The sequence below is a fragment of the Candoia aspera genome, chromosome 17 (genome assembly GCF_035149785.1).
Source record: "Candoia aspera isolate rCanAsp1 chromosome 17, rCanAsp1.hap2, whole genome shotgun sequence".
Lineage (NCBI taxonomy): Eukaryota > Metazoa > Chordata > Lepidosauria > Squamata > Boidae > Candoia > Candoia aspera.
This window is the reverse complement of record NC_086169.1, coordinates 6,583,905-6,653,717: the sequence shown is the minus strand read 5'-3', so window position 1 is coordinate 6,653,717 and position 69,813 is coordinate 6,583,905. Positions and strand designations below refer to the sequence as shown.

At 48.4% G+C, this 69,813-nt stretch overlaps 3 protein-coding genes across 3 annotated transcripts; 1 reads left to right on the top strand and 2 right to left on the bottom strand.

Moving 5' to 3' along the window:
* Positions 1 to 13,035: 13,035 nt before the first annotated feature.
* On the bottom strand, positions 13,036 to 19,429 carry CFL1 (cofilin 1). Its single transcript, XM_063316796.1, has 4 exons — positions 19,282 to 19,429; positions 16,060 to 16,367; positions 14,732 to 14,808; positions 13,036 to 13,820 (listed from the first exon to the last, which is right to left on the bottom strand). The coding sequence occupies exons 1-4, from the start codon at positions 19,282 to 19,284 to the stop codon at positions 13,708 to 13,710; spliced, it is 501 nt and encodes a 166-aa protein (XP_063172866.1). The 5' UTR covers positions 19,285 to 19,429; the 3' UTR covers positions 13,036 to 13,707.
* A 10,556-nt stretch (positions 19,430 to 29,985) lies between these two features.
* MUS81 (MUS81 structure-specific endonuclease subunit) lies at positions 29,986 to 46,564 on the top strand. Its single transcript, XM_063316702.1, has 16 exons — positions 29,986 to 30,243; positions 32,317 to 32,464; positions 33,391 to 33,521; positions 35,270 to 35,365; positions 35,958 to 36,038; positions 36,592 to 36,680; positions 37,100 to 37,288; positions 37,685 to 37,789; positions 39,096 to 39,223; positions 40,735 to 40,847; positions 41,360 to 41,476; positions 41,660 to 41,755; positions 43,211 to 43,333; positions 44,372 to 44,475; positions 45,006 to 45,089; positions 46,196 to 46,564. Exons 1-16 carry the CDS (start codon positions 30,130 to 30,132, stop codon positions 46,260 to 46,262), a joined length of 1,785 nt encoding a protein of 594 aa, XP_063172772.1. The 5' UTR covers positions 29,986 to 30,129; the 3' UTR covers positions 46,263 to 46,564.
* Positions 46,565 to 50,869: 4,305 nt separating this feature from the next.
* EFEMP2 (EGF containing fibulin extracellular matrix protein 2) lies at positions 50,870 to 67,486 on the bottom strand. The gene is made up of 12 exons (XM_063316840.1): positions 67,368 to 67,486; positions 64,114 to 64,205; positions 63,014 to 63,062; positions 62,242 to 62,478; positions 61,097 to 61,219; positions 59,631 to 59,747; positions 58,851 to 58,970; positions 57,272 to 57,391; positions 55,242 to 55,368; positions 54,288 to 54,483; positions 52,854 to 53,059; positions 50,870 to 51,260 (listed from the first exon to the last, which is right to left on the bottom strand). The coding sequence occupies exons 2-11, from the start codon at positions 64,195 to 64,197 to the stop codon at positions 52,898 to 52,900; spliced, it is 1,335 nt and encodes a 444-aa protein (XP_063172910.1). The 5' UTR covers positions 64,198 to 64,205; positions 67,368 to 67,486; the 3' UTR covers positions 50,870 to 51,260; positions 52,854 to 52,897.
* Positions 67,487 to 69,813: the final 2,327 nt, after the last annotated feature.

The following is a 69,813-nucleotide window of genomic DNA, read 5'->3' as shown; positions in this document are numbered from 1 at the left end:
TCCAGGCAGTCTCTGAGAATCAGACATGAGTGAACTGATTAAAAAAAAAATTGGAAAAGCACTGCATGGAAGTTCAGTTTAAACTGAAGATAATTTCACTTTTTAGCCCCTTTATTAGGTCAAATGGATAACATTTGCCAATATATGTTGTTTGTCAATAGCTAAACTGGTCTCTCTTTTTCCCCCTAACTGAGGGGCCGGGAAGGTTTTCAGCCCAACTGGTCAAATGTGTGTTTTGTTACGACACACATTTCCAGATCCCCCTTTTTGCCCCCACTTTCTTTTTCTTGTTCAGTTGGATTTTTTACCACATATGAACTATCCCATCTCTCGGTTGTTAATGCAAGCCATAAAATGCATCAGGGTTTGACAAGTGGATTTCGATATTGTTGTGTGCGTGTGTGACCCTGTGTGTTTTAATCAACGCGTTATTAACGTGGTTGGTGCGAGAAAGGGTTTTCTACAAAGAGCAGCTGCAGCCATTCCAGTTTTATCAGCCAAGATCCAGGGGTGCTGGAAATGAACTGATGGGAGAATTTGGTTGGCTGGGGAATTCTGGGAGTTGACGTCCACCCATCTTAAAGTCGCCAAAGTTAACAAACACTGGTCTGGCCCCTTTTCAATCTGGTTTCAGTCTGGGGCATAGTGTTGACACAGCATTGACCCCTCTTGTTGATGGTCTCTGGGAGAGTTGGGACAGGGTAGTGGCTGGGGAATTCTGGGAGTTGAAGTCCACCCATCTTAAAGTCACCAAAGTTGACAAACACTGGTCTAGAAGCTGAAAAATGATCGTTGTACGAAGTTGCATCAAGAATTCACCCAGGAGGAGGAATTGGGGGGGAAAAAAGCAGCAGTTATTTTTTGGGAAATATAAAGAGGGTTAAAGATGTTTCCATTCATAAAAAGCTAGGCTGGAGCGGGACAGAAGGAGGTGAATCATTTGAAGCTAGCTCCATGTTAGCAAAACCAGAGAGAGTGCTGTTTCTTCCCTGATGGCTGGGAATGCTGGGCATTGTAGTCCCCACAAACAAATCTCAGGTGCAACTGAGCTGAAGGAGGGGTTACAGGATGCCACCAAGAGAACCTCAGTTGTAACCCTGAAGGGGAGGAAGAAACATGAGAAATGTGTGCCAGCTTGTTCCTGGCTTGTTTCTACCGTCTGCCCTCCACTGCACTGATAAGCATCTCCAGGTAGTCCTCACTTAATGACCATTCATTTAGTGACAGTTTGAACTTATGACAGAGCTAAAACCTGACTTGCAACTGGTCCTCACACTTACGACCATTGCAGTGTTCCCACAGTCACATGATCATGATTCAGGTGCTTGGCAACCAGTTCACATTTACGACCATTACAGCATCCCATGGTCACATGTCCACCATTTTTGACCTTCCATGCTGGCTTCTGGCAAGCAAAATCAATGGGGAACTGCATGATTCACTGAATGACCGTGTGGTTCACTTAATGACCATCACAAAATGGTCATAAAATTGGGTTGGATTCACTTAATGACCAATTTGCTTAGTGACTAAAATTCCATTCCCAACTGTGGTCATTAAGTGAGGAGTACTGGCTACCTTCACACAATGTGCTTCTTTAGGTTAAAAAAGGAAGAAGTCGTTTATGGTTCAGTCGGTTGTGGGAACTCAGCCTTGTGGAGTGAACTGGGCTGTCATGCTGAAAATCTGGTTTATTGGCAAGGGGCTTTGCAGGGGGTGGTGGTCAAAAAGTCAACATAACGGCCACAACCACGTGTTTGAAGCGAGGCTTCAATGCATGGCCACCATCTTGATTTTTTTGACCCCTTTATGGACATCCCTGTTTACCGCATCCTCTCCCATCCCAATCACTGAGTTTCACTAACCTGGGTTTAGCATGTCATGTGAACCTAGCTGCAGTATGACTATCTCCAGAAGAACTGGCATCGTTTCAGTTCTCTGGCTGCTAGGATAACAGCTATGGGGGGAAAACAACCAAGAATCTCATGGTACCTTTAGGGCAGCATTCACACGACACACTTCACGCGCTTCCTGAATTAACTATTTCAGGGCGTCACACACTGAGCCATAAACTCATCAAACCGTCCAGGTTCTCGCAACCCACCAAGATCCCAAATACTAATCAGGGTTGCAGTGTATTGTACAAAGACCTAGGTTAGAGGAGTTGTGTGAACGCAGTCCAAGACGAACACGTTTAGCATCGCACATCTGTCACAGGCCACTTCTGAGCAAGCGGACGGTGATCCCTAAAAACGTTTCTCGGCCTGCACCAAGTGGAATAAAAAGCTGGAAAAAAATCACAGATCTCCCAAATCATGCTTCCTACTCAGGCTGTGGATCTCACTCCCCATATGCCCCAGCTAGGGAGCGATGGGAGCTGTAGTCCAAGGCGGCTGGATCGCAACAGGTCAGGGAAAGGGTTCTTCAACAGCCAGGCTGTTTGGAAAGATTGAGCATAATTTTCTGACAGATTTTGGGGACGGTCCAAAATCGCAGCCCATCAATTATGCTGGGAAGGTTTTTTTTCCCTCGATGTCTGGTGTTTGACCTCAGACGCTGCTGCACAAGCCGAGCCTCCTTCCTCTTCTCCTTTTTGACGTGGCCCATCGGCTTCTTCTGCTCGCGCACTGTGTTGAACAGCTTCTTTTAAATAGTAATAGTAATAATAATAACAAGACAGTTCCTTGCACCTTTGGGACAGGGTGGGTCGGAGGAAGAAAGAAACAGTTTGTCCTTTCAGCTCTGTGGCTTCGCAGCGGGGCAAAGATCCGGCAAGATCATCACCCCAAACTGGCTTGTGCGGGAACATCCGTGAATAAGCGGAAAGGCATTGCAGGAGTCCCTTAGCGGCAGGCCGAACGGATGAGGCTATATCGAAAATGTCCTGGAATGGAGGAGGGCATGAAGCTCCTCTCCTTCTCTTGTTCGAGCCTCTGATTTTGCCCGATGCCCCTCGAGGTCCTGGGGATGGCTTTGGGGGAGGCCATGACCTTCCCATCCCATTTTAAGGGGCCCGCTTCGATCAGCCTGAAATCGGGTTTAAAGTCTCAAAAGCTCAGAGTGTTCCCATCTGCCCATGGTGAGGGGAGAGTGGACGTTTTGTCTAGAGATCGGCCAAAAAAGATTTGCCCCGTAAAAATGGAGAAAGAGATAAATCAGGATGGATTGAGACAAGGTTAGGCGACCGTTCCTCTCAAACTCCCAGAAAAAAGATCAGTCCCACGCACCTTCCCGACCTGAAGCCAACGTGAAAAATAGACAAGACCCTGTAGGTTAGACATTTTGTGAAAGACAGGCTCCCCAAATTCCAAGTCAGCCTGACAGCTCCAATTTTTTCCCCAAAAGCAGCCATGTCCTGCATCGTGGAACCTCCAGGTGCAGGAGAAGTCTATCCCTCACTACAAACAGCTCCAGTTCAGAAAAGAGGATGAGCTTGCTTAGCCTTGAGAAAAGGGGACGGAAAGGGGGTTGCCATCTTGCTTCTGGAAAGGAGGCTGCGCAGAAGAATATCAAGATGCGATTGGCGTCCTTCCAGAAGGGACAGCTGGTGATAATAACACTTAAGTTCCGTAAAAGTCCATTCAGGTACAATGTTAGGAGAAGTTTGCTGAGTGGAAAAGCTGTTTCAGAACTGTATCAAGGGAAATTTATTCATTTATTTGTCAAATTTGATCACCACCCATCTTCCCCCTAAGGAGAGACTCTGGGTGGTTTACAATAGACATAAAGTTTAAAATTCAGTACAAACTATAAGTAATACAATAAATATAAATATAAATGCTGGTCAGGCTCCAGCAGAGCCCGGACCACATCAAGAAGGTAAACTGAATGCCTGCCCTGAACAAAGAGCTCGACTGGATGACCTCAAGGAACCCCTCCCAACTCTGGTATCCCCAGCCAGCCGCGGAGAGCACGAAAAACCGCGAAATGGGACTTGAGATGCGCTGGCAGGATGCTTCGTAAAGGGGTGCCATGGTGCAGGGGGTTGTGTGCATTTCCACGTGGGCGCGCGCGCGTGGTGGTGAAAAGCGGCATTTAATCTTCCGCCTCTTGATTTTTGCAAGGCGGCGGAGTGCCCGGGGTGTGTGTGCGCGGCGAGCTTTATCTGTGCGGTCGACAGGCGGGTTTGCGAGTCACATCGGGCGGAAGTGAGGCTTTTCCACGCTGCCCGGAGGCGAAGTGGAAGCCGAGGCTTCGCCTTAGAAAAACAAACACGCCGAGCTCCTTTGGGATCGAGCGCTCCGCGCTCCACGCTCAGAAACGGGATGTTTCCCAGTTCCATGCTCAAAAATACTGCAGGAAGCCAGAAAGTTACAGGATGCACGGAACTCGTGCACAGACCCTCCCCCCGAGCGCAAGAAATTTGCGAAATGATTTTGGAGAGCGCCCCCATTTCTTCCCGAGACCCAATTTTTCCTGGGGCCAAAACGCGGCGCCCCATCCTTCCCCGGTCCTTTTCCAAGCAGCCCCGGACTTATGAAAGAGAAGGGGGAAGCTGGGAAGAGAATTCAAGGGTGGAAAAAATATTGGGGGCGGGGGGGAGGGGCGCGTTAGGCTGGGAACTTCCAGACTCTTATTCCTGGTTTTTTTACAGGATGAAATGCCGCCTCCTGGCGGCCCAGGAGGCGAATTGCAACCCACCCATTCTTGGCATGCTTTTATTTCGCTTTCTTTTGCCATAAAGAAGCGGAGATCCTGGTTAGGGGGCTTAAAACTCGGGTAGCAAATCAAGTCAAAGCCTGAAGGGGGTCCTAGTTATTGATCACTATGTATTTTCTGATGGGGAGCGGGGAATCGCAGGCAAAAGGCTGAACAAGGAAGGCTTAGAACTTCAAAAGCCACACTAATAGAACTTCCATCTGCAGGAGAAGTCTATCTCGAAATACAATTGGGTGGCACCCAAGGGCCCCGCCATTAAATTCACCTTGCGGGTGCCCCCAAAGGTAAGGTAATCAGATCCATATTCAAAACTCTAGAGGATGGCTAGATGGCGGCGACAAGGTCCAGAAAATGCAAATTCTTTGCTCATATTTTGTAGCTCTAACAGCTGCAAAATCTGCTACACAATCTGCTACAAAATACAGGTAGTCCTTGTTTAACGACCAAAATTGGGACTGGCATTTTGGTTGCTAAGCGAAGTAGGCATTAAGTGAGTCACCATGGGTGTTAAGTGAACCACATGGGCATTAAGCAAATAATGCAGTTCCCCATTGATTTTGCTTGCCAGAAGCCAGCCAGGAAGGTCGAAAATGGCAATCACGTGACCACAAGACAATCATATGCAAACTGGTTGCCAAGGGCCCAAATTGCGATTAAGTGGTTGCGGGGACGCTTCGACGGTCATAAGCGTGAGACGGTCAGTTTTTCCAGCACCGTCATAAGTCCGAACCATCACTAAACGAGTGGTCGTTAAGCGAGGACTACCTGTATAATAATTTAATAATGGCAGCTAAAGAGACTAGCTCAACGCTGGGAAGCAGAAGGCGGCCTCATTATGAACTCACCCAGAAGACAAGGCCGCATCTATTGCCTGTCAGATGAGCTCATGTTGCTGTAGGTCACATAGCTTAGATAATGATGGGTCCCTACAAAAATTATCGTGATTTATCCCCATTTGGAATGATAGATTTTAGGCTAGAATTCCCCCAGGCACCCACCCACGCGGATCCTGCTTTTATTATTCTTGTATTTGCTGCAGTTTTATATACGGAAGTATGCACACACATACAAAGGCAGGGTGTGTGTGTGTGTGTGTGTGTGTGTGTGTGTGGTCACCATTCACAAAACACATTTAACATTTACCTGGTGATTAAGTCAATCCATTTTCTGGGTTCGCACCATCCGTTGCCCTCTCCACTAACCGGATTTGCCCCCCACAATTAGCCTCACCAAGCATCGGATGTTGCTTGAGGAGAGCCACTAGACTTTGCCTTAACCTGGTTAAGAGCCTCTTTCTTTGAAAATAACATAAGGGGGCGGACGGCGGGAGGAGCCACGGGGAATTGTGCGACTCCATCTCTTTCCTGCTGATATGAGAACTGCTCCGTCAGCTTTGCTTGGGTGGGGAGAAAGAAAAGAATCGTTCTGTTTGGCTTTGCCAGACCAGATGGTTGTCCTTGAAAAACGGTGTCGCCTTTGTTCCATTTGCAATCGGACAACCTTCCTTTTAGGCGTGGCCTCCTCGTTTGCAGCAGAAGCCAACTGGGGTGATCTAATTGCAAAGCAAATCGAGGCTTTGCACAAACCTACGTCTACAGAAGGTTTTTTAGAAACAAACAAACAAACAAACAAAAAAGCTGTCCACTTGGTCTTCTCTGAATTTTTTTTTTTAAATTAATTCTTTCAAATGTCTTTGAGCTGTTTGGCGACCGTTCTGCAAACATCAACCAAAATCAGAGGGAGCAAGAAATCAAGCTAGCCAACCTGAATCAAACACGCTGGCTGAGTTCACACAATACTTTAAACCTGGGTTAAGAAAAGATGGCTATTTGCAGAATATATCATATCCAAACAAATCAACTACAGATAGTCCTCGCTTAACTACCACAACTGGGACCAGAATTTCAGTTGCTAAGTGAAGTGGTCATTAAGCGAATCTGACCTGATTTTACGACGTTTTTTGCAGCGGTTGTTAAGCAAATTACCATGGGCATTAAGCAACCTACATGGTCGTTAAGCAAATCACGTGGTTTGATTTTGCATGCCAGAAGCCAGCCAGGAAAGTAAAAAACGGTGATCTTGTGACCATGGGATGCTGCAACAGTTGTAAGTGTGAACACCGGTCTCAGGTCGGTTTTTTCAGCACCGTCGTAAGTCTGAACCATTACTAAACGAGTGGTTGTTAAGGGAGGACTACCTGTATACTGCCATGTAATGGATTTTGGGAGGGCAGGGGGTTAGGTTGGATGATAAAATATTTTATATAGCATATTTTTATATTTTGTAATTATATGGTATATTGTTTTATTGACCATTTTGTTGTAAACCGCCCAGAGTCCCTCTGGTGGGAGGAGATGGGTGGTGATCAATTAGATAAATAAATAAAATAAATGATGTTTTAAGACCCCTGCCAACTCAAAACTTGGATTTGTAATTCATCCAAAATTTGTTTAATGTATAGAGTCCACACTTCAAAATTCATGGTGTATGTTACAGTGGAACACATTCTCTGTTTTGTCTCAGTATAACGATTTATGTTGAGTCCGCCATGGTTCTTGATATTTTTCCTTGCTTAAAGCTTAACAGTGATTTTTAGAGCAACGTTTAAAGCAACATATTATATTCAACCATTCATAATTTATTAATGGTACATTGGAAAACTTTAACCTCCTTGACATTTATCAATTATCTGGACCCCTTTCAGTCAGGTTTCAGGCCCGGATATGGGACAGAAACTGCATTGGTTGCACTTATGGACGACCTCTGGCGGGAGCGGGATGGAGGGAGCGCATCCATCCTTGCTCTCCTTGACCTCTCAGCGGCGTTCGATACCATCAACCATGGTATCCTTTTGGGGCGGCTCAGGGGGTTGGGGGTGGGCGGCGTAGTGTTGCGCTGGTCCACCTCCTTCCTCCAGGGCCGGTCCCAATCGGTGTTAATAGGGGAGGAGAGGTCAGGCCTACAGCCCCTCCTTTGTGGGGTGCCGCAGGGGTCGGTACTCTCCCCTCTCCTTTTTAACAGCCACATGAAACCACTGGGTGAGATCATCCGTCTCCACGGGATGAGGTACCATCAATATGCTGATGATGCCCAGTTATACATCTCCATCCCAGGTGAGGTGATGCCGTGACCATCCTCTCTCGGTGCCTGGGGGCTGTGGGGGCCTGGATGGGGAGCAACAGGCTTCAGCTGAGCCCTGGTAAGATGGAGTGGCTGTGGGTTAACGGCCCCTCTGCTCCTAGGAATTTGCCATCTTTTCTTCTGGATGGGGTGGCACTGCCCCATTCAGACCCGGTGCGTAACTTGGGGGTCCTCGTGGACTCTGACTCCTGCTCGAAGAGCAGGTGGCAGTTGTGGCCAGAAGGGCCTTTGTGCAACTTCTTGTTGTGCACCAGTTACGCCCCGTCCTGGAGCGAGAGGCCCTTCGAATGGTCACTCGTGCCCTGGTCATCTCCCATATAGACTACTGTAATGCGCTCTACATGGGGCTACCCTTGCAGAGTATCTGGAAGCTACAGCTGGTCCAAAATGCAGCCGCATGGACAGTTTTTGGTGCCTCAAGATCAGCACACATTACTCCCTTGCTCCGCGAGCTGCATTGGGTGCCAGTTTGCTTCCGGGTCCAATCCAAGGTGTTGGTTATCACCTTTAAAGCCCTACCTGAGGGACCGTCTCACCCCCGTTACATCGACCCGTCCCACCTGATTATGCAGAGCGGGCATGTTGCGGGCCCCGTCTGCACGAGAACTCCATCTGGCGGGGTCCAGGAGGCAGGCCTTCTCTGTAGTGGCCCCTGCCCTTTGGAAAATCTTGCCCCCAGAGGTGAGGCAGGGTCCTTCACTCCTGGCCTTCAGGAGGGCCCTGAAGACTTGGTTCTGCCATCTCACGTGGGGCGGGAAGGTGGGTAGCCATCCGTGGGGGTGGCTCGCGCCTTAGAGCCCCTCCCACCAGATTAGAATTTTTATAGCCTCTTGGATTTTATATTTATATTGTATTTTATATCTGTAAATTGCTTTATTTTTATAGGATTTTAATCATTTATTATTATAATATTAATTTTATTGTAAACCACCCAGAGTCCCTCTTTTGGGGGAGATGGGCAGTAGCAAAATTTGAATAACAAATAAATAAATAAAGCCCCTTCTTTGTGCATTTGTGCTAAAAGAAAACAGATTTCTTTTAATCTGTTTTCCATTTTCTATTTGTGTTGGTTTACAGGTAGTCCTCACTTAATGACCATTTGTTCAGATTTACAACAGTACTGAAAACAACTGGTGCTCACACTTACAACCGTCGCAGCGTCCCCATAGTCATGTGATCACAATTTGGGTGCTTGGCAACTGGTTTGCTTTTATGACTGTCGCAGCATCCCGTGGTCACGTGATCACCATTTTTTACTTCCCCGGATGGCTTCTGGCAAGCAAAATCAATGGGAAACCGCATGATTTGCTTAGCGACCACATGGTTTGCTTAATGACTTGGCAATTCGCTTAATGACCACCACAAAAGCTTGTAAAATCGGGTCGGATTTGCTTAATGACCGCTTTGCTTAGCAACCAAAATTCTGGTCTCAATTGTGGTCGTTAAGCAAGGTCTACCTGTATATACTTTCTATAAAAAGCTACATAAATTCTGTGATTCCATATTAGGGTTTGTGATAGTTTCATTCACACGGCATTGATAGCACTCCCTTGATAGGGTGAACGCAAACTGATTTAAGCCTGCCAGACGTAGGGTGAGTCTGCAACCCTCAGCAATTTGATTAAAAAGTATTACTGTAGTCTTGAAAGTTGGGTCTGTAGCAATTCCGTGGCGCCTGCGGAGGGCAGCAGAACACAGTTTTTAACCATGGATGACCTCACTTCCCCTGCACACTTCTCTAACTAAATTGCACGCTAAGTAATATTTCCTACATTTTTGAGATATGAGTGCCCACGTGCCTGCACGCTTTTGCTAGACGTCTATTCTATAAATATATATCGCATCAAAAAGCTACCGATGTCTTGGGTCTTCCTGGGGGGGAGGGGAGAGAAAGAACTCTGTGCATGCTCTGGTGCACCCTCTAAATGTTTTTTTTTTTTTAAAGAATGCCCTGGGTTTCTCACAGGGCAAATTAAATGCGTGACTCATTGGAGAAACTCAGCAACAGAGAAAAGAATTTAGCATGCGTGCATCATCAAGAGAGAAACCAATTTAGGTTGTGAATTCTTAACCACAGGCTTGGGACAAAGAGAGGGGGAAGGGAAGTCATTCTTTCAACACACGCTCAGGAGCTGAGTTTCCTCTGGGCAGGGAAGATGCCCTAAAATGGAGATTTGATTTACGTGCAGGCAAATAACTCCTAGCTGGGAAAGTCTGGCAAAATGCTTAGCGTGGGACCTACACGTGGCTGGCTCCCACATCGTGCCAAGCCATAGTCTGCGTCTATCATACCCACTGTCAGGGTCTGCTTAACCTTGGTTTCCTGAACAAGCCACAGTGGTCTGGGCTCACACAATGCATTAAACCCTGCACCAGGAACACCGGCAGCTTGGTTCTCAAAAGATGCTACACCCCGACAAAGGAAATGAGGTAAATTATTGCAGATGTGCCATGCAGCAGGCGCTCGGGCTGTTATGAAATGATGAAGTCAGCTTGAAACCATCATTTCCATTTCGGAACGGAGACGCTCGGCTTTCCGAAGCTGGGTTCCAACAGGAATTTCCTGGAACCGCAGAAAAATAACCTTAGTCATTACATTTTTTTTTCCAACAGAAAGTGAAGCTAACCCCATACCGGGGGCCTGGTTAAGCCACCTGAGCAAAGCTGATTAAGCCAAAGAGGGAACCTTGTGGTAATCTAGCCTACCTCGCAGAGTTGTGGGGTAAGAGGGGTCACTGTATTGGGGAATTGAAGGCCTGGTGAATTAAAAGATAAGGGGGATCTATGAAAATGGTTGAACTCAATGCATGCAACATGGACCGGATCTACAAGTGGGAATGGACAGGAATCTGTTTTTTTTTCCAACAAAGGCGAAAGAGATTTTTTTAAAACCAAACTGATTCAGTTTGCCTATCTCACTAAGCCATGTTTCCCAAACCATGGTTTATTGAATAAACCACGGTTGGCTGGGTCTGCATCTTATACCCACCCAAAACCAAATCGTCCACATTAAGGATTTAGTGCAATGCATTAAACCACCTGCAGGCTTTATTGTTACTCTCCTTTTAAAATCACTTTGCAGTGTCTGAAATAGGTCATTCAATTCGTTTGTTTTCAGTTTAATCTGAATAATACTAGCCTCTATGCTCTCACTTCTCCCCATCAACTGCAAAAGCCTTGGGACTTAAAAAGTGTGATGAAATAGCCAAGATACGATGGCTAAACATTTCCAAATGTCCAGGGTCATTATTAAATATCATTACTCGCTCTATGAATTATTCCACCTCGTTAAACGCAGTCTTCTCCAGAATATGCAACTGATGAATTTTAGGCCTACCTTGCAGGATGATTGGGAAGATTACAAGTAGTCCTCACTTAACTACCACAATTGGGACTGGAATTTCTGTTGCTAAGCGAAGCAGTCATTGAGCAAATCCAACCCAATTTTACCTTTTTTTATGGAGGCCATCAAGCGAACCACGTGGTCGTTAGGCAAATCACGCGGTTCCCCACCAATGTGCTTGCCAGAAGCTGGTTGGAAAAGTTGGAAATCGCGATCAAATGACCACAGGATGCTACGACGGTCATAAATGTGAACTGGTTGCCAAGTGCCCAAGTCGTGTTCACTTGACTGCAGGGATTCTGTGATGGTCATAAGCGTGAGAACCGGTTGCAAGTCGTTTTTGTCAACACCACTGTAAGTCTGAACCGTCACTAAAAGAATGGTTGCTAAGTGAGGACTACCTGTAGAGCAGGAGTGAGAGCAAGACCCTTTTGGAATAGTTTAAAGAACATGAAGGTGGCAGTGGGGGAAGAGAGACCTCGGCCATACCAAGCAAATTTCCCTACAAGCCTGGAGATGTGGGATTTCTTCCTGCGGGGATTTCCTTCAAGGGCAGCAGAAAGGGCGGACCCAGGCTTCTCTTCCGCCATCCAGGCAGAACAGCCGGGCTGCATCAAGGTGATTCAGCTTCGGGGTGCGGGAGGCGCAGATGAGTGTTTGAGATTGCAAGGGCCCCACCCCGCCCGGACTTTGGTCTCGCTTGGTGGGGCTGCAGAAACTGGATCAGCCCCACCCGAGGAGCGAAAGCAGGTGGGAAGCCTGATGGAAAGCAGTGCCATTCCCAGAACTGAGATCGTGCGATTAGTGCCAGCCTGTGCTGTGGGTCTGCCCCTGGAAGATGGTGCGGTGTGGTGCAGTGGGTTGGGCGAGACTCAGGAACCCTCCTTTTGCAAACAGTGCAGGAGGAGCAGCTCTTTGCCGTTCTGACAAACGCTGGAGCTTGCCACTAAAGGGCAACCCATTTTACCAAGCCTCGGGCGAACCGTGATCACGTCACAAGCTGGCTTGGCATCGATGTACCTTCGGGACAGCAGCACGAATCTCCCTTCGCTCACCCAGAACAGGCCTGATCCAAGCCCCCCAAATTTTTCTCAGACCCTGCCTGCACCCGTCGTAACAGGAAAGGATGTGAGCTTCTATTCAGCCAGGTGTGGCCTTCTGTTTTGTGAAATGTGATGGCTGGCTGATCCTTAGGAGTGCAAGGGAGTAACCTAGATTAGCTATTAGCAAAGGCTGCCTGGTTAGATATTAACTATGTTTGACATAAGAAACGATAGGGGAAGCCTGTGAATTTAACTTCCCCCTGCCTGCCTAAAATTTGCCATTTAGAGGAAAAACCAGAACTCTGGAACACCTTTTCAAATTTTATTAGAAGGCAAAACCCTCACTTCGTTGAACGCACGGTTGAACGAATGTAGGATTTAAACTGGGATGGGCCAGTCACTCTCAGCCCAACCCACCTCACAGGGCTGTTGTTGTAGGGAAAATAGGAGGAGGTAGTAGTATTAGGCACATTTGCCGCCTTGAGTTATTTATAAAAATAATAAAGGCAGGATAAAAATTCTTAAAAAAAAAAAAGGAATAACCCACTGGCTTATTTATTTCATGTAAAGTAGGATGGGGCAGAATGCTAACCTGAAATCCATGGGCTTGAAAACTGAAGGATCTAGTCCCCATGGCTACAGAGCTGGGATAGAAAACGCTGCGGACTGGGGAGGAAAAGGGGAGAAATTTTGCCTAGATCCCTGCTCACAAGCTGACGCAGGATTGGGTTTAACAATCCCGCTAGCTCAAGGCAAGCTGGACCCTGAGATTAAACAGACTTCAACCTAAGCCCCTTCCCCAAAGTACAAGAGGAAAAAAGAAAAATGCCACAACACACACAAGATAGCTTTTTTTTTTTTTATTACAGAAGGTTCTTGGAGTTGCTTCCATAGTTTGTTAATTCCACCCCAACAGAGATGGGTGCAACTTTTTCCACAATATTTCATTTTGTACACAGTACTACAGACAAGCACAGAGCTACTATGGCAGTAAGAAGGGGGGGAAGTAATCACAGGGGAGGGGGAGGGTTGGGAATTCCACAATATCCCAAAACACACGTACGGAGAATTAAAAAAAAAATTTTTTTTTAAACACACTGGAAATGGACTAATTCTGGAGTAAAGGCCCCATCCCAAGCTTTTGATGCTCGCCCACTGCCCGCCCCATCCTCAACCAGGAGTGGAATGGAGGAAGGAGATGGACCCAGTGGGCAAAGGAAGAAGCCAAGAACGGAGGCCCCCCCGGGAATGTCACCTCAAGGGCTTGGGGGGGGGGAGAGGGAGCCGGAATGGAGAGTGAAAAAAGCTGTAGCACGTTTGGCAAGTTTTAACAGCCGCTGCGGGCCGCGAGCCAGCTGCTGATACAGGAGGAGAGCACCAGGCCGGGGAGATGAGAAGGCAGAAAACTGGAATGGAACTGAAAAGGAGAACCCCCCCCCAATCCCCCAACAGTAGCACGGGGCCATTAACATGGAAGCTCCAGAGACACTGGCACGACAGGGGACCTGGGAAGGGGGGTCCTCACACGGGCTTGCCCTCCAAGCTGATGACGCAGCTGCCGCCCAATTTCTCCGCTAGGCTCTGGCGGTCTTTTATATCTTCTAGGCCGTTTGCTTGCCACTCGTGCTTGATCCCTGCGAGGAAGAGGAAGGACAGAGATGAGCCCCCAGGGGCCGCTGCTCCCCCTCCTCCCCCCACTTGCTCTTCACAGCTGAGGAGGAGTGGAGAAGGGACTTAAGGGCAGGAAAGGAAATATCCGAAGCTGCTCCTTCATCCTTCACCTCTGAGACCACCGTTTGGGCCCATCAAGCCCCACCTTTTCCATCAAGTCACAACCCACACACTTGCACCGTTTCTGGGAAGCGGGGAGACGGCTGCGCCCCAGAATTCCCAACCAGGACGGGCAGAGCCAGTAACAGGCCCTTCCAACATTTAAATCCCCAGCATCCCCCCAATGTGGTTTGGTTTGAGACTGGCACGGCGGGGGGAGAGACCCAAATTGCCTGTGGCAGCAAATCAACTGGGGGGGGGGGTGGCGGGAAAGAGTAGAAAAAGGCCAGGGACTTGGATGCCGAAAGAACCCTAACGCATCAGGAGGGCACCCGATTCAGAGTCAGCCCCGTGCCGGCTTGTCGTTTCGCCAGTGCCTTCTTGGCATCCCTGAGCCTTTCCCAAAGATTGGGGGCGGGGGGACAGTTTAAAGTCCAGAGGAATCAGCCCAGCTGACGGCAAAGCGGTTCACACTGACTATTTCTTAGGATACTACTTGAATTAAGTGCCCAATGGGGAGCAGCAGAGAACTCTCTCACTCTGGGCAATGTTGGGAAACGCCCCAATGAGATGCCAACGTGCCCATTGAGAGAACTCTTCTTCCAAGGCACCGGTGACGAGCCACAGCTGTGGGCGCTCAGCAGCGTCACCCGTCACGCGCTCCTGGGCTCAAAGGTTGGGGCCTTGGAAGCCAGAGGCCTGCCAGTACAGCAGACAAGCTCTGACTTTTTCCCCCCACGTGGGAAAAGATGTGCTCACACATGCCAGCTCTCACCTGGAAATTTCTTCTTGAGGGCATCCTTAGAACTGGCATAGATCATCTTACTCTTCAAAGGGGCACTCTCGGGCGCCCTGCAGGGAGACAGAAGCACTCACGCATTAGGTATGTTAGTAGCCTCCTCCTCATCCCCCACCAGCTTGCCAAGCAAATTGCTGTTCCTATAGGGATGCTGCAGGGCAGTGTTCCTCAACCGTGACAACTTTAAGAAGTCTGGACCTCAACTCCCAGAATTCCCCAGCCAGCAGGGCTGGCTGGGGAATTCTGGGAGTTGAGGTCCAGACTTCTTAAAGTTGTCACGGTTGAGGAACACCGCCGCAGGGGAAGCAGAGAGTTCTCAAGAACAGTGATTGGGGAAGACGCCATTCGTAAGTAAACAAATCTAAATGGGGGCCTCTTCCCAAAAGAAGCACCCCCCACCCCCGGGATCCCGCATCACATTTTTTCCCACGAGCCTTGCTGCTGATGATGCAAAACTCCCAGCAATGTTACACAGCATGGCCAATGCCAAGTGATCTTGGAAGCTGTAACATCGGGAGCCCAGCGACTTCCCCACATTCGTACTAGGCCTGTGGCCTTGCCGTCACGGGATTACGGGAGCAGCAGTCTCGCTGGAGGACAGCAGGATGTGGGTTAGACCGTACTCAGTACACAGAGACTCCAACTGTGACGGCCAAGAAGCTGCAACCAGGGGTGTTTCTGCGCCACACGCCAGACCCAGACGCCCCCTTGTCTCCAGTTCCTCAATTACACACACTGCACAAGTTAATTATTGTTTTCTCGCCCCATTGTGACGCTGGGAGGGAGGCAGCCATCTAGCAGCTGAAGTCTGCGCCCCAGCCACAGACGTTGGAAGGGAGATGTGATCGTGCAGGATTAGGAATTCATCTTCCTGCAGTGCTTCAATTTCACCGGGGGGGGGGGGGTTCCTCACGCCCAAGCGCTCTTAGTGCCAACATGTGAGGTGCCGGGCACTGCCACATCCCACCTCAGCACGACATGGAGGCAAACCACACCTTTAATGGTACCCAGCCAAGCAGCTTTGATTCCAAGGTCAGCTAAGCGCTAAAGGCCACACGCTCCAAATACAGATACAGGCCGCTGCTACGTCTCCGGGCCTCACCTCCAGCAAGGTGCACTTGGGCCAACCAATACCCCTGAAGGCAGCCTTGATTTAATTTCAATCAGGAGAGTTCCGAAAATGGGGAAGGAAGCAGCTTTTCTGCTCAGCTTATTCAGCCTTTAGCCACTGAGGAAAAAGGTCTCCAAGGGGAGGGCGCCGGCCGGACCCAAAGCAGCCAAGACAGGGAGGGAGGGGGCCTCACCAGAAGAGGAAGACTAGATCTTCCTTTTTGCTCTCCTTGGTTTCGTAGGTAGCGTCATAGAGGGCGTAGCGGCAGTCACTCGGGGGCAACATCGTGACGAAGTGCAGGTAGGGGTCATCGACGGTATCTCCCAGGTCACCCACCAGGATCTCCTTCCCTGCCTCCAGGATGATCTTCTTCTTGTCCTCACTCAGGCAGAAGATAACAGCCTTCTTGCGTTTCTTCTGTTCCTCCTGGGGGGCGTGTTTGCGCACCTTCATGTCATTGAAGACCTGGATGACTTTGTCACAGACAGTGACCCCGGAGGCCTGTCCAGGGGACCAAGGGAAGAAACACTCAGCACTGGCCCCGCTGGGGTCTCCGCAAAGAGAAAGCACACAGGATAAGCTAGGGGTGGTTAGCACCCTGAAGATGCTCCCATAAATGTTATCATCTATGCCCTGGAATATATTAATTTAAGAATATGCTTTTATTGGATTTTAACTAGTATTTATCCTTGCTTTATTGTAAATTGCCCAGACTCGCTCACTGAGTGAAATGGAGACAGACAGACAGACAGGAAGGAAGGACGGACAATAGTGTCCACTCTCCAAGCTACTCAATACAGGGTTACTCCAGGCCACAAAGGGGTGGGAGATTCCAGGCACACACTAAGTTCACACATCATGCCAAGTCAGGGTTTGTTAAACCAGGTTTACTGAACAATCCACTATTCGCTAGGGTCACATAATATGTTAATCGAGAAACCACAGCTTGCAAACCAGCGGCTGGGATGCTCTTCATATGCTGTATCCTAGTTCACACAACATAGCAAGACAAGGGCTGGATTCCCACAAAAGGTTGCACCGCCCAGCTCCCCAGCCTCCTTTTCATCTAGTAACCGTTTGTGCCAACCCAGACCTGGCAGTAAGAACAGCGGCTAGCATTCCTAGCTGTGAAAAGGGAATTGAACAACTGAGGCAGACAAAAGTCTATCTGCAGAAGACACATTTCAGGACAGCAGCTGAGTTTGCACAACATGCTAGGCTCGGCTAAAATAGGGTTGGATTATTTGCTGTTCAGGGTAGGAACTCAGCCAATCTGTGTTGTACCAACCGAGCCACAATATGGTTTCTGTGTTTAGGCATTGCATGTCACAGCACCTCCCCACCCAACAGCCAGGAGGCGTATTTGTGATTACAGATACGTTTGGGAAGCCTGCTCAAAAAGCCAGGGGATGGGGTATGTGGGACACAATGGACACCTTCCGCCTGCTCAAAAATCTCAACTTCTTCATTAAAAGCAGCCCTTGAGAACATTTCACAAGGACGCATGGGTTGAGCAGAGCAGGCTGCACATACCGGCTGAATAGGAAGCTCCCGCTCAGCCCTCGCAAGAGAAAAGGAAGCAATCCAAATGCAAACTCAGCTCCTACGGACTGGGGAGCAGAAGGCAAGAGCTGGGCGTGGCACCAGCTGGGAACAAGGTGGAGAACCAATGAGGGCCTTTAGCAATCCGCTCTTCCAGATTCCCCATGCAGCCCTGGGAGGAAGCAGCGGGGAAGAACCCGATCCTAGCTCACTCGGGATGGGAAAGAACAGGCCGATGGAGCAGGTGGCCCGAAGCTGCCAGCTCGGCAGATGGTGCCTCCGTGGCAGAAAAGGAAGTTGAGCCCTGCCGCAGAGAGGGAGAGGGGGAGGTTGCTAAGCGGCTGCAAACAGAAATTCTGGGATGGAGGCAAAGGCATCACCAGCAGTGGCAGAACTTGGGACAGCCCAAATTCCACCGCTGAGGAGGGGGACGTGCAGCGGATTCACACACCACGAAGCGGGGGGGGGGGCGACTGAGCGAAAATGGTGGAGGGGGGCCTGGAAAGCCCAGGAACACTGCCAGCGGAGGCCGGAAAGAGCCTTTTGGCAGGTCGATACACAGGAGGAAGAGAGCGCGCTGTGGGTGCAGAATCCGACGCAGGGAGAGGACAGAACAACTGCTGCCAGCCCTAAACTTAGGAGGAGCTTCAGCTATACAGCAATTTCCTGCACACACCTCCCATTTGCTGTCCTCAACACACACACAGAGGGGTCTTTTTGTATTTAATAGACATGGAGCTGGGAAAGAGGAAAATAAGGTGTACGGTGGGGGGGCAAGTAATCAAAGTTAGAACCTCTGCATTCTATCAAAGGAAAGGTGCACCAAGACTACATTGCTCATCACTCCATGCTCCCCAGCCAGCTCCATCACGCTCCTCCAGTCACATCACCCTCCCCAGGCAATAAGGCCAAGGGCTATGCTCCCCCCCTCCCGGTGACAGGGCCTACGGCTCCCATCATTCCCTTCCACGGCACTGCAGCTGGCCAGAAGGGAGAGCAAGAACTCCCCAATCGCACTGGCTCAAGTTCCCTTCCTGCCCACATTGTGCAACCCTTAGCGCAGGCGCACACAGGCCATCATTCTCAGCCATGTGTGGCCGGGGATAACGAGGCTGTTGTCTCTGAGCCATCTTGGGGAGGCGAATCCCAGGGCTGGAGATGCAAAGCCACCCCAGCACAGGGGCTCCCTCCTTGCAAAGGCAGAAACCCAGGAGGCAACCAGCTGAGAAAAAGTGGGGGGGAGAGGAGAGGAGCCCCTTCCTCCCCCTGGAAGAGAGGAAGGGGGGAAAATGAAGCTACTTGAGGGTGCATTTCGGGCTCACTCCCTTCCCCACTCATTGGGGGGCAGAGAAAGCTGGAGGAGGACCAGCTGGGGCCAGGAGATGAAATCGAGCAGAAAACGGGGGGAGGGGACCCCCTTTCCCCCTAGGCGGGAAACCACCCCCATGGGGGAGGGGAACGACGAGGACAAAGAAATGGGGGGAGATGGGATGGGGGGGCCTCTCGGGCTTCTCCCGGGCGGCAGAAGAGGGAGCTGTGATCGGGGGAGCCACCCACCGGGGGAGGGGGCCAGAAATCGCTCCTTCTAAGATGGGGGGCCGCAGTTCAGCCCCAGCTGCAGGGTGGGGGGCAAGAAAGGAGACCCCCGAGGCCCCCAGGAACTGGGAGAGAAAAGGCACCGGGGGAGGCTACGGGGGGCCCTGCGGTCCCCGCGAAGGAGGAAGCCAGGAGAGGGACCCGCTCCCACCGGGGGGTTCACAGGGCCTCCCCCTCCCGCCGCCTCCCCCAAGGAAGCCCCCACAAAATGGCGGCCGGGAGACAAGATGGCGGCCGGCCGGGGGGGGCCGGATAGGGGGCGCGCGGCGGGCCTTACCATGGCGCTGGGCGGGCGAGAGGGACGGGGCCGGCGCGGCGGAGAGGAGAGCGGGGCGGTGACGGCGCTCTCGGCGGTCCGGGCTGGGGCGGCTGCGGCGGCTTCCTCGCCTCGTCGGCTCCGCGGCGGCTTCGGCTGGCGCTGCACGTCTGGCGAGGCCCGAAAGGAACTGCAGCCCCGCCCCGGCTTGGCCCTTCCGCTTTAAGGCACCGCCCGAGGAGGAGCCGCTTCCGGCCTGGCAGCGCAGGGCACGGCGGGAAAGCGAGTCCCCCGCCTGCCTTCTAGCCGGCCTCCATCCTGTCCCCGCTGCTGGGAAATGGCGTTGGGGCGGGGCGAAGGGGAAGCGTGCGGGCCTGGTTGCCATAGAAACGGAAGGCCATTCCCCGCGCCACCTAACTGCTTTCCTTCCCAGGCCACGAGCGCGAGGTTAAAATAAATGAAGTTAAAATCAGTAATTCTGTATTAGTCCTGTCGGGAAGGAGTAACAACAAAATACGAGCTCTCTTTTGTCGCGTGCCTTCCTCCTCGTGGGTTCTCGAAAAGGCTTGTGGGAAGCCCCGGGGTAGATGGGAAATGTAGTCTAAAGATGGAGAAAGGGAAAGGAGAGAAACAGGAGGAGAAAGAATGAATTAGTGAGATTTTTTAAAGGGAGAGATGTCAGTCAAGGCTTGTTTTTGAATTTTAAAGACTTCCTGCATTATCTTCCAATTTCATTCCCAAACGTTCACCTAAGGGGTTCAGCTAAGCTTGTGCAGAGTGTTTCAACTCCATTTTTCCTTGCTAATAGTACCTTATCTCAGACTTCATTCCAATATTATAAAATAAAAATAAAATAAAAATATTTTATTTTTCTCCCATATATTTTGTTCAACTCCTTCTCCCAACTTGATGGTGCAATCCAACATTTCCTCAGATTCTGGAAAGGCCGCTCCAGAAACCAGGGGCCAAATCTTTTATTTCAAAATATCCCATGGATGTTTAAACATGCCATGGGGCAACATGTATAAAGTAAGAACAAACTGCCTCTGGATTTTATACTATATTTAGGTTTTTATTATGTGTTTATGTTATTATATTGTATTTGATGTTTATGTTTATGATATTTAATGCTTTTATCATTATTGTACATCACCCAGAGTCCCTCCTTTGTGGGGAGATGGGTGGTGGCAACATCTAATAAGTAAATAAATAAAATTAAGTAAGAACAACCTTTTCTACTAGGAATAAAACCACGAAAAGGGGAAAGAGGCCGTTTCAAAAATAATAATTTATTTTTTTACTTTTGGGGTTGAGCTTCTGCGCAGTGCCACCAAAAAAAAGCAGTTTTTTCATAAGAAACAAAGGGAAAACTTCACTTAATGTGCACTTTTATTTTCTTTTTTTCAGCCTGAAAAAAACCCTGAAGCCACAATGATCTCAGCATAAGCAGAGTGCTCTCTGCTCCAGAAATGGAAGAGACCTTTTTCTTCTTTTAAATGTCAAAAGGAAATAGGCTTTTACTGATTGGCAGATTGATGTGATTTCTACCAGCAACATCAGGAGCCCAGTGAGCAATTATCACTGCAGCAATTCTGTCACTGCAGCGATGGCCTCGGAGAAAAAACAGCTTGTGCCCCTGGTCCACCTTTCTTCAAGAGGAACCCACTAAGCTAATGCTTAACCCAAATTAAAATTGTTTTCCAAGTTGCCTTGAAGCATAAATTAACAAAGCAGGCTAGGCTGGCAGAGGAAAAAAACTGATCAAGAGAACCCTAACCAAGTTTAGCAAGTTTTACAAATATATCTTGTGGGTCTTTACCAATGTGTTGTGTGAACACAGATGATTTGACTCACTGTACTTTTTTGAGGGGGAGAGGAACAAGGGGGGAACTGGAGTCTAACGATGACTGAGTATAATTTGTCATAAAGATAGTAACCACTGCACAGTAGAATATACAGGTGTGTTAAAGCTGAAAGGTCCTCTGTGCCAGCACTGAGTCATGTCTGACCCTTTGGGGGGATAAGCTTTCGCGACATTTTCTTGGCAGACTATAGCGGGGTGGTTTGCCATTGCCTTCCCCAGTCGTATTTCTGTATAATGTAATTCTGTATATTCCAGAATATACAGGTAATCCTTGCTTAACGACCACAATTGGGAACGGAATTTCAGTTGCTAAGCAGTGGTCATTACGCGAATCTGACCCAATTTTACGACCATTTTTGTGGCAGCCGTTAAGTGAATCACCTTGGGCGTTAAGCGAACCACGTGGTTGTTAAGTGAATCATGCAGTTCCCCATTGATTTTGCTTGCCAGAAGGTCAAACACAGCGATCACATGATGCTGCGACAGTCATAAATGCAAACTGGTTGCCAAGCGCCCAAACAGTGATCACGTGACTGTGGAGATGCTGCAACGGTCGTAAGTGTGAGGACCAGTCATAAGTTGTTTTTCCCAGCACCGTCGTAAGTCCGAGCCATCACTAAATGAATGGTCATTAAGTGAGGATTATCTGCACCAAGTTTCTCCAGATTTCCTAGAGATGTTTTGCATGAGTGTCGGTGAAAAACCAAGATTCCCACAATGCCAAGGCTTGGCCACGATCCAATATGTGTGGCTAAACCAGCTCTCCAGCTCAGTTGTTTCTATCCCATGCTGCATAGGAGAAAGGTTGAGATGAACACAAAGAAAGGCCTTGGCTTTGCGGTTTTAAATCTTTTTTCAAAATCCCCAAGGCCTGCTAAGGGAAAATAAAAGGAGGAAATACATCTACTACATTTGAGGACATTTTTATTCTGGAAATGGAAGGTGACAGGGGTTCTTAAGACCGGGAGGGAATACTGTAGACATTCATAAATTATATGCCCTTTTTAGGGGAAAAAAAAGACAGAGAAAGGCTTTTCGTCTGCCAGCAGGAAAATTGCCCAGCTTAAAGGAGCGTGAAGCAGCGATGCGCATAGCCTGAATACTTTTGCCTGGGTTCTGCCCAGAGTCAAAAAGGCCCCGCTTAAAATCAACCACATCCTATAAGCCAGCTGCCTCTCCCTGTTAGCGTTTCCTCTGTTACCTCTGCTTTTCCTCCTTGGACACTCCGTTGCCCTTCGAACCAGAACAAAAGACGGCAGGATCGAAGATGGCGCTTTTGTCAAGATACCCCCGGCTGGGTCCCCCTAACACAGTTAGCCTGGTTCAGGGCTCAGCTGCTGCAGCCGCACAACGGAGCTACCCTTGCGCAGCTCCGATCTCGGGTGGTTTCAAGATGTTATGCAAAGCCAGGTGGTTTGGCTCCCTTGGCTCAGTCTATTCTCTGGAACCAGGAAATGGGCTAATTCAGGAACCAAGTTAAGGTGTTTGGGCCCTTGTGTGCAGCCGCTTTCGTCCCGAGCCACGGCCTCTGCCCGTTTCCCTCCTCCCCACTCCACCCGCAATCTTCCTTTGTTTCAGCAACCTATCTTTTCATGGGGGTTTTCAGCAACCTATCTTTTTGGGGTTTTCATATGGATTGGGAGTCCACAGGGGAGAAAGGGAAACTGACTTTTTCCTCATCGTTTTGCCCCCCGCTCCAAGGACACAGCCGCAGAGACAGGGTTGCATTCTGTAATTCATCTTTAATTTTCTGCTGCACAAAGAAAAAAGAAGGGGGGGGGGTAGAGCTGGTGGAGGGAAGCCCTGCCCCCTCCGCCTTTCTCAAGCATCACTGCTGTTTTCCGAATAGGGAGTCTTCCCAATTGAGAGTTTAGCATCTCTGTTCTTCCCCCTGGTTGGCACAGAATCCAGAGATGAAATGCATTAACAAACAAACAAACAAAAGCAGAATTCCCACTGACTGTCTGACCAAGGGCAGGAGAGGACTTTCCTATCATTAGACAAAGCAAAGCTATCACCCGAGATGAGAGGTCTTTGGAAAGGGGCAAAGGAGGAGAGTTAAGAGGGAAAAACCCCAAGATAGTGGGAGAAAACGGCCATTTCTCCTTGCCCCTGGCTTGACACCTTGGCGTGAAGGAATTACAGCGGCCAATTCCATCACAAAGGAGCTCAACCCCAATTAATTAGGAAAGTTAAGGCGATTTCTCTGACAGTTGCTTGTTCACACAACACACTTAACCCCAGTTAGAGAATTTACCTACTGCCTAGGCTCCTACAATAGTTTGAATCGTAAATTAACCCCAAAGGGTCAATTTATCTTACATGCTTGGCCACACACACATGGAACCCTAATTCTAACTCAGCTGTGCTGAGGATGCTGTGTGAATGTAGCCGTTAGGGTTTTCCCTGGCTGTAAGCGTCTAGTTGCAACCACAGCCAAGATGCATGTATGTCATTTGTGCAAGAATATCTGCATTACATAAATGCACCCTTTTTTATTTTGGTGAGGTGCACCTCTCTGTGATTTTCCATCTCTGCATTCCCTGCATTTCTTCTCCTCTGCCTGGTCTTGACCATTGGAAGAGAGACATGGAAGAGAGATGCAGTCCACACGAAATTAAACTGCAGCACGGCAAAAGTCCTCCAAGCCTTACTGCAATTGCTGCTCTTGGTTAAACCCCCACCCAAAAAACTTAACTTTTGCCAGTCAGTTTCTCTGGGTGTTCCAGTACTGTTTTCAATTTCAGCTACACCCTTGATTTTATGGTCAATTTCACGTTAAAAAGGCTTTTACAGCATTGGGAAGTATACATCTTTAACCTTGCACCCTGATCATTTGATAATTTTCTCTGCATCAAACGAGTGGAGTTGGAAGTAACAGGGCCTTCTCTGTAGGAGCCCTGGTAAGTAGAACTGCTTGCCCCATGAGCTTTGCTGACCTTCTGAGCTTTTTTTTTCCTGTTGCGATATTTTGATGCATAGAGCATCTCATCTTTTACAGGTAGTCCTCACTTACCGACCATTCGGACTCACAATGGCCCTGAAAAAAACGACTTACAACTGGTCCTCGCACTTACAACCATTGCAGCATTCCCATGGTCACATGATCATGATTTGGGCGCTTGGCCACTGGTTCACATTTACGGCCGTTGCAGCATCCCACAGTCACGCGATTGCCATTTTTGACCTTCCCAGCTGGCTTCCGGCAAGCAAAATCAATGGGGAACCGTGTGATTTGCTTAGCCACCTCATGGTTTGCTGAACGGCCATGTGATTCGCTTAACAACCGCCACAAAAAGGTTGTACATTTGGGTCGGGTTTGCTTGACGACTGCATCACTTAGCAACCAAAATTCTGGTCCCGATTGTGGTCGTTAAGTGAGGACTACCTGTATTAGTTTTCCTGTGGGTAAATTCATATTGATTTTTTCACTATGTTTTGGGGGGACTGTTGAATGACCATCATCCTAACTCTTAACACCACAATCAGTCTGCAATCTTTGAAGGCCTCTTAACAACAAGCACCATTTTTTGCAACAAAGACTTTCAAAGATTGAGGTCCAGTCTACCAGATCTTCCTAAACTGACAAGCCTGCAAACACAGTTTTAGAGCTGGGGAGACAGCACATGGTGAAAATAAATGACAAAACATAGCAAGACAGAGAAAGATAGCATAGAGTAGTGATGACATTGTTGGACTAACACTAGGAAAACCAGTTTCTTGTCCATCCTCAGCCACAACAGCCCTGTCGCTCTCTCTCAGCCCAACCTCCCTACCTCACAGGGTTGTTGTAATGAAAAATAGGACAGAACGTTACATATGCTGCTGTGAATGCCTGAAGAAAAGGCAGGGTGTGCATCGTATAAATAAATGCAAATGGCACCTAAATCCAGGTAGGGAATCTGGGGCGGTTTGCACAGCATTGGATTCCGGTTCCAAGCAGCATAGCCAGCAAGTAGGGTCGATAGGTGCCGGAATCCAGCGATATCTGGAGCCAGTGTGGCATAGCACTTAAGGGGCCAGGCTAGAAACTGGATTTCAGGGACTGAAGCCTTGAGCTGGTGACTCTCTTTTAGCCAACCTACCTCAAAAGGTTGTTGTTGGGGGGGAATCGGAGAAAAGGAGCATTTTGCATGCTACCTCAAGTTGTAAAAAAATAAAGATGCTGTATCCATTAATAAATAAATATCTGGAGGGCTGGAAGTCCCTTAATTTTAACTGAAGGCTGGAGCGGGTGGTTTGAATGACCCGCCCCCACCATCACCCCTGGAGCAACTTGGCCAAACATAAGGCATGTGGGGTGAAGCCGGCCCATCTAACTGGCTTATGAATCGCTGCATTGTGTGAATCCAGCAAAACGGAGGCGTTCGGTAAGCAAGCCAAGCTGTTGTGGGAAGGGAGTTTTTGTGCACAGAGAAGCCAAAGGAACTTTTAAATTTGTTCTTCCATTCATTCATTTATAGACACACCGTCGCACAAGCCTGAGAAGGTATTTCCTCCTGGTGAGACACTGCAGCTCTTTCAGCTTGCCTTCGAGAAACCCCACTAAAAATAAAAAAAACCCAAGCAAACCAAAGCCATCGACCAAGGAGCAGAAAAAAAAACCGCCCCTCGCTTTTCAGTCAGAGAAAAGAGCCTTTGATTCCCTTGTTGCCCTTGATTCTTTCACAGAACCTCCATCCCATCAGCTGCCTTTGTTCCAGAAATGTATGGTTCCCGCACTCCTGCGGAGGGAGTGATCAGGAAAAGACGGGCTGGGCTGCCTCGCACACCCAGGGCACCCAATCGAACCCCCCTTGGGGGGGCACCAAGTCATTGCGCAGCCAAATGCCAACTCGCGCCCCGAGGCTGGGTTCACACAACCCGCTGAACGGACCCGCTCCGAGTCTTTCCCCGACCTGGTTCGAAATGTGGCCTCAGCCCAGCCTCCTCGCCTCCGCCCCGCCCGCCCCGCGCTCTGTTCCTCATTGCAATTGTGCAAAAGCACCGGTGGGCAGAAGTGGGGGCAGAGCTGGTGGCGGGAGGGGCTCTTGTGCAATGTGCACCCTGCTGCTTGTGCAACCTGGGGAGCGGGCAGGGGGAGCGGGCGGGCGGGCGCGCGGGCAAGCAGGCAGGGGGAAAGCGCTCAGCCCAGCCGAGGCCAGGCGGCCGCAGCGTCGGCGAAGCGCAGCAGCAGAAACAACAAAGCGAGGCCGGGCGAGGAACGAGCGCGCGCCTCCGCCGCCTCCCCCCCTTCCTTTTGGCGACGCTCAAACCGCTTCCAAATAAGGTGTGATCGTGACCCGCCAGCGCCTCCCTTCCCGCGGCCCGATTTGCCCGTATATGGCCATTTGCGGCGAGAGCGCGGAGGAGGCGCAGCGCCTGGCACACGGGCGCCCTCCGGCCGCCTGGCCCGGGTACGGCAGGCAGGCAGGCGCCGCCGCCGCCGCATTGTGTCGCTCCGGCTGCAAATGGGTGGGGAAGGGTGGCGGGGCTGGCTCTGTACCCCCCTCCCGCCTTGCCACGTTCCCGAAAGGGCTGGCTTGGCCCGGCGGACCCCGGGGTCGGGATGGGTTGGCAAGACACGCCAACGCACCTCTGCCGCGAGGGCAAAGAAAGGCGTTCCAGATTCTCCTGGGCACGTGTCTGCCGGTCCGGACAGAGCAATCATAGAATCATTGGGTTGGAAATGACCTTGGAGGGGCAGAATCGTATTCTACCTTAATTTTTAAGGGATCCTCTGCAGGCTACCTATCAACTTTAAGATGGGGGGACTTCGACTCCCAGAATTCCCCAGCCAGCATGGCTGGCTGGGGAATTCTGGGAGTCGAAGTCCCCCCATCTTAAAGTTGCAGAGGTTAAGAAACGCTGCTCCAGGTGATACTGGACTCTGTGCCCAGCAGCCTCAATTGCCATTAACTATAGTTAGGGGATATAGTAGTAAAATACCTGCTGGGTCAGAACTTCCGCACTCCTGCCAGCTCAGATTTACATAGACCGGGAAAGGTCAACGGATGCCCTCCGATGTTTTGGACTATACCCACCCCCCATCATCCCTGACCACAGGCCAGGTGGACCCAGGCTGGTAAGACTCCAAAACATGAAAGGGAAACAGGTGGGATTTAAAACAAAAACTCTGACTACTACTACTAATTGATCCTGAATTTTAAAAAAAACAAGACCTATTTTTTTAAAGCACAAGTTTGCATCTTCACAGAGATCAGGGGACAAATGGTACCAAGACTGCGAATCTTGGCAAGATTTTCAGAAAGCATTCAAGATGCTAAATCGGTGTGTGCGTGGAAATGATGGGGCGGATTTGTCCAGACTTGTTCCTGAAACCAGGACAAGAAAGCAGTTTAAATTACAAGGAAGGCAGTTTTGGTGGGACATCAGGAAGAACTGCCTAATAGGAAGAGCTGTTCACCAGTGGAACAGCCTGCCTCAGGAGACAGTGGGCCTTCCTTCGCTGGAGGGCCTAGATGTTGAGGATGCTGCAACCGGATTCTGGGTTGGACCGGATGATCTCCAAGGTCCCTTTCAACCCGGACATTCCATGATTGTCCGATTACAAGGAAGGGCATCTCAGTTGGGTATCAGAAGAATTTCCTTAACAGTAAGTGTTACTCAACAGGGGAATGGATTTCTCAGGAGGTGGGGGTGATCCTTCACTGAAGGAGTTTAAACAGAGGCTGGATGGCCATCTGCCAGGATGAAATAGCAAAGGCTTCCTCGCTCGTGTAAGTTACCCAAGACACCTTCTGACATTTTCTTTTTACTTCCCATCTCAGTCCTGGGATTTCCTTGTGGTCTCCCATCCAAGCACTAACCAATTCTGATCCTGTTTGGCTTCTTTGAGATCAGCCAACATGGGCTAGCAAACTGGCTGAAGCTTGTGGATGCTGGAGCATACCTCCTTGCCCACAGACGGGTGCCAAGGGTTCTGTAATCCTCAGGAGAACCCTGTGAGGTAGGCCAGCCAGGGAAAAAAAATCTCACTTTCTCCACGGAGCAGGAATGAGTTATCCTAGTGCCTTCTTGAGTAACGCCCCCAGACATTTATTTCCAAATGAAGTACAGATTTCTCTCTCTCTCTCTCAATTTTTTTTTGCCTGACTCAACTTTTGCTCCACTCATGCTAGTTTCAGCACCTCGTCACAGCTACTGAAGCAGACACTCCACCCAAAATATTCTGGCTAAATGCCTTCATTCTTAGCATCATCACGGTTGGCTCTTGGGAAAGTATCACAAGAAAATATCAATCCATCTTTGCGAGCACACAGGCAGATTTCACTCCCGTCCTTTACTGAGTTGCTGGCTGCGGAATTCTGGGAGTTGAGGTCCACACATCTTAAAGTTTGCCAAGATTGAGAAACACTGATTTAAGAGGTTAAGCAGCGCTGGGTTAAGGCCAACTGATGCCCTGGGCACAGCCTACCAACGGTGCCCCTCCACGGAACCAAAAATCTCACGCCATGAAACGGAAACAAATGTGATTTTTGACAACACCGTGAAACTAAACTTTTAAACTTTAGTCTTTTCCCATGCCGACAAAAACATTTTTTCAACCACGCAGATTAAAGTCGAACACGGCAAAGGCGGCCGATTACAGAAAAATTCACCAAAAGTTGAGTATGGTGGTGAAAGAGTGAAGGGCATAATCGCTAGGAGAAGAAAAACTTTGGGGTGCCCCCCCTGCCCTCGGTGTCCTAAGCAGGGGCTTAGTTTGCTTAATCCAGGGCTTGGGGTTAAGTGAGCGTTTTTCTCCAAAAATACAAATTGCAAAGCAAGGATGGAGATTAAGGCACTAAAATCAGATCAAAGGCTGGTTGAGTCTAACATGCTGTTTCCATAACAGCAGAAGAGCTAGTTAAAACATAATTAATCTGTGGGGAAGGAGGAGCTATTCTGGTTAAAAGGCTGGAGATGTGGGAGAAGGAACCGCAATTCATAATTTCTTCAGGGAAAAGGGATTTTTAGCAGGTGATGGGAAAGAGACCTCTCTGCTGAAAGGGAGGGTATAAATGGATTTACTACTATTACTAACAGGAACAAACTGCTATGCTTTTAAGCAGGGTAAAAAGGTTAGCTGGAGACTGATCCCCCTAAAAAACTCATTTGATTCCATCAAACCATTACTGCGTATCTAGAATATTGGTATTTGTGCTCATGCGCACCAGTATTTTGAAAATGCATGAGCAATAATCAACATAGAGATGGCACTAGCATTCAAAGCAGGAATTTATATTTTACTTCCCCTAGCAAAGCAACCTTTGCAAAAATATTTGATAAAGGGAATGTGCAACATTCAATCAAATGTTGCAAATCTTGGCAACATTTTGGAGCACAGAATGGCTTTGTTTGGTTTTGGCAACTTTAAGATGGCTAGACTTCTACTCCCAGAATTCCCCAGCAGGCATGCCCCACCACACTGGGGAGATCTGGGAAACAGGTACTTGGTAACCATTTCGGTCCCTTAAGTCAGCATTCTCAACCTTGGTGACTTTAAGGTGGGTGGACTTTGACTCCCAGAATTCCCCAGCCAGCATGCTTTAAGATGGGTAGACTTCAACTCCCAGAATGCCGGCTGGGGAATTCTGGGAGTTGAAGTCCACCCATCTTAAAAGTTGCTAAGGATTTAAAACATTCCTGTAAGACTGGAAAGAACAGTCAAAGAGAGGGATTTCTGATGCTTTTCTTTGGTATGGTTTGCTCTACCAATCGGGAGGATGGGTCAGACGCAGTTAAATATTGAATTCTAGAGTATCTCCTCCACGGAGACCAATTTGGAAGGTGGTGGTGAAATTTGATATTCCAGCGAGGACCTTTCTACATTTTTCTATCTCTATGGCTTCCCTTGAAGCGGCACCACGGACGAACTGCGCCTGCGCCATCCCTTCAGCGGAGAGCCGCTCTGCCCGCCTACGACTCTTTGGTGCAAGAGCCCAACGAATTCCGGTTTTTAAAGAACGGGAGCGCGAACGGAGGAGAGAGCGCGGGATAAAAACGGTGGCCGCCTTTGGAAGATGCCGAAACCGCCGCAGGAAAGCCCGAACCCCTTGTTTACGCGATGGCTGCAGGAATGGCGCGACCAGGCCGCAGAGCGCGGACGCCTCAAGAGCCAACGCGCCTATGAACGGGTAAGCCCCGCCCCTGCGGCAAGCCCCGCCCCTGCGGCAAGCCCCGCCCCGCCCCTGCGGAATCTGTCTCTTGGAAAAAAGTCCGGTTATTAGTGCTGAATGATAATTAGCAAAACTTTTTTTAAAACTAACTTTATTAGGATTTTAAACAAGAACGATAAAAGCGAGCCGAAACCATTATTTAGAATAAGGAAAGGAAAGAAGTAAAGAAAGAAAGAAAAAACGAAGCCAAAAGTGCAAAGCAAAACTCTTAATGTAATAGTAATTGGAACAAGTATTAGGATAATAATTGTGATAAAAATGCAATAATTACCCTAGCCGTTAGTATAATAGAATTTGGAATCGTTATTCGTATAGTAATCGGTATAACCATACAGGAATTAGCATATCCATTAGTATAAGTTTAATAATAGGACAATTAGCAGACTTTTCAGGGTAATTAGTGAGATTAGCATAACTATGAGTATTTTAATTAGCATTAGCATTAGCATTGGTAATGACAATTGGTAATTGTAATTATATTATAGGCCAGTAATTAATCTATCTTAATTTTCATTATCCATAGTAGCAGTGGCAGTATGGATCAGAAAGCTGGCCTAATATAAAAATAATAATGGATTCATAAATGATTGTTCATGAGTAATGATTAAGCATTTCAGTTTCAAAGCATCCATCACCGACACTTTCAGGAGGCCAGCTGCTTAGATGCACTAACTAGGAACAATTTTAGTGATCCATTATTGATCACGATGGTCCAGCAATGACAATAGTTATTGGTCAATGATAGACGCTCCAACATGTAAAATTAACCATTGTTAGTTGGGAAATGCTGCTCTAGGGGAACAGGCTGTGCACTACCCACCACAGGCCACACCCCCTTGTGTGGTTGGGCCACACCTCCTTTCAAGCTTTCTCAACCTTGGCAACTTTAAGATGGGTGGACTTCAACTCCCAGAATTCCCCAGCCAGCTCCGCAGAGCGGAGCTGGCTGGGGAATTCTGGGAGTTGAAGTCCACCCATCTTAAAGTTGCCAAGGTTGAGAAACACTGAAGATCATGAGAGGTAACCTTTAGATTACCTGCCTTTAGATACTTAGACTTCACCCCCCATTAACCACAGCCAATATGACCAATGACAAAAGATTGTGAGAGTGAAATCTCACAGTGAATGCTCTTCACGAAGGACGCTGATCCTTGGATGTTATCCCTCCTCATGGCAGACTCTGTTCTTATATGTTTCCTTCTTTCACCAACTCCATCTTGATCAAAATGTCCCTATCCCACAACCCTGATATCGTTCCTCAGACCTTCACCAGTTTTGCTTGCGTCCCAAATGTTTCTAAGCCATTATATCAGTCCCCAAGGCTTGAAGTTTGGCTAAAGCTGATCCTCACCCCAGTCTCTGCATTTGGAAATCAGGGCAGCAGCTGTAGAACCCCTGGCTTGAAAAAAAACATCATCACTCCTGTATCTGAAAAGATGCTACAGGTAGTCCTCACTTAACAACCATTCATTTAGTGATGGTTCGGACTTACAATGGTGCTGAAAAAACGGACTTATGACTGGTCCTCACACTTACGACCATTGCAGCATCCCCACAGTCATGTGATCATGCTTTGGGACTTGGCAACCAGTTTGCATTTATGACTGTCACAGTATCCCATGGTCATGTGATCACCATTTTCAACCTTCCCAGCCAGCTTCTGGCAAGCAAAATCAATGGGGAACTGCGTGATTTGCTTAACAGTCATGCGGTTCACTTAATGACCACAGTGATTCACTTAATGACCACAGTGATTCGCTTAATGACTGCTGCAAAAAAAGTCCTAAAATCGGGTCGGATTCACTTAATGATTGCCTCAGTTAGCAACCGAAATTTTTGTCCCAATTGTGGCTGTTAAGCAAGGATACCTGTATTTTGTTTGGCCCTGTTAATTCTTCCTCTATTGCTTGACTTGCGCCCAGTTCTCACTTTAAATCCGGTAAGTGAGGTGAATGACTGCCTTGGGTTGCGCAGAATCCCTTCCATTGCCCTGGACCCACAGTTCATCTTACGTCTGTTCGTCATGCCCAGGCGCTGAGCTCTCTCCAGAAATATCCCCTCCCTCTGTGCAGCGGGCATGAGGCTAGGATCCTTCTGTATTTTGGTGAGAAGATCTGCCGTCAGCTGGACGAACAGCTGGAGAGACACCGCAGCGCCCAGGACGGAACCGCATTGGCAGGTATGGAACGAGAGGGCGCTCTGAAGGGCCTGGGATCGCCACTCGAAATCAGTGATATGCCCATGAAATATTATTCAAGGTAGAGAAGCATGTTTCCCTCGAGCTGAGCTAGACTCCTTGGAGGTGCCAGGCATTTTTGTTTCCTTTGGTCTGAGATAATGTTTCATCTTCTCAGTCTGGATACCTGGGATTTCCCAATCTCCCCCTAATCAGACGCACCATTTTTCCCAAGATCAGCCAGTGAGCTGATCCTTGGAGGGAGATTAAAAGAAAAGAAAAAAAACCCCTCAGTTCCTGAAGGCTTCATAAATTTGTCGGAGTGGTTTTTGTAGCGGCAAGGTGGTGTTTTGTCTTTTCACAGAGTGTCTGTTGTGACCTTCCAGCCTCCACAATGCTAAGATTTCATGTTGGTTTCCCATCCAGGCACTAACCAGGTCCAGCCGCCTTTCCTTCTAATTTTATGCGAAGGCGTACAATCCTGTTAAGGAAAAAGCTCTCCTCTGGGAAGGAATGGAGGGAGTTGTAAAATCTTTTGCTCCGGCTTTTACAAGACTCGGAAGCTCGATTTAAAGGGCTTGTAACGTGCATTCCGTAAGGACGCGGTGGCGCTGCGGGTTAAACCGCTGAGCTGCCGATCGGAAGGTCGGCGGTTCGAAACCGCGCGGCGGGGTGAGCTCCCGTTGCTCGTCCCAGCTCCTGCACACCAAGCAGTTCGAAAACATGCAAATGTGAGTAGATTAATTGGTACCGCTTCAGCGGGAAGGTAACGGCGTTCCGAGTCGTCATGCTGGCCACATGACCCGGAAGTGTCTATGACAACGCCGGCTCCAAGGCTTAGAAGCGGAGATGAGCACCGCCCCCTAGAGTCGGACACGACTGGACTTTACGTCAAGGGAAACCTTTACCTTTACTAACGTGCATTCCAGGTTTGCCAGCCCCAACATCTTCTTGGAGAGGGCGTGAAGATGGTAAGAACCCAACTTGCAGCGATAGCCCAGAGCTGCAACCTGCCCAGTCCGCTGTGGAGCCAGTTCAGCGCCAAGAGAAATGCTCAAAGGTTGGTATGGATAACATCCATCCATTCATTTTGGGGCTGTTTTATCACAGGTAGTCCTCGACTCACGAAAGTTTGTTTAACGACTGTCCAAAGTTATGACAGCCTCGGAATGGGTGTTTAGGCCTGTAAAGCACTTCTGAGTGTCGCAAAACGACACCCCCCCCACAGTCACATGATCGCATTTCGGGCACTTGACAACTGGCTCGCATTTACAACCAGTTGCAGCATCCTGTGGTCACATTTTGCGATGGTTTTTGCTATTTTCCTGCAAAAAACACCCATTAGGGAAGCTGGTTTCGCTTAACGACTGCAGTGATTCACTTAATGACCTGTGATTCACTTAACGTCCACTATAAAATGGTCATAAAATTGGTCTGTTCACATGGTTAGTCAACTTAATACCATAACGACCTACAGTGGAAATTCCAGTCCCAATTGTGGTCGTAAGTCAAGGAGTACCTGTATGGAGGGGTCAGCCATGCCAAAAAGCAGTGGTGTCTTGGAACAGACCTGCAACCAGTGGGTGGATGTGGTCAGGAAAGCCATTTTACCATTTCTTTGAATGGAAAAAGGGGCTAAACATTCTTTTAAAGACACGATGGGTAAATGGCAGGGCTGGGTTCATCCAACACCCCTCCCCTGGGGAACTGAAGGGACCCAATGGGCTCGTCTCACACAACCCGCTAAGCCATTGAAACAAAACGAGGTGAAAATTAAAATACAATAGCCAGGTTGTGTGGACGCTGCCAAGGCAAGACTTCCAAAAGGCTGGAAACTCTGGGACCGTGAAGTAGGCTGCCTTGGGAATAGCAAGTTGTTGTTGTTGTTGTTGTTATTTATTCAAAATTTTGCCATCACCCCCACAAGAGGGACTCTGGGCAGTTAAGTTAAAGGCTAGGGACATGCCCCCTCCCTGTTTTGTTCCCCTCCATGCCTAGAATTGCTGAAAACCAATGGCACAGCTGTCTATCTTCTGAAACGGGGAGCTAGGAAAACCGTGGCTCTAAAATCAGCCTATCAGAACCGAGAAAAGTTCCCAAATTCGCTTTGCCTGCTCGCATGAGGGGGCCACCCCTGTTCCTCTCCCGCCCTGTTTTCCAGCTTCTGCCCCGAATAGTGGAAGGAATCACAGGGCGTGCGCTCCGAGGCCCTTCCTTTCTGCTCCATCCAGGGCTGCGCCCACAAGTCACATGGAGTTCAAGGTGGCTAATCCTGGGATAAAGAACGTCAAGGGCTGGTGGACCGAGAGTCCGTTGGCCCAAACTTGTCTGCCTTTTCGAAAGCACAAATGGCTGGCTCTTTCCCCAGGCACTGGGGTCAAGAGTCGGATGACCCCATGGGCTGTCTTTTTCCCAGCACTTTATGTTCCTACAATTTGGGTTTTATTGCTGATTATTTGCTGCTTGCGTTGTTCCATGTGGGCTGAACTGATGTTTAGCAATGACGTCATGTGCCTCAAAAGGTGGCAACCAAGCGGGTCCTTACATGGGAGTCCCCGAAGGCATCCTGAAATGCCCAGTGCCCTTTCTCCTACCCCCCAAAGTGTGCCATATTGGCTGGAGGCAATCTTTCTTGGATGCTTAGTTTTGCCCAGAGCAAGACAGTGGCATTATTTAAAAAAAAAAAATAGTGGGGGTCTCCATCTGTTGAAATTTTGTGCCTGCAGGGGATTATTGATGGAGATGGGGGGAGAAAACTTCCCCCATCTGTCAGAAAAAGACATGCCTGATTTACCTTTCTCTTTCCAGAAAAAAATGATTGTGCAGCATTGTGCCCGAGGATATGTGCCCGCTCGGCGTTCTCCAGCCTATGCTGTACTGTTCGCGCTCTACCGGAACGCCATGGTAGGACACAGCTGATGCCAGCCCGGTTGGCTGCAGAAACATTTTAGGGCAGAATTGGATGGTTGCCAACTAGATCCTCTTATAGCAAAGCAGAGATATTGTTCCTGAGTTTTAAAAATTGGGGAATTATAAGTAAAGCTGTGTGACCACACAGGGATGCATACATTTCTCTCTTTCTCCCTCTTTGGGTCCCATCAGCTTCTGAACCCGTTTCATTTCTTCTTTGCCTTTGGGAAGAGGTGAAATAGCTGCACAAAAATAGGTCCTCAAATATGTTCATCTCTTCTTAACCTGGTTTGGGTCAGTATTCCTGAACAGGCCCGTTTTAAGCATTTATTTTGACTTTGCAAAGTTTGCACTGACATAGACACCTCTGGAAGATTTTTCGGGATAGGAAAATGAGGGATGAGCCGCACGATGGGAAGACTTTGGGAAACCGAAGGGAAATGGTGTGGCAGCTCTTAGCTTGGGAAATTTAAACAGGGTGAATTTATATTCAGATGTAGAACAACCCCCTCCTGCTTCTAGCGTTAGGCCTCCAGGAGGTTGTATGAAGTTTTGTCCTATCCTACCTTTTGGATTTCTTTCCTAGAATCCTGATTCCCGGGGCTATCTGACGAAACCAGAGCTGCAGAAAACTGCTCAGCCTCTGTGTGATAAATCCTTCTTTTTGGTAAGCTGATACCTTCCCTACTTGTTATTACACCAATGATTAAAGTTATTGAAGATCAATTGTTGCTGCTGTTATTGTTATTATTATGATGCTTTCAAGTCAGTTTTTGACTCCTGGTGACGGCCTGGACTAGTCCCTGCAGTTTTCTTGGCAAGGTTTTTCGGAAGTGGTTTGCCATTGCCTCCTTCCTAGGGCTGAGAGAGAGGGGCTGGCCCAAGGTCACCCAGCTGGCTTCATGCCTCAGGCGGGACTGGAACGGTCAGTCTCCCAGTTTCTAGCCTGGTGCCTTAACCCAGTGCTTCCCAAACCTGGGTGAATTACCCAAAATTGGGTAAAAGTGGTTTTTCTTTGGGTAACGACATGCAATCCCATTACATTGACTTAAAATGTTTTACCTGCATTGGGTGAAAGGACTTTCTGATAAGCGGTTTTGGGTAATGAAGGCAAATGTTTGGGAAGCAATGCCTTAACCAGGACACCACGCTGGCTTGAAGATCGATGGGGTTATTGCATTAATTAACTAGCAATTCTCACACCGATTTCCCCATTACAGGCCAATCCTGGAAGTAAGAGCACTGCCTGGTCTGCTGTCAGCACTCTGATGCGCAAGGAGCTAGTCCTCAAGACTAATATCCCAGCCAGGTTGATTATATTGCACAAGAGTCGGGAGGAGGGGGAATCTGCCTGGAGCCCATTGCTTTTGTTGAAGATGGAGGGAGGTGATGCCTCAACAGGGCTGGTGAACTTGTTGGCAAGCTTTGCTCTTAAGCCCGAGAGAGAATGAGGAGATGGGTGGGTGGGTGGTAGGTTAGTAGATGGGTGGGTGGATGGATGGATGGATGGATGGATGGGTGGATGGGTGGATCAGTGGGTGGATGGATGGAGCTTTTCAAAACCTCAAGAAGATGGCTGAAAGGTTCTATCATGAGGGAAGCTCCAATTCAGTTTTTAATTTGTCTTAGAGTGTGTTTGTGGCCCCTGCTTTGCAGCGGTGGTTGACTGTAGGGACTTCAGAGAACTAGTCCAAAGGCCATTTTGACTTGCTACGTCTTTCCAAGCAGATATTCTCTGACAGAAGCCGGGCTAACCTTAGCGCGGGAGCTGCTGTGTGCCTCGGAAGAGCTGAAGGAGAGCCATTCCAGGGCCCTGAAAGCCGCAGCATCCCAAACTGGAGAACCCCTCGTGCTTTCAAAGGAAAACGACAGATGGGCGCCGTGCTCGGAAAATTCAGACGGGAGCACCACCAGCAAGTAAGACCACCACTCCTTTCCTGAGGGTGTGTGTGTTATCTTCCCAGGGTCTGGATGAATGGCAGGAGTGTAGAAGTCACCCCAATTCCTACAATGATGGCCTTGCGGTGAAATTCTGCCTTTGGAGCCCTCTTCCGCCCACCACCCCATTTCCCAAGAATTCCAGGGATTGGCAACAGCGTCAGCCGAATTGCCTCACTGGGTTTGTCCAACGCATTAAAATTACACTAAAATGGGTTTGGGTAATGCCTGGTCCAGTGGGTTGAGCATTCTTACCCGCCTATTTTCAGATGATAACACCTCTGCAAAGGAAGGGAAATGCAAGATTGTAGGATCCACTGGTATCCGAATTTTTAAACGGGAGTAATTTCAACTCCGTTGATCCTTTCTTTCTAGATCAAGCTGTGAAGAGCCTAACTGGGGGCTGTCAAAACCACAGTTTGTGTTTGAACCTGGACAGTTTGATGTTATTCTTTGTGTGGATTTCATTGAGACCACAGGGTAAGCTGCTGTGATGATAAAACCATGTCATATGTGTAATGAATGTGTGTGTGTGTGTGTGTGTGTGTGTGTGCAAAGTCCAGCTGCCTTCACACATAACCATAAACCAATGGGATTAAGCAAATCTCCCAGAACAGGGTTTCTCCAGCAGGGTTCCGCAAGAGGTCACTAGGGGTTCCCTGGAAGATCACGATTTATTTAAAAAAAATAATTCAAATTCAGGCAACTTCACATGAAAGAGGTAAGTTTCATTCTTTATTTTTAGTTTAAGAACACTGTGAATGCATCTACACAGGCCTACCCATGAAACGAATATAATAATTTTGTAACTTCTGGCCTAGATTTGAGCCTGAATATGCAGGGGCTCCCTGAGGCCTGAAAAATATTTGACCTCCAGGGTCAAAAAGTTGAGAAAGGCTGTCCCCCAAGAATCTTGGTTAGCTTTCTCTCTCTCTGTCCATTTCACCTGCCCAACTTAATCAGCTTGAAACAAACTATGGAGGGAACTTGACCCCAGGACCCACGTATAAAACCCCAAAGAGGAATTAAAAACACGGAACTCCCAAAGTCTTCTAAATATTATACAGTGAGTGTGGACTGAGGACACTTTGGGGGGGGGGGGAAGGGTTCAGTTGAGGATGACTCAAGTCTATCTCTTTTTAAATTGTTTCCCCCAAGTCTAAAAAGCGGGGTATAAATTGAAAGAATCAATAACAAAGTAGGTGGTTTGGGTTTCTGTGTTTTATTGATTTTAACAATGTTAAGTCTATTTTGAGAGCCAATTTGGTGTAATGGTGAAGGCACCAGGCTAGAAACCGGGAGACCGTGAGTTCTAGTCCTGCTCTAGGCGCAAAGCGGCCTGGGTAACCTTGGGCCAGTCACTCCCTCTCAGCCCTGGGAAGGAGACAATGGCAAACCCCTTCCGAAAAACCTTGCCAAGAAAACTGCAGGGACTTGTCCAGGCAGCCTCCAAGAATCGGACACGATTGAACGGATTAAAAAAAAAAGTCTATTTTATTAGCCGTATTCTCCGGCTTTGAAGTGGGGGGCGTCCTGTTTCAAAAGTGAGGAAATTGGCCACTGATATTTGGCCATAGCTCTAAAAAAGAGCTGCAGGGCTTGCGGAGAAGGGAAAACAAATGGGGAGGAACACAAAACTTGATCGATTTACCATATGAGCATCTTTGTTCATAGCCTGCCTTTAGACTTTTCCAGGTACAAGGATTCATTTTGCAAGAAGGACCCCCCCAGCACCCCCCACCTTTGGAATAGATTTTAAAAAGCACCTTCCCTCCCTCACTTTCAGCGGACCCACGTCCCGGAAACAGGACCTGGTGAGCGAACTTCAACGACACAACGTCCCATTTAGCGTCCGGAAGCTCCACGTTGGTGATTTTCTCTGGGTTGCCAGAGAGAAACACCCCCTTGTTGCAGGTGGGTGAGAGTTCCTGGCAGCATAATGGGTGGAAGGATCAACCTGGGACTGAGCATCAGCTTTCCCTAAAAGGAGAGTTCCGCCCTCTGCTTCCCCGGGGTCAAATTCACACATCACGCAGAGACAGCTCATCGTTTGCATCGGGGTGGGCTCGGCGTTGGGTGTGAATCTAGCTGTTTGAAGGCGTGGACTCAAATTTTTAGCATGGCTTGAAGCTTCGGGCTGCAACATTCCCCAGAGTCTGGGGCCTGATCCCCAGTGACTGCCCAGAATTGTTAATTATGGTTAACATCGTGACCAGATAGCACACAAATCAACTCTATGTGACATTGAACAAGATGAAATAAAATTTAATTTTTCCCCTGACTTTTAGTATACCACTCGAAGGGCAAATGGGAATGCCAGGGACTGGGAGGCATTATGTGCCCCTGGTTTATGGCTCCAGCATGTTACGTGATCTCTGCAAGTTGTGGCCTGGCCAACAAACTATGATTAAGCCACATGTGAACCCAGATTGTGTCTTTGGAAGAGCAGGCTCCCTCTGATGCCCTTTTTCTCCCAGTTTGGTCAACGAGATGATGAGAAATTCCCCAAGAGTGAGGGAAGGAGAACCCCTCTATTCTCACTCGAATGCCTTCCCTTTTCCATGGCCATCAGCCCCTTTCTCTCTCTCTTAAACCACCTCTCCTCCCCAGTCAAAGGGTAAGGTAATAATGGGAGGAATCAGGAGAGGCCATAGGAAGCGTTTCCTTTCTAATGAAAGCTCCACTAGCCTATTTCTTTTTCAGTGAAGTCTGGTTTCATTTAAAAGGCTTACCTCTATGAGAGCTAGAAACTTGTCTAGTCCAAATCGACCTTGGGTAATGGAATTATCTGCCACTGATGGTGGATGCTATCTGCTGAATTGCACTGAAAGGTCTGCTGTTGAGGTACCATTTTGATGCCACCGTGTACAGGTAGTTCTCCCTTAACGGCCACAATAAGGACCAGAATTTCAGTCACTGAGCGATACGGTTGTGAAGCGAATCCAGACCTGATTTTACGACCATTTTTGTGGCAGCCATTAAGCGAGTCAGCGGTTCCCTATTGATTTTGCTTACCGGAAGCTGGCTGGGAAGGTCGAAAATGGCGATCCCGTGACTGTGGGACACTGTAACTGTCATATACGTGCAATGTTGCCAAGTGCCTGAATTGTGATCACGTGACCGTGGGGATGCGGCAGCGGTTGTAAGCACGAGGAATGGTTGTAAGGCAGGCTTTTTCAGTGTCGTCATAACTCTGGACGGTCGCTAAACAAATGGTTGTTAAATGAGGACTACCTGTAATGTATAAAACACTTGGAACCATAAAATGTATGTATGAGTTGAAGGGATCCCAGAGATCAACTAGTCCAGCCCGCTGCCCAGTGCAGGAATCTACTCTTAACAGCAGACCTGGAAAACGAGCAGCCCGCTCCTGTTTGCATCTTCAGCATCCTTAAAAAACTTGTTGTAATCTCCTTCCTTTTCAGGACAGCTGCAACCAACTTCGGTCCAGGAGCTGGTTTTAGACTATGTGGTAGAACGGAAACGGATGCCTGACTTATGCGGAAGCATCATCGACGGTCGCTTTCGCGAACAAAAGGTAGCCCCCTGCTAATTCAGGGCTCGACCGAGCCGAGAAAGAATTTAAAAAGTAAATCTGGCGTAGAATTCAATTCTAACTGGAAACCATTCCTGCACTATAATTTAATACATGGCTTTGTGTCGCACTCCAAATTTCTTGCGGTGGGCGTTAAGCAAAACACCGCGGCCATTGAACGAACCACGCGGCTGTTAAGCGAGTCACGCAGTTCGCCACTGATCTTGCTTGCCAGAAGCTGGTCGAAAATGGCGACCACGTGACTGTGGGATGCTGTGAGCACAACCGGGACCGGGATTTTGGTTGCTAAACGAAGCGGTCACTAAGCGAATCCGACCCGATTTCACGCCCTTTTTTGCAATGTTTAGTTGGAGGAGGAAGGTGGGAGAGAAATTAGTTGAAATGAATATCTTAGTGGGCATCTAGAAATCCTAAGTACAGCTTTCCCTTGTGATTCAGTCTCTGGTTCATGACCACCTGTCCCCCCCTTCCCTCCCGCCATGCCTCGAATCCAGTTCCGCCTGCGACAGTGTGGCATTTCCCACCCCATCTACCTGGTGGAAGATTCGGGCTCTGCGCAACATCTCAGTCTGCCGGAAAAGACCCTGCGCCAAGCCATGGTCAATACCCAGGTATGGCTTTTATCCCCCAAAGCTCGACCCTCCGTCTGCCTTCTGTCTGGCCCCAGTTTTGCCTCTTCCTCCACCTGTTCCTTTCTGCTGCATTAGCTCCTTTAAATCTCACAAGGGGCTTCGAGGGACATCGCGTTCACCCGTGGGCGTCCCCGCTGTCCTAAGGGTCTTCGTCTTCCCCAGGTGATAGATGGCTTTTTCGTCAAACGCACCTGTGACATTCGGGAATCCGCTGCCTATCTGATCCTCCTGACACGCCACCTGACCAGGCTGTATGGGGTAGGTCTGGAGCAACATGGATGTCTTGACCATAAGCTGCACCATGAGGACTAGATACTTAAACTTTATTTTTAGAGGAAAGGCCGTAGCTCAGCGTTAAGGCATCTTCTTTGTGCTTCAAACTTTCCAGATTTAATTCTTAGCATTTCTGGTGAGGATTGGGACAGCCTCTTGTTCGGATTTCTGCCGAACTGCTGCATGTCCTTATGGGTGTTACAGGTAGTCCTTGCTTAACAACCACAACTGGGACTGGAATTTTGACTGCTAAGTGAAGCTGTCATTAAGCGAATCTGACCCGATTTTACGACCTTTTTTTGCAACAGTCATTAAGCAAATTGCTGCAGTTGGTAAGTGAACAATGTGGTTGTTAAGCAAATCATGCGGTTCCCCGTTGATTTTGCTTGCCAGAAGCTGTCCAGGAAGGTTGAAAACAGCAATCGCGTGATCACGGGATGCTGCAACGGTCATTAATGCAAACCGGTTGCCACGTGCCCAAATTGTGAACATGTGACTCTGGGGATGCTGCAACGGTCGTAAGTGTGAGGATCGGTCATAAGTGGGGTTTTCCAGCACTGTTGTAAGTCCAAACTGTCCCTAAACGAATGGTTGTTAAGTGAGGACTGCCTGTAATTAATAGGTATTAATGAGGTTCAAGTCCCCATTCAACCATGGCATTCATTGCTCTTCTGATCCTTACCCAAACCTATTTCTACAGCTTTGTTGTAATGAAAGAAGGGGAAACTTAAGTGAAGGTTGCAATATTAAATTGAACTGATTTTTTAAAAATATTTTAAATAATAGATCATGTTCTCTTCTCCCCTCGCCCTCTTAATTGCCCATTGTTTTTATTACAAATACAAACTCCTAGGCGTGCGGGGGGGTCTAGAGCCCTGAAGGCAAGTTATTTTTCTGTACAGATAGAATGATTTTTGTTTTAGTTGGATGCAAACTCGTGACAACAAACCCTCCGTTTAACAGACTTCAGTTGAGCAGACTTTGGACGGAACGGGCCCTGCTCCCATTTAACAGACTACTGTCTGTTCAATCAAATGTTTTGTCTGTAAAACTGAGGTTTTATTTGTGAATTACGCCACTTACGTCAATTCTGAAGTTACAGAAACAAGGGAAATGGATGCCGATGATCTACATTGAGATTTAACGGGCATCTCCCCCCCACAAATGGTCCATTCAAGTGATGTTTTACAGTTGTTAAACGGTACACAATTGTTTGATCTCCCTTACACTGGTGGCGGTTTTGGCAATAAAACCAGCCCTCGTCGCATTAAAATGAAATCCGCTGCTAGCAAAAAGATTTCTCTGGTCTAGGACTGAGAAACTAAAAAGCAGAGGAAGAAAACAGCGTTCATATAAAGACATGGGGCAGTGGTGGGGAAAAAGAAGGGTTAAAGGTAAGAGCTCCCCTCTAAGGAATGTTTTGCTTTTTTTTCCTGGTAGGACAAAAGGCTTTTGAGCTGCACCAGAGAGGAACTGGAGGATGAGCGCCCCCTGCGGCCCAGGGATGGCACCTGCAAGCTTCTGACATTTGCTGAATTTAATGAAGGGGCTGTGAAGAACAAGGTGATTAATCCAGCAGGAACTGCGTCCTTTGGGTGGGAATAGAGCTGATGGGCAGGAATTTAAGAAGGGAACACATGCTTTCCATGTAGAAGATCCCAGACGGGAAGGAATAAGCAGAGAAAGGTGAGAAAGACCGTCCTCAGTCTGAAATTGTAAAGCGATTGATTGCAAATTGGCATAAGCCATCTTTTGCTAACCTGGTACCTCTCTGATGTGCTGCCCGTTTGGTAAGGGGGCAGACTGAGAAACACTGAGGGAATAAATAGATTGGGAGAGAGAAAGGGAATTTCCATGTCCCAAAAGGATGGGTTTACGCATAGTCGATTTCCTAGGTTTGCGTGAGCCTGAATGTGATTTGTTTGCAAACCACGTCTTGCAGATCCAGCTGATTGTGGGCCAGTAGCCCTGGAACCATACAGAAGTGGGATTGGAATTTTGGTTGCTAAGTGAAGCAGTCATTAAGTGAATCTGACCCAATTTTACAACCATTCTTGCAGTCATTAAGTGAATCACTGCGGGCATTAAGCAAACCATGTGGTTTTTAAGCAAATCACATGGTCCCCCATTGATTTTGCTTGTCAGAAGCCGGCCAGGAAGTTTGAAAATGGCAATCACATGACCATGGGATGCTGCGACGGTCATAAATACGAACCAGTTGCCAAGCACCCAAATCGTGATCATGTGACTGCAGGGATGCTGTGACAGTTGTAAGTGTGAGGACTGGTCGTAAGTCGGTTTTCCCAGCACCGTTGTAAGTCCGAACCATCACTAAATGAATGGTTGTTAAGTGAGGACCACCTGTAGTCAAAGCAAACAGGTCAGAACATGGCCTGTGAATAACAAAACTCGCTATTCTCCGCTTGCTGTTCCAGTTTGCAGTAAGTAACAAACTTTCAAGTTTTCCAGAGTGAGCTTCCTTAGTCCAGATATTTAGCCAAATTCATGGAAGAAAGTTAGTTGCTGTACCGGGTCACGAGCTGCATTCACACAACGTGCAGAGCTGCTGCTTTGGGACCACATTCCTGTTTCCCTTTCCAGGCCCAGACGGTGTACGAAGTCTTCGCAAGGCAACTGATGCAGATCAGCGGCCTTAGCGGGGAAAAGGCAGCTGCCATTTTGGAAAGATACAAAACGCCCGCCAGGTACAAAGGAGGGAAGGGGTGTGTGTGTGTGTGTGTGTGCTTTGTTTTGTTAGCCTGGCTTTAGCGTAACGTGTGAGCTAAGCCAACACCAGCAGTTCCCCACACTGCAGGGAGCAGAGAAAACGGCCCAAGTGCGCATCGTCGGCTCACAAGCCCGATTCTTCCCAGATTCCGCTCTTAACCTCTCCAGGGTTAAAAGTTGGGTGGTGGGGAAGATCGTTCTCTCACCATGACCTTAAAGCGGCATTTCTCAGCCTCAGCCACTTTAAGACGTGTGGACTTCAACTCCCATCATGGCTGGCTGGGGAATTCTAGGAGTTGAAGTCCACGCGTCTTAAAGTTGCCAAGTCTGAGAAGCGCTGCTTTAAGGTCAGATAATATAGAGCAGATAATACTCTACCCTAGTTTAAAGCAGCATCCTGCGCAGCAAAGTGTAGGATGCAGATTGGTGACAAAATGTGGCGGGTTTTCCCTTGGCACATCGACGGAGATGCCAACAACCCTTCCCCGGTGTTCCTCTCCATTCCCAGCCTGATGGAAGCTTATGCTGCCTGTCCAGATCCAGAGAGCCAAGAGCAGCTGCTGAGTCACATCAAATGTGGCCAGCTGCAGAGGTGAGTACCAGAGCTGCGTGTCTTTCCTTTCCCATCTTTGCACAAGCTCCCTCAGCGCCCCCCCCCCCCCAATGCATAATGGCTTCTGGCAGATCTAGGAACCGATGCCAAGCCAGCAGAGACAGGAACCAGGAGAGACAGGAACTTTTATGGTGACATTTGGGGAGATCAGGCCAGGAAAAATGGCGTGTGCAGCCTTACACGGTTAGAGTGCCCAGATAGGGCGTGACTCAGTGGATCCAGTCACGCTCACACCTGCTGGCTCATTCACTGCTGCCTAGGACATTCAGTCAGAGAGGGGCCATTGGTGGTCCTGCATTGCCGTGACCTCAAATGCAGGGACGACAGTCCGTCTCGCTGAACCAGGTCATTAGCTGCATTCACACAGCCTGCAAAGCTGCTCCTTTTGACCCCATTCCTGCTTTTTTCTCTGTAACGGCGCCAGTTTTATGGAATAGCCTTGCTTTGGCAGTTAGATTGTCCCCCCCAATACCGGCCTACCAGAAAGCAGTGAAGAAGGAGGCTGTTCTAGAGGACTTTTAGGATCAACAGTGATCTTGTGTGAGACGTCTGGTAAAAAAAATTGGTAGTGGCTGAAATGGTTTTCTTTTTTTAACGTTGGATGTTATACGGATACTTTATTGGGAATAGGTTTACTGTAGATGTTTAATGTCCTTTACTAGGGGTGTTTTATTTGTGCTGCTAGTATGGATATTCTGACTGGTTAAAAAGCTGGTGGGAGTTTAGAGATTTGGTGCCCTATAAATTGGATGAGCCGGTTTGGTGTCGTGGTTAAGGCACCAGGCTAGAAACCGGGAGACCGTGAGTTCTAGTCCTGCCTTGGGCACAAAGCCAGCTGGGTGACCTTGGGCCAGCCACTCCCTCTCAGCCCTAGGAAGGAGGCAATGGCAAACCACTTCCGAAAAACCTTGCCAAGAAAACTGCAGGGACTCGTCCAGGCAGTCTCCGAGAACTGGCCACAATTGAACAGATTAAAAAATATATATGGATGAATGAATTCATGATCCTGACGGGCAGAGAGGTAAAGTTGCCGCTATGTTACCTTTTCGTAACACCCCTCCCTCTTTTTCCTTCTCTTTCCACAGAAATCTGGGTCCTTCTCTTAGCAAGACTTTGGCCCAGTTGTATTGTACGTCAGGACCCCTGCCTTGAACGTCGAGCAGCTGTGAGAAGTGTGCGCTGAGGGCGTGTGTGTGTGAGAGAGGGAGAGAAAGAGAGAGAAAACTATGGCATTTATGTCGCTGTCAATTACGAGAAGGCTTTGGGGATTCCCACAACGGATCTCCGCTTGTAAAACACAGGGAAAGGGGCGTGCATCAGGGTCACCTGTGCAAGGTTTCTACCAACTTGAACTGCGCTTCCTTGCACAAACTGGGCGGGGAGGCGATTTCCATCTCTGCCTACACGCACACGCACACACACACACACACACCCCCCTCCCCAGAAGAGGATGGGTGTAAACGCTCTTATTTTGTGCTCCCTGGGGTGCCGAGTCCTGCCTAACCTTGCCCTGTTTGATTGAAAACGGCCCAAGAAACCTGCTAATAAAAATCCTAAGAAAATTGTCCTCACACTCCAATACAATTTCCAGTAGTTTTTAAAAACAAGACTTCTCTTTTTCTTCTTCCCCCAGCAGTATTCAGCGCCAGTGAATCCGTGCCATTATCATACCCCTTAGCCGAGTGCCCAGGGTTGTGAAACACAAAGGCACAGCTGTTTTCTGCTGCACGTTTCCTGGATTTTGGAAGAAAAATAGCAGTGTGGACGTTCCGTTAACGGGGCTGGTGCGGAGAAAACTCACCTTTTGCACACGTGTGGCTGTCTTCCGCCAACACATTTGACTGAGTCAGTTAATGATGCCGCATTTCCACGTGTAAAGCAAGACTGAATTTGGGTAACTGGTTCAATGTGTTGGGGAAATGCCCCCAGTTTCTGTGTACAGGTAGTCCTCATTTAGTGATCACAATTGGGACCAGCAGCTTGGTGGTTAAGTGAAGCGGTCGCTTAATAAAACATCACGATCCGACTTCTGCTTTCCTTTGCTTTCCAGACCTGCGAAGGTCATCAGTGCGAGGACTGCTCGCCAAGTTACTTTTTCATCACTGTCATAACTGCGAATGGTCGCTAAAGAAGGCAGCCGCTGAACGAGGACGACCTGTACATAGGTTGATTCTCTCCAACTCTGAGAAATTTGTGAAGGAACTAAAAATAGTTCCCAATACGGCTCATTCAGTGAGAAAATCCCATTCTTCAATTCTCTTTCCTGCAAAAGACTAATCTATAGAGCAGTGTTTCAAAACCTTGGCCACGCTGGCTGGGGAATCCTGGGAGTTGAAGTCCGCCCATCTTAAAGTGGCCAAGGTTGAGAAACACTGAATTAGAGGCACCATGTGGTTATTTTAAAAACAACAGACGATGTGTCTATCATCCTATCCCTTGCTGCTGTTGTTTATTTGTCCAGTCGCTTCCGACTCTTCGTGACTTCATGACCAGCCCACGCCAGAGCTTCCTGTCGGTCGTCAACACCCCCAACTCCCCCAGGGACGAGTCCGTCACCTCTAGAATGTCATCCGTCCACCTTGCCCTTGGTCGGCCCCTCTTCCTTTTGCCCTCCACTCTCCCTAGCATCAGCATCTTCTCCGGGGTGTCCTGTCTTCTCATGATGTGGCCAAAGTATTTCAGTTTTGCCTTTAATACATTCCCTCAAGTGAGCAGTCTGGCTTTATTTCCTGGAGGATGGACTGGTTTGATCTTCTTGCAGTCCAAGGCACCCTCAGAATTGTCCTCCAACACCACAGTTCAAAAGCATCCATCTTCCTTCGCTCAGCCTTCCTTACGGTCCAGCTCTCGCAGCCCTACGTCACTACGGGGAACACCTTTTAAAACAAATCTGTCCCCAGTACAGTACAGATAAAGGCATCTAAAACAAAGAGGCTGGTGAGGCTCTCTCTTGATTTCTGGAGGAAGCATCGGAGAAGGGAATGGAACGAAATGGCTGATTCTATGAAGCTATGAACCTGAAGTGGGCTCAGCCATCCATGGCGTAACGGGATGTAGGAACGGCATTTAAGGAGAAACTCAACAGCAGACAGTTGTTCAGACCAGCAGCCTCTAATCTCTTCCCTCCGTCTTCGGTTTGCCATGCCAGGAAAATGGGGTGGCAAGGGTTTGCCCTAATCCACAAACTTGTTGATAGTTGATAAATGCAGGAAAAGAGAACTCCTGGTCTAATGCAGCTGGGCCCTTTTTCAGTTTCCTACATTGCCTCAAGCCATCTTTTGGCTTGTTTGTTTGTGTGAAACCAGCCAACTGTGGTTTATTTACTAAACCATGGTTTCCCAAGCCTTGTTTCAGGATGCCTTGTGAACCCGTTTTACAGGTAGTCCTCGCTTAATGACCATTCATTGAGCAATTCATTGACTTACAACAGTGCTGAAAAAAACTTGTGACCGGTCCTCACACTTATGATCATTGCAGCATCCCCACGGTCACATGATCACGATTCAGGCACTTGGCAACCAGTTCGCGTTTACAACTGTCTCAGCATCCCACATTCACATGATCACCATTTTCAACCTTCTGAGCCAGCTTCCGGCAAACCAAACCAATGGGGAACTGCATGATTCGCTTAATGGCCACATGGTTTAATGACCGTGGTGATCCGCTTCACCACCACCACAAAAAAGGTCGTTAAATCAGGTCAGATTCACTTAATGACTGTTTTGCTTAGCAACCAAAATTTCGGTTCCGATTGTGGTCGTTAAGTGAGGACTACCTGTAATTAGCTGTCCTTGATGGCAGCTGGAGTTTAAAAGAACATGGGGCGGTTTTTTAAAAAAAAGAAGGTACTCTTTGCAGGGTCCCCAGTAAGGTTCAGACTTAAGGAACAGCCATTTGTGTTTTTTTGATGTTTTCAAATTCCGTATGTGGAAAGAAGAGTCAAAATTACAGGGCAAAGTCAGGGAAAAACAAACAGCTTGCAATACTTCTTTAGCCCCATGACCACTGGAAGAATTTGTAATATTTGAAAGGCAAATATTATTCCTTCCTCTCAGAGCCTGACTTGTGTCCATTTTTAGTCCTGATGCTCTAATTCAACCCAGGATTTCTCAGACTGTTTGGGGAACACATTCAGTTAGGCTCAGAGGCTATTTTGGGCCACCTCTTAAAGCAACGACTGAGCATTCTTTAATTGTTTATCCTGAATGTTGGTTAGCTATAGAGAGACCTCCTTGGTGCAGTTGTGGTTTATTGGTTGGCTTGACACAACGAAACTAAAACTAACCCACATTCATTCATAACATAGTTTAGTGTGTTGTGGGGACCGGTTCACTTGGGTCCAAACAGCAGGCTAAGCCCCAGCTTGTTTTAGCCGTGATTTGTAGAACGATCCATCATGGCCTCGTTGGCACAACATGCTAATCCGTGCTAAACCTGTTTGGCTGGGTTCTCGCTCGCTGAACATCAAATAAACCAGATAAAAGCTTGGTTCAGTCAACACACATAACTGGGTCGCTTCAAAACAGCCACCACATTTGCACGGCGGGCTAAAGCTTTCCTAATCCTAACTTTGATTTGGGGTTTTTTGACTTCACAGGTCAGCTGACCAGAGAATAGGTTAATTCTGTGATGGAGCCAAACGTGTTGTGCAACCAGCCGACCTCTCGTGGATCCTGATTCTCCTGACGGAAAGATTTTGCTTTTTCCTTTTGAAAAAAGTACCCTCTCCTGCAGCCCAGATTGAACCAGAGGGCAGAATAATGTTCCCTTGCAGTCCTTTGTCCTTGAATGCACTCTAGGTCTAGCTGCTTTCAGTTCTACAGGGGGGGAAGCATAAAACACAAAAATATTTTTTCCCCAAGAAGCGTAGAGACTTAGAGGTGACTTGGTTGCAGAGTTCAAAAGGATTTATCTGTATTCTCTACTCTGGTGTTTTTCAAGCCCGGCAACTTTAAAACGGGTGGACTTCGACTCCCAGAATTCCCCAGCCAGTGCTGGCTGGGGAATTCTGGGAGTCAAAGTTCACCTGTTGTAAAGTTGCCCAGGTTGGGAAACACTGCTCTATTCCCTTACCTGGGTGTAAGTCCTACTGCTTAGCAGGACTTGCTTTTGAACAGACACGTAAAAGATTACGCTGCAGCCGACTTCATTCCAATCTAAAACGATCCGGGTAATTTCTCCTGTAAGCCAAGCTCAACATCTAAGGACTTCATAGACCAGCCTTGGCGACTTTAAAACGTGTGGACTTCAACTCCCAGAATTCCCCAGCCAGCATTGCTGGCTGGGGAATTCTGGGAGTTGAAGTCCACACATCTTAAAGTTGCCAAGGCTGGGAAGCACTGTCAGACACTTCTCAGTCTCACAGCACAGGAATTTTCTGATAGTTTTCCCACCCAAACATCAGCAGGATCTGATCCTACTTCGCTCCTAAGTCCAAGCAAGATCACCTTGGTGGGTCCGCCTCCCGTGTGCTATTTTGATCTCCCCCCGCCCCCCCAAAAAGGTACTACCCTAATTTCTGCAAAAGACGGTCAACCATAAGCCACTCTGCTGACATTTGGGGTAAAACTGAGTCATTTTTCCAAGGGGAACTTTTGTAAAAACAAAAAAACAAAAAAAAAACCAACCGTGACTCAACCTGCTCCAATTTTAAACCCTCTCCAAACCAGGGACAGACGCAGACATCACAAATGGCTTGTTCGCATTCTTTCCTTTCCAGAAACAAACTTTTACTAAATCTGGTTGGTCTTTTTTTCTCCCTCTCTCTCGCTTTCTCTCTCCCTTTGGGCCAGAGACATAAAAATGGAGCTTTGCTGAAAGGTTCAAATGTCCTCTCCCTGTTCCAGGGTGCAGGGCTGGGTGCTCCCCCCCGTTGTCCTCCCCGGGAGCAGGAGACAAGGTGGCATTATTGGCCAGTGTTACGGGTCAAGGAGCAGCGCGAAGAAAGGGCGGATGGGGTCCACGGTGGCCACGTTCATCTTTAAGCTACTGGTCTGGTTCTGCGGGCCCCATCCAGGTCTGGCTGTTGGCGATTCTGGTCGACAGCTGGGGGGGGGACTCCGTGAGACCACCAGACCTCAATGTTCTCACCACCAGTAGAGCTGCGTCCCCCGTGTTGTTTGATAGTTCCTCCACCTCGGACCGACGTTTCTGCAAGAGAGAAATGAAGGAGAGGCTGGGCTCGCTCCGCACCCTAAACTGGGCTTAACTAAACCAAGTCTGCGTTTGTCGAACACGATGCGAGAATAACTTTGAGGAACAGAAGGAAGAGCCACAACCAAGACAATGGTTGGATAAGGGAAATCTGAGCCCAAAGCAGAAACGTAATGTGAAAAAGCATCTCAGATTTGACCCTTGTGCTCTTTAGGATAAAGGGAGAGGCGGGGAGGCCCTTTCAGGCATGCAAGGTTCTGTTACTCTAATTCTCTGATGAAAGTAGTATTAGCATTCTTTGGTTTCCTCGTCTGTCTCCCTCAAAGGGCTGACATTTATCGTGCTCGATGCAGTGGGAGAGATTCGTTCGCAGAGCACACAAAGCCCACGGCTGGTATCGCACGACAAGCCGAACAAGATGACCTTGTCGGGCAAGGCCTGCTGGAGTAGAGCCCTCTTCCCCCATCCCCTTTCTCTTAGAGGTGTGAGTTGCGTCTGCTGCGCTGCGGTTGTGAGAAAGAGCAAAGATACAAGCCCGGCTGACCACTGCAAATCTGGAAGCACGGAGTCATTCTGCTGAAGACAGAATGTTGGCTTATCCGATTGTTTTACAGATACAGTAAAACCAATCATGGCTTAGCACCAGCTCTGAACAAAACTGCCCAGGGATTTGGCTGTGCAGGGAAGCTGGTCTAGGCATAAATGGTTCCTTCCAGCCTGTTGTGCTTAAGACAGTTGACCGTATTGTCTGCGCCCACACACGGGAGCTCTTAAGGTTTCAAAGAAGGACATTTCTTGGCCTTGTTTAGAAATCAGGAATTAAGTCTGAGCTTTTTGGTGCGCAAAGTCAGTGCTCTACCAGTGTGCTAGGGTCCTCTCTTGAAAACAAAGATTCTAGTCCTCCTTGTTCTTAGCACTCAGATGGGATGCCTTGGCTGGGTTCATAGAACAAGCTAGGCTAAAGAAAGGATGGGGAGCTTGTAGTGTAGCATAGAGATGGTCCTCATTTAATGTCCACTCGTTCAGCGACTCTTCGAGCTCATGACGGCGCTGAATGAGTAATAGTTATGACCAGTCCTCATACTTATGGCCATGGTAGCCTCCCCGTGGTCACAAGATCACAATCCAGCCTGTTGCAGCATCCCGCAGTCACGTGGTTGCATTTTGAGACATTCCTTCTGGCTTCTGACAAACCAAGTCACTGGGGAAGCTGATAAGAAGTCGCAAGTCATGGTCACATGAGTTCTCACTTAACAACCCACAGGGTCCTCACTTAACAACAGCAACTGGAACTGCCATCACTAAGCAGAGCGGTCACGTGGTTTTTCCACCTATGACTGTGTTGCTTAATGATGGAGTTTTCAGTCCCAGTTAGTGTTGTTAAGCAAGGAGTACCTGTACTGGATACGCCTTAGACCTAGCCAGTTAGACCTAGAGTTGTATTACCCTTCCCCGCCCTTCCTAGAAAGGCTAGAAATGAAATTGAGACCTTCTGCCCCTGAAGCACAGATTCTACCTCTGTGCTATGCATCTTCTCCACTCCACTGGGGGCCCACAACCCCTTTCCACTGTAGCCCAAAGCCAACTTACCCCCTTCCTTCCCACGCCAGGTAAGGGGGGAGGTCTGTTCCCCCCTAGAACGGATGAGCGCCCACAAAGACGGTGAGGCGGAGCACCGAGCTGGCCTGGTAGCTCATCAGGTTGTTTATGGTGACCATCTCTAAATCCAGGACAAACTCACGGGGGCCCACCACTGGCCGAGACAGAACCAACATGGCACTGATGTTGCTGATTTGCTGCAGAGGCAAGATAGAGATGAGAGGAGCTAGATGGTGGCACCTGGAGGAGACCTGAACCTCTCAAGCAGTGACTGCGCAGGATTCAAGTTTCAAGCATCCCGAAGAGACAACCAGGCAGCCAAAGGACCATCCTCTGTCATTGGTTCAACTCTCTCTTCTCCTTAATTTGAGGAAGATTTCCTTAACTTTCTGCCTTCCTGTAACTATTCCATATTCTACAACTCAGCTCTAGGAGAACAGCTCACCTTCTCTGTGATTCCTCTTCACTCTTGGAAAAATGCTGGTCCCCCTTCCTCCAAGGCCTCAGAACGAAAGAAACCCAAATCCCTGAACTTCACTTCATAAAAGGTTTTCCAAACTCCTCATCCTCATTGTGGTTCTTCAGCCTACTTGGATTCCTTCTTAAAATGCACCCAGTTCTTGGGAAGAGAACTGAGCCATGCAGAAGGCAATTTGCAAGTGTCAAGATGTCCCGCCTGGCATGGATTTCATGTCATGTTGGTACTACTGTCGGGAAGATTCCTCTCTAAAAAACCTCAATAATCTTGAAGAACCAATTGGGCTTTTTAGAAGCAAGTACCTAGCACAGTGTTTCTCAGCCTTGGCCACTTTAAGCTGCATGGACTTCCACTCCCAGAATTCCCCAGCCAGCCAGCAAAGATGGGTGAGAATTGGGTTTGGCTTGCTTTGGATTAATTAGTCAAAACTGACCTTTCTTCATTAAATCAGAGGGAAGGAATATGCAATTTTGTAAGAAAATTGTGGGAAACATAAACACTTCCTCCTTAAAAGCCTGGCTTTGAAACCCAAACAGTTGTTTGTGGCATTGAATTAAGGTGGCCAGAAACCTATTTCTTACAACAGCTACATGGCTGGCAGATATAAAACAACTTTCTTCTCCTATTGAAACTGGTTTTTGATAGTGGCTTTGAAATTTGTGCAGATCATACTTTGGAATAAAGCCATCCAAACATTTCTTCCCAAACAGGAGGAAAAAAACCCCAACAACGCCGTGATAACCATCATTTGATTAAGAGCTGACTTTTCAACCCAGAGGGACAAAAAGGGAGGTGTGAGAAGGCCAAACAAAGCAACTGACAGTGTATAATCTATTAATAATCCTAAAGCATCCTCATTAGGAAGCCAGGGACTGACTTAACACTGCTGGCAAAGCATCCTTGGAGAAGAAGGTCTGTGATTGGCTGTTGCTAGGATGTAGACTCACCCGGATGTAAAATTCTCCTTCCTCGTTGCCTGAACGGATCTGGAAGGTGTTGTAGGCTCCAGGGTAGAAGGTGGTGGCTTGAATCTGGAAAATGTCTGAGGGCACCGGTCGATCTGCCAAGATGCTCATATACCGGTGGATAACCGAGGAAGGCTTATTGCGACACAGGGGGTTTGGGGCTGGGCAAAGGCAGCGGCTGCAATAGAAATAAACTGGCTGAAGGAGGTGCCTAAACCAGTGTTTCTCAACCTCGGCAACCTTAAGATGTGTGGACTTCGACTCCCCAGAATTCCCCAGCCAGCACGCTGCTCCAATTGGGCACTCCAATTGGGCTTTCTGAACCTGGGTTTAGAGTGTTGTGTGAACCCAGCTTATGGGATTTAGGTACTCTTGTTCTTCCTCCTTCTGGCATTCAGCACTTCTGGACCAACTCAGGCACAAGAGGGAGGTAAACACTTCAGGGTTTTGAAAACAACAGCCACAAAAATTAGGGAAGAGACTTAATAAACCCGGGAAACAAAACCTTTGAAATCACAAACAGTGCTGATTCTAATTGTGAAGGATCCTGGACAGAGGGGTGACTGAATTGACCCATTTGTGGGATTGGACAGAGGCCCACCCCATGCTTGGATTCACACCAGTTAGTGCGGTGCTTGAGGATGCCAAGCAGGTAGAACGCCAGCCTCTATTTGTTAAATGCACTGATGCTCAAGGATAGGCTGCCACTATACCTGGAGGTTTACTTGGCCTTTATTTCTTCCTCGGCCACCTAAGCACTTCTTGCTAGATTTTGCAGGGCTTCAAGTCCCCCTAGTTAGTTAATTAGTTAAGAGCACGTAAAAACTGCCCCATCTGACTGACCACTGGGCAGGATAAAGGAGCTGTAGTGCCTCCTTCAAGCGCAACACAACTGACAGTCCTCCCTTCCTCTCACCCCTCCAGGCCTTCACTCACTTTTCAGAGACGTGAATGTAAGGTTCCTGGCAGAGTTTCTTCTCGACACACCGATACCCACCGTGGAAGTTCACACAGTTCTGGGACTCAGTACATTGATGGGTGCCTGTCTCACATTCATTAATATCTATGGATGCCAGAGAGAGAGAAAAGACGGAAGGAAGGATGAGGGATGAAGGAGAAGGAAACAGAGGGAGGGAGGGAGGGAGGGAAGAGAGAAAGAAAGGGAGGGAGGGAGGGAGGCAGGAAGGAAGGAGACAGAAACAGGAAGGAAGGAAGGAAGGAAGGAAGGAAGGAAGGAAGGAAGGAAGGAAGGAAGGAAAAGGCAGGAAGGAAGGAAGGAAGGAAGGAAGGAAGGAAGGAAGGAAGGAAGGAAGGAAGGAAGGAAAAGGCAGGAAGGAAACAGAAACGGAGGGAGGGAGGGAGGGAGGGAGGAAACAGGGGAGGGAGGGAGGGAGGGAAGGAAGGAGGGAAGGAAGGAAGGAAGGAAGGAAGGAGAAAGAGAGAGGAAGGAAGGAAAGAAGGAAGGGAGGGAGGGAGGGAGGGAGGGAGAGAGGGAGGGGGAGGAGGAGAGAAAGAAACAAAAAAGAGAGAAAAAAAAAGGAAGAGTAAAAATTCAGCACTAAAATATTCAGAGGGGCAAAGACCCTGCAGTATCTCTTGCATTAAAACTTTGCTTTGCTCTGTCTTGTTTCCCCCAACCCCCTTTGCCCCAAGCGGAGGGCATCCGCCGCCTGCATCCCCTTCTCTTGGGCGCCCTGTGGTCAGGCTCCGCGTTCCCCAGCCTGGGAGTTTGATTTTCACCCGGTCGACAAGAAGCCATATTCCCAGTGGGTCTCACCAAAACGAACAAAGGGCAGACGAGAAAGAGCCAGCGGAGACGGTGTGTGTTTGTGTGTTTGTTTTGTGTGTGCATTTCTCCCTTAGGCGGGATGGGGGAGAAAAATCCAGCCTCAGAAGCTCTGAGCCTGCTGTTTAAAAGTAACCCTTGACGTTGGTTAACTGTAGTTGCAGGAATTATTTTGGCCCTGCCTTTGGCCTTTTCCCAATAAAAATTACTGAGTCTCTCTTCTCGGATTTTCTCCTGAGCTTCTCTAAGCGCTTCCAGTCCAGCCGAAGCCTGATGCAGAAAGGACAGCAAAGATCTCTCTAAGCAAGATTTACAGTTACTATCTGTAACACGTGGGTTTAAAAAAAAACGCAGAAAGCAAGTGGCATCATTACCGTCCTCAAGGCACGGCAGGGCTGTCATCCAGGCCATGCAACTTCTCAAAACCAAAATGATGGGTAGTTTTGCTCAAACAGGGCACCCAGCCCCAGTGGAAAGTTTTACTGCCAGCTGTGGCTCGCTCTGGCATCCCGAATTGGCAGCAGCCCCCCAGCCAGAGTCCTCACTCCTGACCCAGGCAGACTCACCCTTGAATGAATGTTTGCAAGTTTTGGGCAGTCCTTGCTGAAAATCCCCAAAGTACTTAACCTAGGATGCACAGTCTAGGATTTTTCCATCCTCCACGTTTGGAGGATGGAAAAACAGGGGCTCCTGTTGCTTTCTCCTCCCTCCCTCCCTTCCTCTCTCTTTCTCCCTTCCTTCCTTCCTTCCTTCCTTCCTTCCTTCCTTCCTTCTCCCTTCCTTCCTTCCTTCCTACCTCCCTCCCTCCCTCTCTTTCTCCTTCCTTCCTTCCTTCCTTCCTTCCCTCCCTCCTTTCTTTCTCCTCCCTTCCTTCCTTCCCTCCTTCCTTCCCTCCCTCCCTCCCTCCCTCTCTCTTTCTCCTTCCTTCCTTTCCTTCCTTCCTTCCTTCCCTCCCTCCCTCTCTTTCTCCTTCCTTCCTTCCTTCCTTCCTTCCCTCCTTCCTTCCCTCCCTCCCTCTTTCTCCTCCCTCCCTCCCTCCCTCCCTCCTCTTTCTTTCTCTTCCCTTCCTCCCTTCCCTCCTCTCTCTGATCCTCCCTCCCTCTATTCCTTTCTCCTTTGTCCCTCATCCTTCCTTCCTTCTTCTTTCTTTCTCTGGCAAATCCCAAATCACGGCAGTCACCTTGGCAAAGGCGGGTGCTCACGAGTTTGTAACCTTGGGGACAAATGCAGGAGAAGTGACCAGGTTCGTTCACACACTGGAATTGGCACAGGTAGGTCGAATAGCTGCATTCATCCACATCTGAGCAGGAGAGAGATAAAGGAGGATTGTTATCTGCCACAGATTTGGTGGTCGGCGGTTCAATAACATCAATCGCTAACTGATTAAACGAACATTTTGAGGAGGGGCAAGCCAAGTTTCACGGCAGATATGCTTGCTTCCCAGTCCTGTGCAACTAAAACTCCCATCGGCCTCATGCTGGCAGGGCTGTGGCTGATGAGGGTGGTAGTCTAATAAATCCGAAGGGGGCCAGAAGGCCTGGCTGCGTCTGATGATTTTCCACTTCTTTTTTAAAAAATATTTTCTTGGTGAATTATAACAGCCATAAGAGAAGATGAAGGAAAACCAAAAATATAATCAGAAAAGAACATACAGAATAGTAATTAAATGAGTGGCATTTGAAGAAACTAAAGATACAGGTAGTCCTCGACTTACGACCACAGCTGGGGCCAGAACTTCTGTTGCTAAGCAAGTCATGCCGGATTTTACTACATTTTTTGCCCTGGTCGTTAACGGAATCATGTGGTCATTAAGCAAATCCATTGACTTTGCTTGTCAGAAGCTGGCTGGGAAAGTCACAAATGGCAATCATGTCCTGGGACGCTGCAACCATCGTAAATATATGTTGGTTGCCAAGCACCCGAATTATGGTCACGTGACTGTGAGGATGCCACGATGGTCATAAGGGCAAGGACCAGTCACAAGTCACTTTTCCAGCACCGTTGTAACTTCGAATGGTCACTAAACAAATGGTCATAAATCGAGGACTACTTGTATATCCATAAAGTGTTAATATAAAACTAGCTCAATCCTTTAACATATTATTAAATCTAGCCATATAGACCATCTGTTGATCCATCTTCTCAATTTTAATACAATATGTTATTTCAGTAATAGATTCTTAATATTCTATTGTTTACCCGCCTTGGAGAAAAAAAAAGTGGATATTCTATCAATATTAATGACAGTTACAGATATGAATGTTACTAGCATTATGATTATTTGACTTTTTCTTCAAATTAAATACAGGTAGTCCTTGACTTACAACCATTTGTTTAGTGCCCATTCAAAGTTACAACGGCGCTTAACGACCATGGAAAAATTGCGTGTGACTCATTAATGACCGCCTTGCTTAGTGACAGAAGTTCCAGTCCCAACTGGTCATAAGTCAAGGACTACCTATATAACATTTGATGATTTTCACTTTTTAAAGGGTGAATTTGGATGTCGCCTCTTATGGTTGTCATAGCTGAAGTGGGTTCCCACTCTGTTTAAACCAAGGGCTTTGGTTTATTGATTTTTTTAGGAAATTAAGGGAATTAATCCATAATCGAGTTCCTGCTTTGCAATGAGCCATCCCCTAACTCTAAAGGCGGAATTTGCACAGCGCAGGGGTAGAAGTGGGAGGAGCAAAGAGAAAGGGGGAGGAGCCTGCGACAGGGATGCTAAGAACAAAGGGGTGGGGCCAAGCCCCGCCTACCTTTGCAAGTAAAGCCATCGTGGTCCAGCTCGAATCCTTGGTTGCAGCGGCAGATAAAAGTGCCATATGTGTTGAAGCAGCGTTGCTTGCAAGGGGCCCCCATCTCACACTCGTTCACATCTGGGGGCGGTCACAAAGAAGCAGGCTTGACATCCCATAATGTTTGACCCTGAGAGTTTGTACCCTGTTAAGGACTTGAAATAGGGAGTCTCTGGGTTGAAAGGCCAGCCACTGCCTTTAAAACACACCCTGGAGCCATCAGACCTGCCCCAGGGCCACTAAGTGATGGGTTAAAGCAGTGTTTCTCAACCTTGGCTACTTTAAGATGGGTGGACTTCAACTCCCAGAATTCCCCAGCCAGCAAGGCTGGGTTAGGGTTAGGGCTTGGGCAAGGCTGGCTGGCTGGCTGAGAGCGAGGGAGATACCTCAGCCCCGTGGCATGTAGGGCGTTAATGGTCAGAACCAATACCTTGAATTGCACCCGGAAGCAAGCTGGCCACGGTGTAACATATGCCATCCTGGGGCACACGTAGCTGCCTGCGCGGCTGCATTTTGCCCCAGCTGAAGCTTCCGGATACTCTCCAAGGGCAGCCCCACGTAGAGCCCGTTGCAGTAGTCCATTCAGGAGGGGACCAGGGTGTGAGTAACTGGGAGGAACCCTTCTGACATGATTTTAGATTCTGTGGATCCATCCCAAAGGTGAAAGCGTGTTTGAAGGAAAATGATAGGTGTCTTCTGAAGAAAGGGGGGGCAGTGAACATATTTAGAGCTTCCTCTTACCCACGCATGAACGGTTGTTACTGGCAAGCTGGAAACCCGATTCGCACTGGCAGGAGAAAGATCCTGGGGAGTTGACGCAGCGGTGTTGACAGTAACGGTAACGGCATTCATCAGTGTCTAGAGCGGAGGAGAATTAAAAACAAGGAGGAGTTCCCGACCGGCGTGGTGAAACTATGTTCACCCTGCTGTGCCTCTGGGCATGTACAGAGGGCTTCTCGTTTCTCACCGAGGAACCAACAACTTGACCCTTTTCAGACTGGGAAAAAGCTATCGCTGAAAATGCATGCAGGTTAACCCGCTTTCAGGGTTTCCCTGTGGAATCCAGAGGGATTTATTTATTTATTTATTTATCCATTTAGACAAATTTATACGGCCGCCCGACTCACAGATAGTGACTCTGGGCGGCTTAGGTAAAGGTTTCCCTTGACATGAAGTCCAGTCGTGTCCGACTCTAGTGGGCGGTGCTCATCTCCGTTTCAAAGCCGAAGAGCCGGCGTTTGTCCAAAGACACTTCCTCCGTGGTCATGTGGCCGGCATGACTACATGGAACGCCGTTACCTGCCCGCCGGAGCGGTACCTATTAATCGACTCACATTGGCATGCTTTCGAACTGCTAGGTTGGAAGGAGCTGGGACTAGCAACGGGAGCTCACCCCATCACGCGGATTCGAACCGCCGACCTTCCGATCGGCAGGCTCAGCAGCTCAGCGGTTTAACCCACGGCTTACAGGATTAAAAATCAGTAAAACACCTGGCGGTGGAATGCTAGCATGAGTGAGAGTTAGGTCTGCACAACCTATTAAGCTGCCAAAAGAAATCAGAAATGAAGCCAGTTTAAATCGAACTGAGTTTAGCATGTTTTGTACATGTGGCTGTTATGCATCTTACTGGCCTGGTAAAATGTGTGGGGCCAACACACCACCGTGGATGGATCTCTGAACAGCCCGACGAGCGATGTGTGTGATAATTAGGGTTTACACAGTACATTAAACTCTGGCTGAGTTTGCACAGCTCTTAACCCCGTCTGTGGGCAAATCAGCCCGCATTTACACATGGAAGTGTGATTTGTTTTGATGTTTTTAATAGCCTCCCATATTGGCAGGGCAGAAAGTGAGTTAATTCAGTGCCTATGTTACCCTTGGACACTGTTTCTCAACCTCGGCGGCTTGAAGATGGGTGGGCTTCCACTCCCAGAATTCCCCAGCCAGCATGGCTGGCTGGGGAATTCTGGGAATTGAAGTCCACACATCTTCGAGCGGCCAAGGTTGAGAAACACTGCCCTTGGAGACGAAGCAAGCAGTCAACACAATTCCAGTGCACAAATAAACCAACCATGATTAAACAGGCTCTGGTTCACACAGCGTGAAGAGGCAACAGCTGGGCGCCCGCAACATGCTAAACCGTGAGTGCTCCACCCCGTTGCAGCCCGGGCCAAGCACGTCAGGCAAACCCACCCAACTCACTCACCAACACACTCGGTACCGATCTTCCGGTAGCCATCCGGGCACTGGCAGTGGAAACTCCCAATGGTGTTGATGCACTGCTGGCTTGGCTGGCAGTCGTGTAAATCATATTCACACTCGTCAGTATCTGCGCGGGACAGAAAAGGCAGCTGGACGTCCCGGGTTGTGACGAAAGGATGGGAGAGCATTGCCAACAGGGTGAAAGGTGAACACATGGGGGGGGGGAGGAAATTTCCTGGAACCCATTGGGGATTATTCCCCACTCCCCACCTCTCATTCCAAATATCCCTAAGCAGGATGCCTTGTGGCTGGGACGTTTGGGAGTTATATCTCCAATGCGTCTTAAAATCCAGCGTTGAAGAAGGCGCTTTCTACCCTTGAAATAGAGTCTGGAGTTTCAACAGTCCTACCTGTGAGCATTGGGAATGCTGTGCCCATTCTCTCCCAAATCAAGTTTCCAGTCCTCAGGTTTCTAACGAATGGCCTGATTCACAGAGGAAGCAACCTGTACAGGTTGCCCTCACTGAATGACCATTTTTAGTGACGGTTCAGACTTACAAGGGTTCTAAAAACACCGACTTACAGCTGGTGCTCATACTTATGACCATCACAGCCTCCCCACGGTCATGTGATCATCATTTGGGGCTCTTGGCAACCAGTTCACATTTATGACTGTCGCAGCATCCCCTGCTCATGCAATTGCCATTTTCGACCTTCCTGGCTGGCTTCTGGCAAGCAAAATCAATGGGGAACTGTGTGATTTGCTTAATGACCACATGGTTCACTTAACACCTGTGGTGATTCGCTTAGTGACTGTTGCAAAAAAGGTCATAAAATCAGGTCAGATTCACTTAATGACCGCTTCACTTAGCAACTGAAATGCAGGTCTCGATTGTGGTCATTAAGCGAGGACTACCTGTAGCAGTTGATGGGGACGAAATACCTTTTTTTAACTTTGGGGCCATGTGCCCTCAAGTTTCATAGGTCACTCTGGGCATCAATCTATCTGCATCTATATTCCATATTCCATATTCCATATTCACCAGCATCAGGATCTTTCTTCCACCATGTTGGATACAGCTGAGCCATTGCAGGGGCACCAAATTCTGGGCATTTTTCTTTCTTGCAATCGAGGCTGGGCAAACTCACCCACGCAGGATCCGTGCCTGTCCGGCTCGTAGCCCTGGGAGCAAGTGTGGGGTCGGATCGAGGGCCGGGGCAGCGGGCGAGGTCTTGGCCTGGGGGGGCTGGCAGGGGGGGGCCTTTCGGCATTCACATCGTTGATGACAGAGGCCGAACGAGGAAGACAGAGGTATCCACCGTAATGGTTGATGCATTTCATTTCTCCTTTGCAGGCGTGGTGGATGGTCTCACATTCGTTAATATCTGGGGGGCAGGAGAGAGTGTTAGAGAACTGGTGGGGGTCCAGGCTGACTGCCTTCACCAGATCTAACTCACTACCCGGTTCACACGACCTGCTAAACAAGTGTTTCTCAACCTTAGCAACTTTAAGAAGTGTGGACTTCAACTCCCAGAATTCCCCAGCCAGCCATGCTAAACTGATGAGCAAATAAATTCATTTTCTCCGTTTGCACTATGCACCAAACTTCAGACTAACTTAAAGAGCTTGATTGATGCAAAACCACAAATTTAACCTGGTTAAATTTTGCCAAACGTACCTTGAGCTGCCACTCCGAACCCAGGCCTGGTGAACTTGGGCAGATGGGCCTCCTTTCTGGCAATGCCAGGCCTCAAGGGGGACAGATTGGAGGCCTCCTTGAAAACCCCACCCTTTTCCATTGTGTCTTTTCTTCCTGGCTGTTAACTCGCCAGCCCCATTCGCACAACCGCTTAACCCAATAATTGAAAGACCAGGCATTACTGAATGCTGTTTTTCCCTGGCTTGCTGGCAAGGCTGTACCTTTGCAGTGCTGACTTTCGGGGTCCCACTGATAGCCGTCGGTGCATTCCTGGGACAGAGAGAAATTGGAAATGTTTGAAAGAGACAGGTCAGATCTCTGGATCTAGGACTGGACTGCAGCCATTTCTATCCTAAAAGATGGGGGTGCTTTTTAATACCCACTCCTCTTTGTCTGACAAGGCCATCCCTGATGGGTTCAGAGGACTAGGAGAGATGCCCTCTGCATACGCCCAGAGTTCTTTTTACAGGTTGTCCTTGCTTAATGACCACAATTGCGACCAGAATTCTGGTTACTAAGTGAAGCAGTCATTAAGCAAATCTGACCCAATTTTATTACCTTTTTGTGGCAGTCATTAAGTGAATCATCATGGCCATTAAGTGAACCACATGGTCATTAAGCAAATCACGCAGTTCCCATTGATTTTGCTTGCCAGAAGCTGCCGGGAAAATGGCGATCACGTGATGCTGCAACGGTCATACATGTGAACCGGTTGCCAAGCAACCAAATCATGATCAATCACATGACTGTGGGGATGCTGCGACGATCGTAAGTGTGAGCATCAGTTGTAAGTTGGTTTTTTTTCAGCACCGTCGTAAGTCTGAACCATCACTAAACGAATGGTCATTAAGTGAGGACTGCCTGTATTTTTTCCAAGGTTATGGAAACTCCTCTTAGATGTGAGCTGTGCTTCCTTGATTGTAAGGGGAAAGGACTTTGCACTTTCTCAGGTCATCTTTGCTTTGCCCTTCCCGCCTTTCCCTACACCTGTTTGAACTGGACAGATCCAGTTTCTCCTTTTTGGGGTTTTACCTATCTTTATTCCACAATGCTGAAGTCAATGATTCTCCCCCTTTCGCCCATATCCTAACAACAACCCTGCAGGGTAGTTTAGGATAAGAGAGAGAGACACACCGGCATGGCCCAGAAAGCTTTGAGTCCAATTTCCCAGTTTGATTCCAGCATGCCCACCATCCCCTTGCTCTTGAGATCCCCACTAAGAATGCAATTCTGGGAACATTTAAGACAAATCTTCATGCCGAGCTTGTTTCTCGCCCGTTGCATGGCACGGGCCCCGCGCACTTCGATGCGGGCCATTTACCGTGTAAGTATTGGGTTCTTCCGATACTTGTGAAATCGCAGCTTTCAGTAGCGTGGCCAGGAAGACGCAGGACACAGCTCTCATCTTTGCACCTGGGGGAAGGGAGAGTGAGCTGGTTAAAAGCTAAAGGTTTTCAGAGCTTGCGTTCTTTTGCAGCTCTGCTGCTCGGGCAACACACCGGCTGGATGCGACGGCAGCTCCTTTGGGCACAAAAAGAATAGGATTGGCGCCTTTGGGTTTTTCCCTAGAATCTCTGCCGCCAGTCCTCTGAGCTTGTGCAGAGTACAAATCCCCACCCGCCCAGCTCCAAGAAGCCCACTGGCTGCAGATCTGGCTGTGGCTTAGAAGTTTCAGAGACCGAAATTCCAGGCAGCCGACGACCTCCTTTTTAGCACAGCTCTTCCGATGGGTACCTTCCAGATGTGGGAACGCGTTTTCCAACATTGTCCCCCCCAAACCTGCAGTAGTTTTACATGTGCATGCCATTTCACCAGGACAGCAACTGGGGAGTCCCATCTGCCACGTAAGACTGCAAGTTGTTCAGGTTTGGCAGCATTAGCCTTCTCCTCTCTGAACGCCGTTTCACAACCCCGGCGTGAACATTGCGCAACATTTCCAGCCTCCACGTCTGCTGGGGGGCATCCAGCAGCTTTCCAAATTGCTGAAAATTACAGTAGCCCAGATCAGACTTTCGAACCAACTTAGAAAAAAGTGCCCAAATTGGGTGAGAATTGATTCTGAGATGCCTGATTTGATTTGGCACTCCCAAGTTGCCTTAGAATTTTGTTGCCAGACTGAATATTTGTATGGCCCTGTACACCTAGTCCTTGCTTAACGACCACAATTGGGACCAGGATTTCAGTTGCTAAACAAGCGGTCTTTAAGCGAATCCGACCCAATTTTACGACCTTTTTTGTGGCAGTTGTTTAAGGGAATCGCTGCAGGTGTCAAGCGAGCCAAGTGGTTGTTAAGCGGATCATGCAGTTCCCCATTGGTTTTGCTTTCCAGAAGCTGTCCGTGAAGGTCAAAAATGGCGATCATGTGACCATGGGATGCTGTGACGGTCATAAATGCAAACTGGTTGCCATGTGCCCAAACCATGATCACCTGTGCTTGGGGATGCTGCAACAGTCGTAAGTGTGAGGACTGGTTGCAAGTCAGTTTTTCCAGCACCACTGTAAGTCCAAACAGTCGCTAAAGAAATGGTTGTTAAGTGAGGGCTACCTGTAGATACCCTATGCTTGTTTTCCCAACCGTGGCCATTTCCAGATGTGCGGACTTCTGGGAGTCAGCATATCTAGACATCAGGCAGGCTGGGAAACACTATCCTGTGTCCTCTTTGCACCCCAGTTTGTTTGTAATTGTTTGGGAAACGTACTGCAATTCCATTTGATATATATAGTGAACGAATAATCCATATTTATCATTACACAAGTACCCAAACAGTTGGAACACTGTTCCAACTCTACTATTGGACTATCCTCTACTATTAACAGATAGTAATTCTGAACTGAAGAACAATCATCTCAAATTGAGGGAAGCCACACCATCTTTTCTCTATCTGGGGGGCAGAAATTAATCCCTGTGCTTCCCACCACTCCGCCTCCCAGCTTCACACCACGCAGAGAAGGAAGAAATCCTAAAAGAATCCATTTGCAAAATGTATAACCCACATTGCAAATAGCAGGTTTCACACACCAGGCTCAGCAAATCTTACCCCGTCCCAAACCTGCTCCCTGTTTTCTCCCCCCACTTAAAAAGGAAAAGCATGCAAAAGCTAAAGAAAGGGACACTATAATATAGTCGCTCCTTGAGTGAGATGGGCAGTGACTAAATTTGAAATATAAATAAATAACAAATAAATAAATACCCAATTCGGCTTTCCAAAAAGGCAACGGTCGTACACCGCCAAACTCTGGAATTTATTTAGTCTCAAAACAGTTGTTAGAAAGAAAATTCAGTTCCTTGCTGAGTCTTTGGCCTTTGATTGCAGGAGGAATCCACCTCAGGAGGTGGATCAAGGCATGGGTGTATTTACACAAGAGAGCTCACCGTCGCCAAGCAATGCTAAATACAGCCTTTTGTCAGACAAGCATATACCATACATCTAAAACACACCCTGCCACTGAGTTTAACCAGTTTTTTTTTTTAAAACCCTGCCATCAAGTCCTCCCTGGTTCAAGGTGGCTGGCAATACAAAAGGCTTCTGTATATAAATGGATAGCCTATCAGGGCTCAAGGGGCTGGGAGGGCTGATCGTTTATATCTTGGCTGTTTGAAATATATATATATGTATGTATGTATGTATGTATATATGCACGCGTGTGTGTGAGAGAGAAAGAGATGTGGCTGGAAGTCTGAGCAATCTGAAAAGTGAAGACACTTTCCAGACACTTTCCAGATTCCTCAGACTAAGTGCAGATGAGGTGAAGAAAGGGTCAGCCGGACTTCGATGATCATTCTCTTTCAACAGTTCTGCAGATCTGCCCGGGGTGTAAGCCCAAAGCAACATATATATGCTGTTCATTTAACGTACAGCAGGGATGAACACACTTTTGACAGCTTTTCTAGGCTTTGAACAAACTTGCTGGCTGGAAGGAAGAAAGGAAAAGGTGGCCCGGAGCAGAGCCAGAACAAAATTCAACTTCAGGCTAAGCATTTGCTTGCCAGTAGATGCGTTCAAGTTTGCTGGCGAGGTCTAGAGGTTCCTGGGGGCAACGAGCACTCCAAAGCCCACCTCTTCGACTTGCTCCCTAGTGACGCCCCAGCGACTTAGGGCACCTTTCACCAGGCCAACGCTCCGTTTTCCCAAAGCTCAGCTGGACCAGCTGGGCAGCAGAGCGAGCGGAGATGAAGGCGGCAAAGTCAAGTCAACATGGCCAAGAGGGGCTGGATGCAAAATCAAGGCGCAAAATCACCAACAGAGATTTCTTCACGGCCCCTGGTGCTCAGCTGCAAAAGAGGCAGTATTGAGCACGCACACCCCAGTTTTTTTCCTTTTGAGTCTCGGGAGAGGCTGCCCCACCACCGGACGGATGGAGCAAAGCACCTCGAGAGCAGTGCCCGGCTGGCTGTGTGGCCTGACAAAGAAGGCACCCCTTTTGTGTAACTCACCCAGGACTTTCCTTCCTTCCTTCCTTCCTCCCGCCCAACTCCCTTTCCCTCTCCCAGGCTCAGCCTTTTCCTCTTTTCCTCTCTCAGCCCCCTTCTCCCCCCCCCAGGCCCACCCCACAAATAAGCCTCCCATCACTCACCCCCTGACAAGCGCCTGGCACGCTCTCCGGCACCCCTACTCTCCGTCTCGGGCGGTGCACTCAGAACACCCCCAATTCTGGCCGGGCGTGGAGAGAGAAGTGACGGGCGGGTGTGCCCTGGGAGAGCACGCGCTCGTTTCCCCCCCCCCGCCCCGCTCAGCCCCCCACACCGAATTCTTGGCCCCAGGACAAGCAGATGCTGCCAAGGGCCTCCAGCCAACATCTGCTTCCACTTAGATTCCAGCGAACACCCTTTCACGGCCAGCCAGCCGTTTCCATCCCTTACACACTCTGCCTCTCCACACTGTTGCGCCCCAGCCTTTCCAGCATGGGGGCTATGTAAGCCCCCCCCCCCCAATTTGCCGCACCCCTCTTGCACGCTGGCATTGCAGAGTCTGGCCGTGACATCTAGACGTTTGCTGCTGAAAGTTGGCTCAGAGTGGTTCAAGAACGCGGTCGCTGGTGGGGCCCCCAGGCACAGAAATCGGCCCAGGGTGCCTTCGGAGATGCAGAGGGTCCCCACCCTCTTCTTAAACATTTTTCAAAATCAGTTTCTAGCCCGGGGAGTGCGACGGCCCCTCGCCAAAGCACACCAGCAAGAACAGCCAGGCAGGGTTTCAAAGGTAGCGAGTGACGGCAGGACGAGGCACTTGGGGCAAAAAGGGATGGGCATAAAGAAATTTAACCAGCCTGTTTCATGGGAGCGGGTGGACTAACGAAGAAGTTCGATAGGAAGGGGCCGAGATGTCACAGGGGCTTAACTGAGATTTTTAAAGCTGAATGCCTAAAGTCTCTGTTGGGGAAGGTCTTGCTCCTCACAACTCTTTGCTTTCTGGACAGCAGTGCAGAAGGGGCGTGTCCTTACCTTCTTTCCTCTGCATCTCCTGGTGGTGTTTCATCCAAAGACTCAATAGGCCCAGCCCTTCAGCAAGCACAGCCAGGTGGGTCAGGAGGTGTTTAACAGAAAGGCAACAGATACAGATAATGTGTGTGTGTGTGTGTGTGTTCACTCCATCACACCTTCGAAGAAAACACCTTCTATGTTCTGACACATGTCATATGAAGGTTTTGTTTTGTTTTATAAATCTTATTAAGAGTTTTAAAGGGAACATAAACATGAACACGAACGAATACAGAATAAAGGAAAGAAAGGAAGTGCAGAAAGAAAAGATTAAAAGAAATCCAAAGCAGCTTCCAATTTCTTTTGCAGCAAAGAGAAGTGTGATTACAAAGTTACCTTTCACTCCATGATTACAAAAAAAGCTCACTTCTATTATCCAATTTTTTTTTTCTAATCGCCCAAACCACAAATTGTGCCTTTTTTTTCTGTTCCACGCAAAAAGCCCATAAGGGGTTTTCAGTCAGCTATAAATGTTGATATTTTTTCTCTAATCAAAGAAGTCAATTTAGCCAATTTAGAATTTCGGTTGCTAAGTGAAGCAGTCATTAAACGAATCTGATCCAATTTTACTTTTTTCAGTGGGCATTAAGCAAATCACAGCGGGCATTAAGAGAACCACATGGTCATTAAGTGAATCAAGTGGTCCCCCGTTGATTTTGCTTGCCAGAAGCTGGCCAGGAAGGACAAAAATGGCAATCACATGACCGCAGGACACTGCGACGGTCATAAATGTGAACCAGTTGCCAAGTGCCCAAATCATGTTTATGTGACCGGAGGGGACGCTGTGATGGTTGTAAGTGTGAGGATGGTCATGAGTTGGTTTTTCAGCACCGTCGTAAGTCCGAACCGTCACTAAACGAATGGTTAAGCGAGGACTACCTATTAAGTAGAATGCTGCACTGTTTTAACTCCTTGCCGTTCTCCAGCAAAGAGTTAAATTGAGATTAAATAGGAGATAGATTAAGAAAAAGAAGGTGATGGAGTTCGTCTGCTCTTTTAGTGCTAACAGCTGAGTTCCCATGACATGCGGAATCCAGCCGTTTGGGGTTGGCGTGTTGTGTGAAGGCAGCCAAAGGCCACTTACCTTGCTTGTTTCCAACACTCTCCCACCCAGCCCTCTCTTTTGTGGGCCAACACATCTCCGCCGCCCCCCGTCTTCCACGCTGAGAAAATCGGGGGCACTCCAGCTTACGTCTGAACCCCCACTCCTGGGTTTCTGCCCCAAAGTCCTACCCCACCGCTACCATTCATAGAAACCCCTCCACAATTCTCTTTCAGACCCCTGGACCATCCCGAACCAAACCAGCACCATCAAAGAGCGATAAGCAGAACCTAGTTTTTAATTCCAACACTTGAAGCCACTCCTCTCTTGCCAGATGTATTGGATGACAAGCCCCATACAAGCCCCCACCAGGCATGGCCTTCTCTCCTTAAGACGGAGCGCTCCTAACTCACCAACTGGCCCCCCAAATCAAGCCACGTGCCTGCTTGTGAGAAAAGAGGCGCTTTATTCCTTTCAAGCAAAAAACTCAAAACAGATGGCTA

Coding starts and splice junctions, on each gene's coding strand:
- CFL1 (XM_063316796.1), bottom strand. Junction 14,809..16,059: donor GATCTAGTCTTCCTCTTCTG/GTGAGGCCCCCT, acceptor GTCTCCCTGCAG/GGCGCCCGAGAGTGCCCCTT. Junction 13,821..14,731: donor CCTCAAGAAGAAATTTCCAG/GTGAGAGCTGGC, acceptor TCTTCCTCGCAG/GGATCAAGCACGAGTGGCAA.
- MUS81 (XM_063316702.1), top strand. CDS start 30,130: ATGCCGAAACCGCCGCAGGAAAGCCCGAACCCCTTGTTTACGCGATGG. Junction 36,681..37,099: donor AAGACTAATATCCCAGCCAG/GTTGATTATATT, acceptor CTTTCCAAGCAG/ATATTCTCTGACAGAAGCCG. Junction 37,289..37,684: donor GACGGGAGCACCACCAGCAA/GTAAGACCACCA, acceptor CTTTCTTTCTAG/ATCAAGCTGTGAAGAGCCTA.
- EFEMP2 (XM_063316840.1), bottom strand. CDS start 64,197: ATGAGAGCTGTGTCCTGCGTCTTCCTGGCCACGCTACTGAAAGCTGCG. Junction 62,479..63,013: donor CGAAAGTCAGCACTGCAAAG/GTACAGCCTTGC, acceptor CCTGCCCCCCAG/ATATTAACGAATGTGAGACC. Junction 54,484..55,241: donor TACATTCACGTCTCTGAAAA/GTGAGTGAAGGC, acceptor TTTCTATTGCAG/CCGCTGCCTTTGCCCAGCCC.